The sequence below is a fragment of the Arachis hypogaea genome, chromosome 8 (assembly GCF_003086295.3).
Source record: "Arachis hypogaea cultivar Tifrunner chromosome 8, arahy.Tifrunner.gnm2.J5K5, whole genome shotgun sequence".
Lineage (NCBI taxonomy): Eukaryota > Viridiplantae > Streptophyta > Magnoliopsida > Fabales > Fabaceae > Arachis > Arachis hypogaea.
Window position 1 is genome coordinate 1,091,662 of NC_092043.1, and position 72,089 is coordinate 1,163,750.

The 72,089-nt window shown below is 38.1% G+C and overlaps 1 protein-coding gene and 2 non-coding genes across 3 annotated transcripts; all 3 read left to right on the plus strand.

The window, feature by feature from the left end:
* Window positions 1–16,736: 16,736 nt before the first annotated feature.
* Window positions 16,737–16,844, plus strand: LOC112708591 (small nucleolar RNA R71). The gene has a single exon (XR_003156443.1). It is a non-coding gene; the product is annotated as a small nucleolar RNA R71 (small nucleolar RNA).
* Window positions 16,845–21,446: 4,602 nt separating this feature from the next.
* LOC112708530 (small nucleolar RNA R71) lies at window positions 21,447–21,554 on the plus strand. Its single transcript, XR_003156384.1, has one exon. It is a non-coding gene; the product is annotated as a small nucleolar RNA R71 (small nucleolar RNA).
* An 18,798-nt stretch (window positions 21,555–40,352) lies between these two features.
* Window positions 40,353–41,851, plus strand: LOC112705569 (bZIP transcription factor 11). Its single transcript, XM_025756430.3, has one exon. It carries the CDS (start codon window positions 41,034–41,036, stop codon window positions 41,538–41,540), a length of 507 nt encoding a protein of 168 aa, XP_025612215.1. The 5' UTR covers window positions 40,353–41,033; the 3' UTR covers window positions 41,541–41,851.
* The last annotated feature ends 30,238 nt before the right edge of the window (window positions 41,852–72,089 follow it).

Sequence of the window (72,089 nt, forward strand, 5' to 3'; positions counted from 1 at the left end):
CAATTTTAAGGGGGCAATTGGTTAGTCAAAAAATAAAACTAGTTTAAAATATCGAGGTAGGAACTCATTTGTATTTTTGAAGATAATGAAGTTCATTGAAAAAAATATATTGACAAGAGAGACGGGTTCAATCGACAGGGTTCATCGAAGAAAAGTGAGGTAATCGAAAATGGTGGGAAAGTTGACAAATAAAGACAATCGATGGCAGTTACCACATCATTGAAGGCGCAAAAACGGGTACTTTAGAAATCACACACATGGAAAATATATTAGTTTGATTCATTGAAAAGTCTTATAAATAATTAAAGAATGGAAGGAAAAAAGGTTAAATTCGTTTTCAAAAAATACTCTCGCATTCTCACATCCCTAGTGATTTTTTGAGTCTGCAAAGAGCTTTCTTTTCTGTAGGATTCCTTCCATATCTTTTATACTTGCTTTAATTATCTTGTAACTTTTCCATTTTCTGTAATATTTGTATTTGAATTCAAAGTCCTTCGACCCTGTCAAAGACAGTTTATTGCTTTCTTTTAAATTCGAAGTTGTTTTCTTCATTCGAGTAATTCCATTTTGTTCTTTTTTCAAATCATTTTTTTATATTTCAAATTTTCTTTTGTCATTTCGATCAAGTGATAGAATTTTTGGTGCACTTTCAAAAAATAGTACTCATAAGAGGAGTGGGTTTTGCTCCCAAATTATTAGATATCAAACCAATTCATATTTGTTAAAAATCTGCATAACAAATTGGCATACCCAGTGGGACAGTTTTTGAAAAAAGTGTGTCGAAAATTCTTCGTAATGATTTAGTTTATGCAACTTAGAAGTGGAAGAATAATACACATGGCGGACGAAATTTCTAATACCAATGGTGGTTTGTTTATACATGATAATGTTCCTATATTTGCACGAATTTCAATAGAGTTGACGTCGCATATGGAAGGTAGTATGTTGGGAGAAAATGAGATGGTCAATAACCACCTGTTGGGAATAGTGGGTGTAATCCACGCCCATGAATCACTCCACAACAGCTAGTAACTACAATTTGGACTCCTTTCGGCCTTCATCCCGGTTATACTCCACTAATGGGTGGTTATGGGCCTCCAATTTGATTTGGAAATGCATCAAGAGTGGTTAATAATCAACCGCCTTTACAGTATCCTGAATTTACCCATGATGATCAAGTAGGTTCAACATCAAACGGCCCTGGTTTGATGGCAGCGTTTCGACAACATGTCGATGAAAGTCATCATGATTTAGTCAATTTATTGACACAGTAGATGAATACTATCTTGAATCCCATGATGGCTTATCATGAGACAAAGTTTGAACGCCTCACTAGACAAGTCAAGCGGATTGCTCGAATTGTTTATTATGATGATGGTGATCGACAAAATGTTGAAGTAAATCCAGAGGATTTAGAGAACATGCCTAGAGATAGAATGGTGATGTGCATGTGGGTAGAAATATCCCTCGAGTAGTTCGACGCGATCAGAATGCAGATGAAGTATTGGCTTGAATGCGAGTTAATCAACGTGATGAACGTTATAAAGTTACAAGAATTATTGAAGATGTTCTCAATAGGGTCAGATTTAATGTGCATTTTATGAATCGACCATACTTTGTTTCTGCATTTCCTATTGTTGTGCAAATGGAAGAAGTACCTAGGGGTGTAAAAAATCCTAAGATAATAACAAAGTTTGCAGGAGAGGTTGGTGTATCGACTACTGAGTATAACGCTCGATATCTGGTCAAAATAGACAATTTAGCAAATGATAAAAATTTGAAAATGAAATTATTACCTTCTTCTTTAACGAAGAATGCTTTTACTTGGTTTTCAAATCTCAGGCCTAATTCGATTGTGACTTGGGCACAATTGGATAGTGTTTTTCATTTTCAATTTTATAGAGGGAAATTGAATGTAACAGTCACTGATTTAGTGGCTTTGAAGCATGATGATGGGGAGTCGATTGATGACTTCATGATTCGTTTTAAAAATGTTCGGAGTCCATGTTATGTATCACTTCCTGAAAGCGAAGTTTGTAACGACCCAATTTTCAGTATGTCTAGATCATACCAAAAACTGAGTGCTACCAACTTGTCTTTCTAATTATTATCTATTATTTATTATATGAGCCTGATTCGTTGTTAAAAGTGTAGTTATTTTTGTCAAGGTACTTTTTTTTTGAAACGTTTAGATTAACAAACGAAATCATTCATAATCAATTCACAAATAATAACAGATAAAACAATTATAAACAACCACACGTATACACATCTAAAGCAGTTACTAACATTCAGTTATCCAACCTTTATTAGAGTATATATCTCAGTTAGAACACCCTTAGAAATAGTTAGATAATAGCTATACACACACACACATACATACAACATCCCAGACTCTGACCTGTTTAACAAGTCCCTAAGCTGGTGCCTAGCCTAGCCTAGACTTTATACTCACCTAATCTCTCTAAACTACAAAAGCAAGGGAAAGTACATTCTAGGTCTTCAAAACTCAGGTCATATTGAACATCATCAAAAGGCAGAACATATTCTACTACTCATTTGCACGATTATACATACGTTGTCATAGGGCGTCTCACTGGTACTCCATCAAGTAGCCATATAATAGGAGCATCGTACAAAGGATTTAGGCTAAAATTTGTATTCAAACGGGATGCAAATGTTAGCTGGTCTCATAGTATTTACATATAAACAGAGAACATAATTCACCCTAGACTCAGAAGACTACCTAGAGCAGAATCCTCTTTGCGAAACGATCATCAATAGATTATGGAAGGATACTCCTACTTCCATTTGAAGAGGGAGAGAAGGGGTAAGAATAGAAACGTTGTTAGTAGAATCGGACTAATTAGTCATGTTAATCGGCTCCATCGTGCTTTTCAGACATAATATACTTTACAGAAGATAGAGGAAAATAAAGAAAGTAGATAAATAGAAAAGCAGAAAAAATAGAAAGAAGAAGTACAAATAGAGAAATACAAGAATAAAGCAAAACATAAAAAATATGCAACAAAGAATAATGTGCACACAAGGATGATGCATGTCTAGTCCTAGTGCAGGTAATGAGCTCATTTGTCGGTTTCGACTCGCTCCCGACATAACCCATCATTCTTAGCTGGATATAGCTTTTTCTAAAACTAAACACAACACAGCAACCCTCTGTAGGTGAACTTTAGCCTATAGAAATGGCGCCTCTGTAAGTGAACTTCGGCTTACAGGAATAGCAACTTTCTGTAGGTGAATTTTGGCCTACAGTAATAGTGTCTCTATAAGTGAACTTTGGCTTATAGGAATAACAACTCTCTGTAGCTAAACTTTGTCCTAGAGGAGCAACACCCTGAGGTACACAATTGATATTCACTGTAGGTAAATTTTGGCTTACAGGAATAACAACTCTCTGTAGGTGAACTTTGGCCTACAAGATCTCCAAGACTAGCGAAAAGCGGCACACAGTTTCCAAGCATCTTTGTTCTAGTGTTTGGCCCAAGACCCAATCCAATAATCCATATGTATAGCCTTTTAAACTTATTTCTTAGTTATCAGTTAATCATCAACCTCACATTCTCGTTCAGTGTCTCTTTACATGCATTCTTCCTTTGTTTATTTCTTTAACCTTTACTTTGTAGTTACTTCGGTTTCGATATGAATAGCCAACCTGTTCCAAGCATAGGTTTATTAAGTCTATACTGAGCCAGTATGACTTTTCATATAATACCTAACCCTAAGTGCAATTCAAATACTAACTATGTTGCTCCTAGATCGCTTCACTAATCACCATTTATCTCTGTCATTTAAACTTTACCGACTTTTTATAAAGGTAATTATGAGATTCTGAATTTAAAGTTGTCTTCCTAATACTTTTACAAAAAATTGCCTTTTCGTCATTATTTTAATATTTTTAATATAACAACATTATTAATAAAATAATAATATTTAATATTTTATTATTAATTAATTTTTATTAATATTTTATTATATATTTTTAAAAATTTACAAAGTGACTCCAAAATTTTATAAAAATTGTATTTTGACTCCTTCAACTTTTGATATTTATACTTTAACCCCTAAACTTTTAGTAATTGCACTTTAACTCCACTAACACAAAAATATTTATAATTTGACCCCTCCCAAGATAAAAAAGGTGTTCTTTATTGTTCTTCATCTTACTCAAAGTGTTCTTCGTAAATTCTTCAAATTCTTTCTTCGATTATTACCATTTTTCAATCTTTTCGATAACCGATTTTTACCATAATTCATAATAAATTAGTAGCCATCAAAAGCCCTTAATTTCCACTTGATTATAACACAACTTCAACCCTAATTTGAGGGTTAAGGTTTGGTTTTTTTCAACTTCCAAGAACACAGACTCGTGGCTTGAATTTCATCAAGAATCACTCATATAAACAGTCAATTTCAAGCATAACCAAACCATATCATAATCACACAACTCAAACATAATTAATCAAGATTAATTTTACCAAATCCTACCTTGATTTGTTGTTCCTATTTTTGGCTATGCTTCCAAGTGTTCCTAGAGAACTTTTTCCTCCTAAATCACATCAAGAACAACTTTAAATCCACAAAATCTTAACTGACCGAACCTTTAATCACAAGTTAGGATGAGATTCCTCACCTTAATCTTGCTGTAATTTGAAGTTCCTTAGCCCTCAATTCAAGCTAAGCATGATACCTACGAAAGAACATCAAGAAAACACATGTTTATGCATGTGTTCTTACAACTAAAATCAAAGGGAAGGAGAACAGCCATCTCACCTTGTTTTCAGCCTTGATTAGTCATATGGTTGTTGGTGCACGAAGTTTTGATCAATACTTTTCACAAATCAAATAATCCCCGGTAATGAATCCAAAAACTTGGTGTTCAATACCATGGCATAAACACAACTTCGCACAACTAACCAGCAAGTGTACTGGGTCGTCCAAGTAATAAACCTTACGCGAGTAAGGGTCGATCCCACAAAGATTGTTGGTATGAAGCAAGCTATGGTCACCTTGTAAATCTCAGTCAGGCAAACTCAAATGGGTATGGTGATAAACGAATAAAGCATAAAGATAAAGATAGAGATACTTATGTAATTCATTGGTAGGAACTTCAGATAAGCGTATGAAGATGCCTTCCCTTCCGTCTCTCTGCTTTCCTACTGTCTTCATCCAATCCTTCTTCCTCCTTTCCATGGCAAGCTTAAGCAAGGGTTTCACCGTTGTCAGTGGCTACCTCCCATCCTCTCAGTGGAAATGTTCAACGCACCCTGTCACGGCACGGCTATCCATCTGTCGGTTCTCGATCAGGCCGGAATAGAATCCAGTGATTCTTTTGCGTCTGTCACTAACGCCCCGCCCTCAGGAGTTTGAAGCACGTCACAGTCATTCAATCATTGAATCCTACTCAGAATACCACAGATAAGGTTAGACATTCCGGATTCTCTTGAATGCTGCCATCAGTTCTAGCCTATACCACGAAGACTCTGATCTCACGGAATGGATGGCTCGGTTGTCAGGCGAGCACTCGTTTGTCAGGGGATCAACCATGCATCGTGTATCAGGAATCCAAGAGATATTCACCCAATCGAAGGTAGAACGGAGGTGGTTGTCAGTCACACGTTCATAGGTGAGAATGATGATGAGTGTCACGGATCATCACATTCATCAAGTTGAAGAGCAAGTGATATCTTAGAACAAGAACAAGCGGAATTGAATAGAAGAACAATAGTAATTGCATTAATACTCGAGGTACAGCAGAGCTCCACACCTTAATCTATGGTGTGTAGAAACTCCACCGTTGAAAATACATAAGTGATAGTGTGATCATTGGCTTCGGCCCCAGAGAGGGAACCCGAAGAACCAAGATTCCCAATACAATAGTATAATGTCCTACTTATAGATAACTAGTAGCCTAGGGTGTACAGAGATGAGTAAATGACATAAAAATCCACTTCCGGGCCCACTTGGTGTGTGCTTGAGCTGAGCAATGAAACATTTTCGTGTAGAGACTCTTCCTGGAGTTAAACGCCAGCTTTTATGCCAGTTTGGGCGTTTAACTCACATTTTGGTGCCAGTTCCGGCGTTTAACGCTGGGATTTCTGAGGGTGACTTTGAACGCCGGTTTGAACCATCAAATCTTGGGCAAAGTATGGACTATCATATATTGCTGGAAAGCCCAGGATGTCTACTTTCCAATGCCGTTGAGAGCGCGCCAATTGGGCTTCTGTAGCTCCAGAAAATCCACTTCGAGTGCAGGGAGGTTAGAATCCAACAGCATCTGCAGTCCTTTTCAGTCTCTGAATCAGATTTTTGCTCAGGACCCTCAATTTCAGCCAGAAAATACCTGAAATCACAGAAAAACACACAAACTCATAGTAAAGTCCAGAAAAGTGAATTTTAACTAAAAACTAATAAAAATATACTAAAAACTAACTAGATCATACTAAAAACATACTAAAAACAATGCCAAAAAGCGTACAAATTATCCGCTCATCACAACACCAAACTTAAATTGTTGCTTGTCCTCAAGCAACTGAAAATCAAATAAGATAAAAAGAAGAGAATATGCAATGAATTCCAAAAACATCTATGAAGATCAGTATTAATTAGATGAGCGGGGCTTTTAGCTTTTTGCCTCTGAACAGTTTTGGCATCTCACTCTATCCTTTGAAATTCAGAATGATTTGCTTCTTTAGGAATTCAGAATCCAGATAGTGTTATTGATTCTCCTAGTTAAGTATGATGATTCTTGAACATAGCTATTTATTGAGTCTTGGCCGTGGCCCAAAGCACTCTGTCTTCCAGTATTACCACCGGATACATACATGCCACAGACACATAATTGGGTGAACCTTTTCAGATTGTGACTCAACTTTGCTAGAGTCCCCAACTAGAGGTGTCCAGGGTTCTTAAGCACACTCTTTTTGCCTTGGAACACAACTTTATTTCTTTCTTTTTCTTTCTTTTTCTTTCTTTTTTTTTCGTTTTCTTTTCTCCCTCTTTTTTTTTCGTTTTTCTCTCTTTTTTTTTGTATTCACTGCTTTTTCTTGCTTCAAGAATCATTTTTATGATTTTTTAGATCCTCAGTAACATGTCTCCTTTTTCATCATTCTTTCAAGAGCCAACATTCATGAACCACAAATTCAAAAGACATATGCACTGTTTAAGCATACATTCAGAAGACAAAAATATTGCCACCACATCAAAATAATTAAACTGTTATAAAATTCAAAATTCATGCAATTCTCTTTCTTTTTTTTTTCAATTAAGCACGTTTTTTCATTTAAGAAAGGTGATGGATTCATAGGACATTCATAACTTTAAGGCATAGACACTAAGACACTAATGATCACAAGACACAAACATGGACAAACATAAGCATTAATTTTCGAAAAACAGGAAAATAAAGAACAAGGAAATTAAAGAACGGGTCCACCTTAGTGATGGCGGCTCTTTCTTCCTCTTGAAGATCCTATGGAGTGCTTGAGCTCCTCAATATCTCTTCCTTGTCTTTGTTGCTCCTCTCTCATGATTCTTTGATCTTCTCTAATTTCATGGAGGATGATGGAGTGTTCTTGATGCTCCACCCTTAGTTGTCCCATGTTGGAACTCAATTCTCCTAGGGAGGTGTTTAGTTGCTCCCAATAGTTTTGTGGAGGAAAGTGCATCCCTTGAGGTATCTTAGGGATCTCATGATGAGTGGGGTCTCTTGTGTGCTCCATTCTCTTCTTAGTGATGGGCTTGTCCTCATCAATAGGGGTGTCTCCCTCTATGTCAACTCCAACTGAATAACAGAGGTGACAAATGAGATGAGGGAAGGCTAACCTTGCCAAGGTAGAGGACTTGTCCGCCACCTTATAAAGCTCTTGAGCTATAACCTCATGAACTTCTATTTCTTCTCCAATCATGATGCTATGAATCATGATAGCCCGGTCTATGGTAACTTCGGACCGGTTGCTAGTGGGAATGATTGAGCGTTGGATAAACTCCAACCATCCTCTAGCCACGGGTTTGAGGTCATGCCTTCTCAATTGAACCGGCTTCCCTCTTGAATCTCTCTTCCATTGGGCGCCCTCTTCACATATGACTGTGAGGACTTGGTCCAACCTTTGATCAAAGTTGACCCTTCTAGTGTAAGGATGTTCATCTCCTTGCATCATGGGCAAATTGAATGCCAACCTTACACTTTCCGGACTAAAATCCAAGTATTTCCCCCGAACCATAGTAAGATAATTCTTTGGATCCGGGTTCACACTTTGATCATGGTTCTTGGTGATCCATGCATTGGCATAGAACTCTAGAACCATTAAGATTCCGACTTGTTGAATGGGGTTGGTAAGAACTTCCCAACCTCTTCTTCGGATCTCATGTCGGATCTCCGGATATTCACTCTTTTTGAGTGAAAAAGGGACCTCGGGGATCACCTTCTTCAAGGCCACAACTTCATAGAAGTGGTCTTGATGCACCCTTGAGATGAATCTTTCCATCTCCCATGACTCGGAGGTGGAAGCTTTTGCCTTCCCTTTCCTCTTTCTAGAGGTTTCTCCGGCCTTGGATGCCATAAATGGTTATGGAAAAACAAAAAGCAATGCTTTTACCACACCAAACTTAAAAGGTTTGCTCGTCCTCGAGCAAATTAAGAAAGAAGAGAGTAGAAGAAGAAGAAATGAAGGAGATGGGAATGGCTGTTGTTTTCGGCCAAGAAGGGGAAGAAGTGGTGTTTAGGTTGTGTGAAAATGAAGGAGTGAAGATGGGTTTATATAGGAGAGGGGGAAGGGTAAGGTTCGGTCAAGTGAGGGTGGGTTTGGGTGGGAAAGTGGTTTGAATTTGAATGGTGAGGTAGGTGGGGTTTTATGAAGGATGGATGTGAGTGGTGAAGAAAAAGAAGGGATTTGATAGGGGAAGGGTTTTTGGGGAAGAGGTGTTGAGGTGATTGGTGAAGAAGAGAGAGGGTGGTGGGGTAGGTGGGGATTCTGTGGGGTCCACAGATCCTGAGGTGTCAAAGAAAAGTCATCCCTGCACCAAATGGCAAGCAAAATTGCGTTTTTAGCCAATTCTGGCGTTAAACGCCGGGCTGGTGCCCATTTCTGGCGTTTAACGCCAGCTTCTTGCCCTTTTCTGGCGTTTAACGCCAGTCTGGTGCCCCTTTCTGGCGTTAAACGCCCAGAATGGTGCCAGACTGGGCGTTAAACGCCCAACAGCTAGCCTCACTGGCGTTTAAACGCCAGTGGGTTCTTCCTCTAGGGTGTGCTATTTTTCTTTCTGTTTTTCATTCTGTTATTGATTTTGTGACTTCTCATGATCATCAACCTACAAAAGACATAAAATAACAAAGGAAAATAGTCAAAATATAATATTGGGTTGCCTCCCAACAAGCGCTTCTTTAATGTCAGTAGCTTGACAGTGGGCTCTCATGGAGCCTCAGAAATGCTCAGAGCCATGTTGGAACCTCCCAACACCAAACTTAGAGTTTGAATGTGGGGGTTCAACACCAAACTTAGAGTTTGGTTGTGGCCTCCCAACGCCAAACTTAGAGTTTGACTGTGGGGGCTCTGTTTGGCTCTGTTTTGAGAGAAGCTCTTCATGCTTCCTCTCCTTGGTGACAGAGGGATATCCTTGAGCCTCAAACACAAAGGATTATTCATTCACTTGAATGATCAATTCTCCTCTATCAACATCAATCACAGCCCTTGCTGTGGCTAGGAAGGGTCTGCCAAGGATGATAGATTCATCCATGCACTTCCCAGTCTCTAGGACTATGAAATCAGCAGGGATGTAATGGTCTTCAACTTTTACTAGAACATCCTCTACAAGTCCATAGGCTTGTTTTCTTGAGTTGTCTGCCATCTCTAGTGAGATTTTTGCAGCTTGCACCTCAAAGATCCCTAACTTCTCCATTACAGAGAGAGGCATGAGGTTTACACTTGACCCTAAGTCACACAAGGCCTTCTTGAAGGTCATGGTGCCTATGGTACAAGGTATTGAAAACTTCCCAGGATCCTGTCTCTTTTGAGGCAGTTTCTGCCTAGACAAGTTATCCAGTTCTTTGGTGAGCAAAGGAGCTTCATCCTCCCAAGTCTCATTTCCAAATAACTTGTCATTTAACTTCATGATTGCTCCAAGGTATTTAGCAACTTGCTCTTCAGTGACATACTCATCCTCTTCAGAGGAAGAATACTCATCAGAGCTCATGAATGGCAGAAGTAAGTCCAATGGAATCTCTATGGTCTTATTTTGAGCCTCAGATTCCCATGGTTCCTCATTGGGGAACTCATTGGAGGCCAGTGGACGTCCATTGAGGTCTTCCTCAATGGCGTTCACTACCTCTCCTTCCTCCCAAAATTTGGCCATGTTGATGGCCTTGCACTCTCCTTTTGGATTTTCTTCTGTATTGCTTGGGAGAGTATGGTGCGCGAAATTGTGAACATTACTTTTTCACAACTCTCATAATCCCCGGTAATGGCTCCAAACACGTGGTGGCTCAATACCATGGCATTACACAACTTCGCACAACTAACCAGCAAGTGCACTGGGTCGTCCAAGTAATAAACCTTACGCGAGTAAGGGTCGATCCCACGGAGATTGTTAGTATTGAAGCAAGCTATGGTCATCTTGTAAATCTTAGTCAGGCAAACTCAAATGGATATAGTGATGAACGAAAATAACACAAAGGTAAAGATAGAGATACTTATGTAATTCATTGGTAGGAACTTCAGATAAGCGTATGAAGACGCCTTCCCTTCCGTCTCTCTGCTTTCCTACTGCCTTCATCCAATCCTTCTTATTCCTTTCCATGGCAAGCTCGTGTAGGGTTTCACTGTTGTCAGCAGCTACCTCCCATCCTCGCAGTGAAAACTAATGCTCATGCACTCTGTCACAGTGCGGCTAATCACCGGTTTGGTTCCCTCCCCTACCGGAATAGAATCACTCTTTTGCGTCTGTCACTAACGCCCAGTAGGTTACAGGTTTGAAGCACGTCACAGTCATTCAATCATTGAATCCTACTCAGAATACCACAGACAAGGTTTAGACCTTCCGGATTCTCTTGAATGCCGCCATCAGGTCCTGCCTATACCACGAAGACTCTGATCTCACGGAATGGTTGGCTCGTTTGTCAGGCGAGCGCTCGGTTGTCAGGCGATCAACCGTGCATCGTGCAATCAGGAATCCAAGAGATATTCACCAAGCCTCAAATGCTTGTAGAACAAGAGTGGTTGTCAGTCACTTTGTTCATGAGTGAGAATGGTGATGGGCGTCAATCATCACCTTCATCAAGTTGAAGAACAAGTGATATCTTGGAACAAGAACAAGCGGAATTGAATGGAAGAACAATAGTAATTGCATTAATACTCGAGGTACAGCAGAGCTCCACACCTTAATCTATGGTGTGTAGAAGCTTCACCGTTGAAAATACATAAGCATAAGGTCTAGGCATGGCCGAATGGCCAGCCTCCCAATGATCTAAGATAGCATAAAAATGAAGATAGCTACCAAAGTCCTCTAATACAATAGTAAAAGGTCCTACTTATAAGAACTAGTAGCCTAAGGTGTACAGAAATGAGTAAATGACATAAAAATCCTCTTCCGGGCCCACTTGGTGTGTGCTTGGGCTGAGCAATGAAGCAAATTTCGTGTAGAGACTCTTCTTGGAGTTAAATGCCAGCTTTAGTGCCAGTTTGGGCGTTTAACTCCCATTTGGATGTTAGTTCCGGCGTTTAACGCTGGGATTTCTTGAGGTGACTTTGAACGCCGGTTTGGGCCATCAAATCTTGAGCAAAGTATGGACTATCATATATTGCTGGAAAGCCCAGGATGTCTACTTTCCAACGCCGTTGAGAGCGCGCCAATTGGGCTTCTGTAGCTCCAGAAAATCCACTTCGAGTGCAGGGAGGTCAGAATCCAACAGCATCTGCAGTCCTTTTTGGTCTCTGAATCAGATTTTTGCTCAGGTCCCTCAATTTCAGCCAGAAAATACCTGAAATCACAGAAAAACACACAAACTCATAGTAAAGTCCAGAAAAGTGATTTTTAACTAAAAACTAATAAAAATATACTAAAAACTAACTATATCATATCAAAAACATACTAAAAACAATGCCAAAAAGTATACAAATTATCCGCTCATCACAACACCAAACTTAAATTGTTGCTTGTCCCCAAGCAACTGAAAATCAAATAAGATAAAAAGAAGAGAATATGCAGTGAATTCCAAAAACATCTGTGAAGATCAGTATTAACTAGATGAGCGGGGCTTTTAACTTTTTGCCTCTGAATAGTTTTGGCACCTCAATCTATCCCTTGAAATTCAGAATGGTTGGCTTCTTTAGGAACTTAGAATCCAGATAGTGTTAATGATTCTCTTAGTAAAGTATGATGATTCTTGAACATAGCTTTTTATTGAGTCTTGGCTGTGGCCCAAAGCACTTTGTCTTCCAGTATTACCACCGGATACATACATGCCACAGACACATAATTGGGTGAACCTTTTCAGATTGTGACTCAGCTTTGCTAAAGTCCCCAATTAGAGGTGTCCAGGGTTCTTAAGCACACTCTTATTTGCCTTGGATCACAACTCTTATTTCTCTATTTTTTTTCGTTTTCTTTCTCTCTCTTTTTTTTTTGATTTTTCTCTTTTTTTTTTTGAATAGCTTTTTCTTGCTTCAAGAATCACTTTTGTGATTTTTCAGATCCTCAGTAACATGTCTCCTTTTTCATCATTCTTTCAAGAGCCAACATTCATGAACCACAAATTCAAGATACATATGCACTGTTTAAGCATACATTCAGAGAACAAAAATATTTCCACCACATCAAAATAATTAAACTGTTATAAAATTCAAAATTCATGCAATTCTTTCTTTTATCAATTAAGCACATTTTTATTTAAGAAAGGTGATGGATTCATAGGACATTCATAACTTTAAGGCATAGACATTAAGACACTAATGATCACAAGACACAAACATGGATAAACATAAGCATAAATTTTCGAAAAACAGAAGAACAAATAACAAGGAAATCAAAGAACGGGTCCACCTTAGTGATGGCGGCTCTTTCTTGCTCTTGAAGATCCTATGGAGTGCTTGAGCTCCTCAATGTCTCTTCCTTGTCTTTGTTGCTCCTCCCTCATGATTCTTTGATCTTCTCTAATTTCATGAAGGATGATGGAGTGTTCTTGGTGCTCCACCCTTAGTTGTCCCATGTTGGAACTCAACTCTCCTAGGGAGGTGTGTAGTTGCTCTCAATAGTTTTGTGGAGGAAAATTCATCCCTTGAGGAATTTCAGGGATTTCATGATGAGTGGGATCTCTTGTGTACTCCATCCTTTTCTTGGTGATGGGCTTGTCCTCATCAATGGGGATGTCTCCCTCTATGTCAACTCCAACTGAATAACAGAGGTGACAAATGAGATGAGGAAAGGCTAACCTTGTCAAGGTGGAGGTCTTGTCCGCCACTTTATAGAGTTCTTGGGCTATAACCTCATGAACTTCTATTTCTTCTCCAATCATGATGCTATGGATCATGATGGCCCGGTCTATGGTAACTTCAGACCGGTTGCTAGTGGGGATGATTGAGCGTTGTATGAACTCTAACCACCCTCTAGCCACGGGCTTGAGGTCATGCCTTCTCAATTGGACCGGCTTTCCTCTTGAATCTTGCTTCCATTGTGCGCCCTCTTCACATATAACTGTGAGGACTTGGTCCAACCTTTGATCAAAGTTGACCCTTCTAGTGTAAGGATGCTCATCTCCTTGCATCATAGGCAAGTTGAACGCCACCCTCACACTCTCCGGACTAAAATCCAAGTATTTCCCCCGAACCATAGTAAGATAATTCTTTGGATTCGGGTTCACACTTTGGTCATGGTTCTTGGTGATCCATGCATTGGCATAGAACTCTTGAACCATCAAGATTCCGACTTGTTGAATGGGATTGGTAAGAACTTCCCAACCTCTTCTTCGGATCTCATGGCGGATCTCCGGATATTCACCCTTTTTGAGTGAAAAAGGGACCTCGGGGATCACCTTCTTCAAGGCCACAACTTCATAGAAGTGGTCTTGATGCACCCTTGAGAGAAATCTATCCATCTCCCATGACTCGGAGGTGGAAGCTTTTGCCTTCCCTTTCCTCTTTTTAGAGGTTTCTCCGGCCTTGGATGCCATAATGGTTATGGAAAAACGAAAAAGCAACGCTTTTACCACACCAAACTTAAAATGTTTGCTCGTCCTCGAGCAAAAGAAGAAAGAAGAGAGTAGAAGAAGAAGAAATGAGGAAGAGGGAGATGGTGGTGTGTTCGGCCAAAGAGGGGGAGAAGTGGTGTTTAGGTTGTGTGAAAATGAAGGGTTGAAGAAGGGTATATATAGGAGAGAGGGGGAAAAGGGTTCGGCCATGATGGGTGGGTTTGGGAGGGAAAGTGGTTTGAATTTGAAGGGTGAGGTTGGTGGGGATTTATGAAGGATGGATGTGAGTGGTGAAGAGAAAGATGGGATTTGATAGGTGAGGGGTTTTTGGGGAAGAGGTGTTGAGGTGATTGGTGAATGGGGGAAGAAGAGAGAGTGATGGTAGGGTCCTGTGGGGTCCACAGATCCTGTGGTGTCAAGGAAAAGGCATCCTTGCACCAAATGGCATCAAAATCCACGTTTTGACCCATTTCTGGCGTTAAACGCCGGGCTGGTGCCCATTCCTGGCGTTTAACGCCAGGTTCTTGCCCTTTACTGGCGTTTAACGCCAGTCTGGTGCCCCTTTCTGGCGTTAAACGCCCAGAAGGGTGCCAGACTGGGCGTTAAACGCCCAACTGCTAGGCTGACTGGCGTTTAAACGCCAGCAGCATCTTCCTCCAGGGTGTGCTGTTTTTCTTCCTGTTTTTCATTCTGTTTTTGCTTTTTTCATGGATTTTGTGACTTCTTATGATCATCAACCTACAAAAAAGAGAAAATAACAAAGGAAAATAGTTAATTATAAAACATTGGGTTGCCTCCCAACAAGCGCTTCTTTATTGTCATTAGCTTGACAGAGGACTCTCATGGAGCCTCAGAAATGCTCAGAACCGTGTTGGAACCTCCCAACACCAAACTTAGAGTTTGAATGTGGGGGTTCAACACCAAACTTAGAGTTTGGTTGTGGCCTCCCAACACCAAACTTAGAGTTTGGTTGTGGGGGCTCTGTTTGGCTCTGTTTTGAGAGAAGCCCTTCATGCTTCCTCTCCATGATGACAGAGGTATATCCTTGGGCCTTAAACACCAAGGATTCTTCATTCACTTGAATGATCAACTCTCCTCTATCAACATCAATCACAGCCTTTGCTGTGGCTAGGAAGGGTCTGCCAAGGATGATGGATTCATCCATGCATTTCCCAGTCTCTAGGACTATGAAATCAGTAGGGATGTAATGGTCTTCAACCTTGACCAGAACATCCTCTACAAGTCCATAGGCTTGTTTTCTTGAGTTGTCTGCCATCTCTAGTGAGATTTTTGCAGCTTGTACCTCATAGATCCCTAATTTCTCCATTACAGAGAGGGGCATGAGGTTTACACTTGATCCTAAGTCACACAAGGCCTTCTTGAAGGTCATGGTGCCTATGGTACAAGGTATAGAAAACTTCCCAGGGTCCTGCCTCTTTTGAGGCAATTGCTGCCTAGACAAGTTATCCAGTTCTTTGGTGAGCAAAGGGGGTTCATCCTCCTTAGTCTCATTTCCAAATAACTTGTCATTTAGCTTCATGATTGCTCCAAGGTATTTAGCAACTTGCTCTTCAGTGACATACTCATCCTCTTCAGAAGAAGAATACTCATCAGAGCTCATGAATGGCAGAAGTAAGTCCAATGGAATCTCTATGGTCTCATCTTGAGCCTCAGATTCCCAAGGTTCCTCATTGGGGAACTCATTGGAGGTCAGTGGGCGTCCATTGAGGTCTTCCTCAGTGGCGTTCACTGCCTCTTCTTCCTCCCAGAATTCGGCCATGTTGATGGCCTTGCACTCTCCTTTTGGGTTTTCTTCAGTATTGCTTGGGAGAGTGCTTGGAGGAAGTTCAGTAATTTTCTTGCTCAGCTGACCCACTTGTCCTTCCAAATTCCTAATGGAAGATCTAGTTTCAGTCATGAAACTTTGAGTGGTTTTGATTAGATCAGAGACCATGGTTGCCAAGTCAGAGGTATTCTGCTTAGAACTCTCTGTCTGTTGCTGAGAAGATGATGGAAAGGGCTTGCTATTGCTAAACCTGTTTCTTCCACCATTATTATTATTGAAACCTTGTTGAGGTCTCTGTTGATCCTTCCATGAAAGATTTGGATGATTCCTCCATGAAGGATTGTAGGTGTTTCCATAGGGTTCTCCCATGTAATTCACCTCTTCTATTGAAGGGTTCTCATGATCATAAGCTTCTTCCTCAGATGAAGCTTCCTTAGTACTGCTTGGTGCATTTTGCATCCCAGACAGACTTTGAGAAATCATATTGACTTGTTGAGTCAATATTTTATTCTGAGCCAATATGGCATTCAGAGTGTCAATCTCAAGAACTCCTTTCTTCTGACTAGTCCCATTGTTCACAGGATTTCTTTCAGAAGTGTACATGAATTGGTTATTTGCAACCATTTCAATCAGTTCTTGAGCTTCAGTAGGCGTCTTCTTCAGATGAAGAGATCCTCCAGAAGAGCTATCCAAAGACATCTTGGATAGTTCAGAGAGACCATCATAGAAAATACCTATGATGCTCCATTCAGAAAGCATATCAGTGGGACACTTTCTGATCAATTGTTTGTATCTTTCCCAAGCTTCATAGAGGGATTCTCCTTCCTTCTGTCTGAAGGTTTGGACTTCCACTCTAAGCTTACTCAATTTTTGAGGTGGAAAGAACTTTGCCAAGAAGGCATTGACTAGCTTTTCCCAAGAGTCCAGGCTTTCTTTAGGTTGAGAGTCAAACCATGTTCTAGCTCTGTCTCTTACAGCAAAAGGGAATAGCATCAGTCTGTAGACCTCAGGGTCAACCCCATTAGTCTTGACTGTGTCACAGATTTGTAAGAACTCAGCTAAAAACTGATGAGGATCTTCCAATGGAAGTCCATGGAACTTGCAATTCTGTTGCATTAGAGAAACTAATTGAAGCTTAAGCTCAAAGTTGTTTGCTCCAATGGCAGGGATAGAGATGCTTCTCCCGTAGAAGTCGGGAGTAGGTGTAGTAAAGTCACCCAGCACCTTCCTTGCATTGTTGGCATTGTTGTTGTTTTCGGCTGCCATGAGTTCTTCTTCCTTGAAGAATTCGTTCAGGTTCTCTAAAGAGAGTTGTGCTTTGGCTTCTCTTAGCTTTCTCTTCAAGGTCCTTTCAGGTTCAGGATCAGCCTCAACAAGAATGCCTTTGTCTTTGCTCCTGCTCATAAGAAAGAGAAGGGAACAAGAAAATGTGGAATCCTCTATGTCACAGTATAGAGATTCCTTAAGGTGTCAGAGGAAAAGAAGAGTAGAAGACAGAAGTAGAAAATTCAAACTTAACAAAGGAGATGGAGTTCGAATTTTGCATTAAGGGATAGTGTTAGTCCGTAAATAGAAGGATGTGAGAAGGAGGGAAGTAATTTTCGAAAATTAAGTGAAAAATTTTAAAAACATTTTTGAAAAACATTACTTAATTTTCGAAAATGAAAATGGAAAAGAAATCAAGTGATTTTTGAAAAAGATTTTGAAATTAGAAATAAAAAAGATTTGATTGAAAACTATTTTGAAAAAGATGTGATTAAAAATATTTGATTGAAAAGTTATGGTTTTAAAAAGATATGATTGAAAAGATATGATTTGAAAACAATTTTAAAAAGATTTGATTTTGAAAATTAATGACTTGCCTAACAAGAAAAGATATGATTCAAACATTAAACCTTTCTCAACAGAAAAGGCAACATACTTAAAATGTTCAATCAAATCATTAATTGTTAGTAAGTATCTTTGAAAAAGGAAAGAAATTGATTTTGAAAACATTTGATTGAAAAGATTTGATTTGAAAACGATTTAATTTTGAAAAACTTTGAAAACTTGAAAAAAAATTGATTTGAAAACAAAATCTTCCCCCTTGTGTCATCCTGGCGTTAAACGCCCAGAATGGTGCACATTCTGGCGTTTAACGCCCAAACTACTACCCTTTTGGGCGTTAAACGCCCAGCCAGGCACCCTGGCTGGCGTTTAAACGCCAGTCTGTCTTCTTCACTGGGCATTTTTGAATGCCCAGCTTTTTCTGTGTGATTCCTCTGCAGTATGTTCTGAATCTTCAATTCTCTGTATTATTGACTTGAAAAGACACAAATTAAAAATATTTTTGGATTTTTAATAATAAAGAATAATCAAAATGCAACTAAAATCAAATAATAATGCATGCAAGACACCAAACTTAGCAGTTTGTATACCATTGACACTAACAAAATGAGAATGCATATAACAAAACACTCAAGTCAATAGAATTCAAAGATCAAAACAAAGAAATCATCAAGAACAACTTGAAGATCAATGAGGACACATGCATGAATGCAATAAGAATAGAAACATGCAATTGATACTAAACTTAAGATGAGACTCTAGACTCAAACAAGACATATTTTTGGATTTTATGATTTTATAATTTTTTTGTGCTTTTTCGAAAATTAAGTGAAAAGGAAAATAAAGGTATCAAAATTCTTAATGAGAATTCCAGGAATCATGCAATGTTAGTCTAAAGCTTTAGTCTAAAGGAATTAGACATGGCCGGCCAAGCTTCAGTAGGACATTGCATTCAAGAGCTAAATTGATGAAGATCAATCAGCTTTGGTGATGATAAGAACATCACCTTGAAACACTAGAATTCATTCTTAAGAACTCTGAAGAAAAAATACCTAATCTAAGCAACAAGATGAACCGTCAGTTGTCCAAACTGAACAATCCCGGGCAATAACACCAAAAACTTGATGTTGCTGCCGGATCTTGGCACTGATGTTACCAAAAGCTTGCTCAAAACTTGAACAATTCCCGGCAACGGCGCCAAAAACTTGGTGCGCGAAATTGTGAACATTACTTTTTCACAACTCTCATAATCCCCGGTAATGGCTCCAAACACGTGGTGGCTCAATACCATGGCATTACACAACTTCGCACAACTAACCAGCAAGTGCACTGGGTCGTCCAAGTAATAAACCTTACGCGAGTAAGGGTCGATCCCACGGAGATTGTTAGTATTGAAGCAAGCTATGGTCATCTTGTAAATCTTAGTCAGGCAAACTCAAATGGATATAGTGATGAACGAAAATAACACAAAGGTAAAGATAGAGATACTTATGTAATTCATTGGTAGGAACTTCAGATAAGCGTATGAAGACGCCTTCCCTTCCGTCTCTCTGCTTTCCTACTGCCTTCATCCAATCCTTCTTATTCCTTTCCATGGCAAGCTCGTGTAGGGTTTCACTGTTGTCAGCAGCTACCTCCCATCCTCGCAGTGAAAACTAATGCTCATGCACTCTGTCACAGTGCGGCTAATCACCGGTTTGGTTCCCTCCCCTACCGGAATAGAATCACTCTTTTGCGTCTGTCACTAACGCCCAGTAGGTTACAGGTTTGAAGCACGTCACAGTCATTCAATCATTGAATCCTACTCAGAATACCACAGACAAGGTTTAGACCTTCCGGATTCTCTTGAATGCCGCCATCAGGTCCTGCCTATACCACGAAGACTCTGATCTCACGGAATGGTTGGCTCGTTTGTCAGGCGAGCGCTCGGTTGTCAGGCGATCAACCGTGCATCGTGCAATCAGGAATCCAAGAGATATTCACCAAGCCTCAAATGCTTGTAGAACAAGAGTGGTTGTCAGTCACTTTGTTCATGAGTGAGAATGGTGATGGGCGTCAATCATCACCTTCATCAAGTTGAAGAACAAGTGATATCTTGGAACAAGAACAAGCGGAATTGAATGGAAGAACAATAGTAATTGCATTAATACTCGAGGTACAGCAGAGCTCCACACCTTAATCTATGGTGTGTAGAAGCTTCACCGTTGAAAATACATAAGCATAAGGTCTAGGCATGGCCGAATGGCCAGCCTCCCAATGATCTAAGATAGCATAAAAATGAAGATAGCTACCAAAGTCCTCTAATACAATAGTAAAAGGTCCTACTTATAAGAACTAGTAGCCTAAGGTGTACAGAAATGAGTAAATGACATAAAAATCCTCTTCCGGACCCACTTGGTGTGTGCTTGGGCTGAGCAATGAAGCAAATTTCGTGTAGAGACTCTTCTTGGAGTTAAACGCCAGCTTTAGTGCCAGTTTGGGCGTTTAACTCCCATTTGGATGCCAGTTCCGGCGTTTAACGCTGGGATTTCTTGAGGTGACGTTGAACGCCGGTTTGGGCCATCAAATCTTGGGCAAAGTATGGACTATCATATATTGCTGGAAAGCCCAGGATGTCTACTTTCCAACGCCATTGAGTGCGCGCCAATTGGGCTTCTGTAGCTCCAGAAAATCCACTTCGAGTGCAGGGAGGTCAGAATCCAACAGCATCTGCAGTCCTTTTTGGTCTCTGAATTAGATTTTTGCTCAGGTCCCTCAATTTCAGCCAGAAAATACCTGAAATCACAGAAAAACACACAAACTCATAGTAAAGTCCAGAAAAGCGATTTTTAACTAAAAACTAATAAAAATATACTAAAAACTAACTATATCATATCAAAAACATACTAAAAACAATGCCAAAAAGTATACAAATTATCCGCTCATCAGAGTACTAGGAGGGAGTTCAGTAATTCTCTTGCTCAGCTGACCCACTTGTGCCTCCAAGTTTCTAATGGAGGACCTTGTTTCAGTCATGAAACTTTGAGTGGTTTTGATTAGATCAGAGACCATGGTTGCTAAGTCAGAGGTATTCTACTTAGAACTCTCTGTCTGTTGCTGAGAAGATGATGGAAAAGGCTTGCTATTGCTAAACCTGTTTCTTCCACCATTATTATTGTTGAAACCTTGTTGAGGTCTCTGTTGATCCTTCCATGAGAAATTTGGATGATTTCTCCATGAAGGATTATAGGTGTTTCCATAGGATTCTCCCATGTAATTCACCTTTTCCATTGAAGGGTTCTCAGGATCATAGGCTTCTTCCTCAGATGAAGCCTCCTTAGTACTGCTTGGTGTATTTTGCATTCCAGACAGACTTTGAGAAATCATATTGACTTGTTGAGTCAATATTTTGTTCTGAGCCAATATGGCATTCAGAGTGTCAATCTCAAGAACTCCTTTCTTCTGACTAGTCCCATTGTTCACAGGATTTCTTTCAGAAGTGTACATGAATTGGTTATTTGCAACCATTTCAATTAGCTCTTGAGCTTCTGTAGGCGTCTTCTTCAGATGAAGAGAGCCTCCAGCAGAGCTATCCAAAGACATTTTGGATAGTTCAGAGAGACCATCATAGAAAATACCTATGATGCTCCATTCAGAAAGCATATCAGAGGGACATTTTCTGAATAATTGTTTGTATCTTTCCCAAGCTTCATAGAGGGATTCTCCTTCCTTCTGTCTGAAGGTTTGGACTTCCACTCTAAGCTTACTCAATTTTTGAGGTGGAAAGAACTTTGCCAAGAAGGCATTGACTAGCTTTTCCCAAGAGTTCAGGCTTTCTTTAGGTTGAGAGTCCAACCATGTTCTAGCTCTGTCTCTTACAGCAAAAGGGAATAGCATAAGTCTGTAGACCTCAGGGTCAACCCCATTAGTCTTGACAGTGTCACAGATTTGCAAGAATTCAGCTAAGAACTGATGAGGATCTTCCAATGGAAGTCCATGGAACTTGCAATTCTGTTGCATTAGAGAAACTAATTGAGGCTTAAGCTCAAAGTTGTTTGCTCCAATGGCAGGGATAGAGATGCTTCTCCCATAGAAGTTGGGAGTAGGTGCAGTAAAGTCACCCAGCACCTTCCTTGCATTGTTGGCATTGTTGTTGTTTTCGGCTGCCATGTGTTCTTCTTCTTTGAAGAATTCGGTTAGGTCCTCTACAGAGAGTTGTGCTTTGCCTTCTCTTAGCTTTCTCTTCAAGGTCCTTTCAGGTTCAGGATCAGCCTCAACAAGAATGCTTTTGTCCTTGCTCCTACTCATAAGAAGGAGAAGGGAACAAGACAATGTGGAATCCTCTATGTCACAGTATAGAGATTCCTTTAGGTGTCAGAGGAGAAGAAAAGTGGAAGACAGAAGTAGAAAATTTGAACTTATCAAAGAAGATGGAGTTCGAATTTCGCATTAAGGAATAGTGTTAGTCCATAAACAGAAGGATGTGAGAAGAAGGGAAGTAATTTTCGAAAATTAAGTAAAAGAGTTTGAAAACATTTTTGAAAAACACTAATTGATTTTCGAAAATGAAAGTGGAAAAGAAATCAAGTGATTTTTTGAAAAAGATTTTGAAATTAGAAATCAAAAAGATTTGATTGAAAACTATTTTGAAAAAGATGTGGTTAAGAAGATATGATTAGTTTTTAAAAAGATGTAATTGAGAAGATATGATTTGAAAAACATTTTTTTAAAAAGATTTGATTTTGAAAATTAAAAACTTGGCTAACAAGAAAAGATATGATTCAAACATTAAACCTTTCTCAACAGAAAAGGCAACATATTTGAAATGTTGAATCAAATCATTAATTGATAGCAAGTATCTTTGAAAATAGAAAGAAATCAATTTTGAAAACATATGATTGAAAAGATATGATTTGAAAAAGATTTGATTTTGAAAAACTTTGAAAACTTGAAAAAAATTTGCATTGAAAACAGAATCTTCCCTCTTGTGCCATCCTGGCGTTAAACGCCCAGAATGGTGCACATTCTGGCGTTTAACGCCCAAAACTATACCCTTTTGGGCGTTAAACGCCCAACCAGGTACCCTGGCTGGCGTTTAAACGCCAGTCTGTCCTTCTTCACTGGGCGTTTTGAATGCCCAGCTTTTTCTGTGCAATTCCTCTGCTGTATATTCTGAATCTTCAATTCTCTGTATTATTGACTTGAGAAGACACAAACTAAAAATATTTTTGGATTTTTAATAATCAAAATGCAACTAAAATCAAATAACAATGCATGCAAGACACCAAACTTAGCAGTTTGTATACTATTGACACTAATGAGAATGCATATGAGACACATAAACACTCAAGTCATGAGAATTCAAAGATCAGAGTAAGAAATCATCAAGAATTATTTGAAGATCCTTAAGACACATGAATGAATGCATGCAATTGACACCAAACTTAAAATGAAACACTAGACTCAAACAAGAAACATACAATATTTTTGGATTTTATAATTTTGTAGTTTTTTTTGTGTGATTTTCGAAAATTAAGTGGAAAAAGATATCAAAATTCTTAATGAGAATTCCAGGAATCATGCAATGTTTAGTCTAAGACTCCGGTCCAGGAATTAGACATGGCTTCACAGCCAGCCAAGCTTTCAAAGAAAGCTTCGGTCCAAAACACTAGACATGGCCAATGGCCAGCCAAGCCTTAGCAGATCACTGCTCCAAAAGCAAGATTGATAGAAATCAACAAGCTCTTGTGATGATAAGTTGAAACCTCGGTCCAATGAAATTAGACATGGCCTCTCAGCCAGCCAGACTTCAACAAATCATCATGAAACTCTAGAATTCATCTTCAAGAATTCCGAAAAAAAAATACCTAATCTAAGCAACAAGATGAACCATCAGTTGTCCAAACTCAACAATCCCCGGCAACGGCGCCAAAAACTTGGTGCACGAAGTTTTGATCAATACTTTTCACAAATCAAATAATCCCCGGTAATGAATCCAAAAACTTGGTGTTCAATACCATGGCATAAACACAACTTCGCACAACTAACTAGCAAGTGTACTGGGTCATCCAAGTAATAAACCTTACGCGAGTAAGGGTCGATCCCACAGAGATTGTTGGTATGAAGCAAGCTATGGTCACCTTGTAAATCTCAGTCAGGCAAACTCAAATGGGTATGGTGATAAACGAATAAAGCATAAAGATAAAGATAGAGATACTTATGTAATTCATTGGTAGGAACTTCAGATAAGCGTATAAAGATGCCTTCCCTTCCGTCTCTCTGCTTTCCTACTGTCTTCATCCAATCCTTCTTCCTCCTTTCCATGGCAAGCTTAAGCAAGGGTTTCACCGTTGTCAGTGGCTACCTCCCATCCTCTCAGTGGAAATGTTCAACGCACCCTGTCACGGCACGGCTATCCATCTGTCGGTTCTCGATCAGGCCGGAATAGAATCCAGTGATTCTTTTGCGTCTGTCACTAACGCCCCGCCCTCAGGAGTTTGAAGCACGTCACAGTCATTCAATCATTGAATCCTACTCAGAATACCACAGACAAGGTTAGACCTTCCAGATTCTCTTGAATGCCGCCATCAGTTCTAGCCTATACCACGAAGACTCTGATCTCACGGAATGGATGGCTCGGTTGTCAGGCGAGCACTCGTTTGTCAGGCGATCAACCATGCATCGTGTATCAGGAATCCAAGAGATATTCACCCAATCGAAGGTAGAACGGAGGTGGTTGTCAGTCACACGTTCATAGGTGAGAATGATGATGAGTGTCACGGATCATCACATTCATCAAGTTGAAGAACAAGTGATATCTTAGAACAAGAACAAGCGGAATTGAATAGAAGAACAATAGTAATTGCATTAATACTCGAGGTACAGCAGAGCTCCACACCTTAATCTATGGTGTGTAGAAACTCCACCGTTGAAAATACATAAGTGTTAGTGTGATCATTGGCTTCGGCCCCAGAGAGGGAACCCGAAGAACCAAGATTCCCAATACAATAGTATAATGTCCTACTTATAGATAACTAGTAGCCTAGGGTGTACAGAGATGAGTAAATGACATAAAAATCCACTTCCGGGCCCACTTGGTGTGTGCTTGGGCTGAGCAATAAAACATTTTCGTGTAGAGACTCTTCCTGGAGTTAAACGCCAGCTTTTATGCCAGTTTGGGCGTTTAACTCCCATTTTGGTGCCAGTTCCGGCGTTTAACGCTGGGATTTCTGAGGGTGACTTTGAACGCCGGTTTGGACCATCAAATCTTGGGCAAAATATGGACTATTATATATTTCTGGAAAGCCCAGAATGTCTACTTTCCAACGCCGTTGAGAGCGCGCCAATTGGGCTTCTGTAGCTCCAGAAAATTCACTTCGAGTGCAGGGAGGTCAGAATCCAACAGCATCTGCAGTCCTTTTCAGTCTCTGAATCAGATTTTTGCTCAGGACCCTCAATTTCAGCCAGAAAATACCTGAAATCACAGAAAAACACACAAACTCATAGTAAAGTCCAGAAAAGTGAATTTTAACTAAAAACTAATAAAAATATACTAAAAACTAACTAGATCATACTAAAAACATACTAAAAACAATGCCAAAAAGCGTACAAATTATCCGCTCATCAGTTGTGAAGAGAAAGAAGAGAGGATCATTTTGATCGGTTCAGGAGTTTGATTTGAGTTTTAGTTTAGAAGAAATCAAGCTTTGAAGTTCAAGAACCAAGAACTTTTCTCTCTTTTCTCTCTTGCAAATTTTCGGCCTCAATGAGGAAATGAAGCAGCCTTGGAGGTCTTGGCCTCTTGGGGATGAGGGGAGAACCGTGATGAGCTAGTATGGATGGTGGATTAAAATAACATTAAAATATCTCATGTGTATAATTACTAAAACTAGATGTATTAGAACACACACTTAATAACTCATTTAGAGATTAGTATCTCAGCTACTAGTATAAATAGCACTAGTAACATGATTAACATGAGAATAGAAGGTATATGATGTGACATTAGCATTGCTAAAGTCATCAGAGAGTGCTGGTGTTAACCTGCACTAGAAGACTGTAAATCCGGTTAAACCGATCTCCTATTTTTAACTAAAATAGATCAAATAACATTATAATATTATTCAAGCGGATCTAATATTAATATAATAATAATAATATATTACTTTTTCTCTTCTCTCATGAATCGAGTTCGGTTCGTCAAACTAAGACTAACTACAAAAACCAGAGTCTAGAACCCCTAACCGAAATGGCTTAAAAATTAGGTTCTTCGTGACTGTGTCATCAAGTTTAACTCAATAGAGATGCTAGCTTAGTGATGACATAATAATGATGTAGATTGAGGTGCTTGATAATGTAGTAGAGATGCCTATAGGTTCTTCGTTCACTGAACTTCCGAAAAACTCTGTTTCACCAAAACTAGGTTGTTATAAAGTTGTTAAAGTAGCAACTATGGGGTTAGGTTTTTATATGCATCAAAAGTTGCTTAATGTGCATATACCTAATTTGGCTCTTTTGGCTGAAAGGGTTTGTCAGGTTGGTGCACGAAAATTGCAATCACACTTTTACAATCCGCACAACTAACCAGCAAGTGCACTGGGTCATCCAAGTAATACCTTACGTGAGTAAGGGTCGAATCCCACGGAGATTGTTAGTTTGAAGCAAGCTATAGTTATCTTATTATTCTTAGTCAGGATACCAACAACAGTGTTTTTCAAGTTCAATTGTAAAAAGTGAAAGTGCATAAAATAAATAATTGTTACTCAATAATGGAGAATATGTTGGAGTTTTGGAGATGCTTTGTCTTCTGAATTTCTGTAACATAATGCTTCCTCACTTTCATAAATGCAAGGCTCCTTCCATGGCAAGCTGTATGTAGGGTGTCACCATTGTCAATGGCTACTTCCCATCCTCTCAGTAAAAATGGTCCAAATGCTCAGTCACAGCACGGCTAATCATCTGTTGGTTCTCGATCATGTCGGAATAAGATCCATTGATCCTTTTGCGTCTGTCACTACGTCCAACACTCGCAAGTTTGAAGTTCGTCACAGTCATCCAATCCCAGAATCCTACTCAGAATACCACAGACAAGGTTTAGACTTTCCGGATCCTCATGAATGCCGCCAACAATTCTAGCTTATACCATGAAGATTCTGATTAAGGAATCTAAGAGATACTCATTCAATCTAATGTAGAATGGAGGTGGCTATCAGGCACACGTTCATGGATTGAGGAAGGTGATGAGTGTCACGGATCATCACCTTCTTCATAGTGAAGCGCGAATGAACATCTTAGATAGGAACAAGCATGTTTGAATGGAAAACAGAAATAATTGCATTAATTCATCGAGACGCTGCAGAGCTCCTCACTACAACAATGGAGTTTAGAGACTCATGCCGTCAAAGAGTATAAAATTCAGATCTAAAAATTTCATGAGATACAAAATAAGTCTCTAAAAGTTGTTTAAATACTAAACTAGTAACCTAGGTTTACAGAAAATGAGTAAACTAAGATGGATAGTGCAGAAATCCACTTCTGGGGCCCACTTGGTGTGTGCTGGGGCTGAGACTTAAGCTTCTCACGTGCCTGGGCTGTTTCTGGAGTTGAACGCCAGGTTGTAACCTGTTTCTGGCGTTGAACTCCCACTTGCATCCTGTTTTTGGCGCTGAACACCAGACTGCAGCATGGAACTAGCGTTTAACGCCAGTTTACATCATCTATCTTCGTGCAAAGTATAAACTATTATATATTGCTGGAAAGCTCTGGATGTCTAATTTCCAACCCAATTGAGAGCGCGCCAATTGAACTCTTGTAGCTCCAAAAAATTCATTCCGAGTGCAGGGAGGTCAGAATCCAACAGCATCAGCAGTCCTTTTTCAGCCTGAATCAGATTTTAACTCATCTCCTTCAATTTCAGCCAGAAAATACCTGAAATCATAGAAAAATATACAAACTCATAGTAAACTCCAAAAATATTAATTTTTCTCAAAAAATAATAAAAATATATTAAAAACTAACTAAAATACACTAAAATCTACATGAAATTACCCCCAAAAAGCGTATAAAATATCCGCTCATCACAACACCAAACTTAAACTGTTGCTTGTCCTCAAGCAACTAGATAAATAAAATAGGATAAAAAGAAATTAAGAAACAATAATATCTCTGAGTTTCAAGTGAAGCTCAGATTCTAATTAGATGAGCGGGGCTTAGTAGCTTTTTGCTTCTGAACAGTTTTGGCATCTCATTTTATCCTTTGAAGTTCAGAATGATTGGCATCCATAGGAACTCAAAATTCAGATAGTATTATTGATTCTCCTAGTTTAGTATGTTGATTCTTGAACACAGTTACTTTATGAGTCTTGGCCGTGGCCCTAAGCACTTTGTTTTCTAGTATTACCACCGGATACATACATGCCACAGACACATAACTGGGTGAAGCTTTTCAGATTGTGACTTAGCTTTGCTAGAGTCCCCAATTAGAGGTGTCCAGAGTTCTTAAGCATACTCTTTTGCTTTGGATTACGACTTTAACCACTCAGTCTCAAACTTTTCACTTGGACCTGCATGCCACAAGCACATGGTTAGGGACAGCTTGATTTAGCCGCTTAGGCCTGGATTTATTTTCTTGGGCCCTCCTATCCATTGATGCTCAAAGCCTTGGATCCTTTTCACCCTTGCCTTTTGGTTTAAAGGGCTATTGGCTTTTTCTACCTCTTTTGCTTTTTTTTTCGCAAAATATTTTTTTTTCATTTTTTTTCTTTCGCAAGCTTGTTTTTCACTGCTTTTTCTTGCTTCAAGAATCAATTTCATGATTTTTCAGATCATCAATAACATTTCTCTTGTTCATCATTCTTTCAGGAGCCAACAATTTTAACATTCATAAAATTCAATATAAAAAATATGCACTGTTCAGGCATTCATTCAGAAGACAAAAAGTATTGCCACCACATATAAATAATTAGAATTTTTCTTATTAAGAACTCGAAAAAATATTGCCTCTTTATTCTAAAAATCTACTATTTTATTCATATTTGATGATGATGAGAAAAATAAATCATAGCTTAATTGGAGATAAAATCAAAATAGATATACTAATTACTACTACTCATATATAACTTCTAAGGTAAATTCCTATAAGAACAACTATCACAGAGTTAAGGCTATGAATAGGACTCAACAACCTTTATTTTGGGGGGTGGATGCTCCTTTAATCTGTGGGGTGCTTGGTCCTTCAAGAGACAGCTTCTGGCGCTTCAGCTCCTATATCTCCAGATATTCGTCTTCTTTCAGATCGAATTTAACTTCTGGGATCAGTGATCTCAGACCCATTATTTTGTGGTACTAGTCTGCATGTTCTTTGGTTAAAAACTTCTCTTGATTCCAAAGTGGTTTTGGAATATTCTCTTTCATGCCTCTTAAAGTGGTTTGTTTTCCCTTAGGTGCCATGATCTTGATGAGGTTTAGCTCATTGATCACGAAAAAATACACCAAACTTAGAGGTTTGCTTGTCCTCAAGCAAAAGAAAGGAAATGAGAGGAATAGAAGGAGAGGCAATTTCGAAAATTCAAAAGATATGATGATATTTTGAAAAAGATTTGAGATGAATTTGAAAAGATAATTGAGTTTTAAAAATTTTTTTGAAAAGAAGTTGGATGGGATTTGAAAAGGATTTGTGATTATGAATTAAGATACATTTGATATTTTTGAAAAAGGGATTTTAGAAATTAGGATTAAAATTTTTAGAATTGAAGGATAAGAGTTTGTAACATGTTTATGCAAGAAATCATGAATTGAAATATGAAAATTGGAAAAAATGTGAAGTAAAAACGAATTTACCTCCTCCCCACAATCCTGGCGTTAAACGCCCAAACGCTGCATGTTTTGGGCGTTTAACGCCCAATTGCAGCTTTTCCTGGTGTTCAACGCCCAGCTGTTGTTCTAGTTGGCGTTGAACGCCAGGAACTCCTTTGTCACTGGGTGTTTTTCTGAACGCCCAGGATGCTGTAAATCTGGTGTTAAACGCCCAGAAGGTGCTTCTTTCTGGCGTTCAATGCCCAGATGGCTATGCTTACTGGCGTTGAACGCCTAGTAGATGCTTCTTTTGGGCGTTCAACGCCCAAAACAGCTTTTACTATTTTTTTCGCACCAGTGAGCTTCTTTTTTGCTGTTTTATCCTCTGAATCCTTCTGTAACTCTGTGAACTCAAGAAATTGCTATTTTACCTTGAAGATAATTGACATAAACCTGTAAAAATCAATTAATTAACAAATAAGCTTTGTAAATGGCTGGGTTGCCTCCCAGCAAGCACTTCTTTATTGTCTTTAGCTGGACTATTACTGAGCTTTAATCAAGTTTCAGTTTTGAGCATTCTTGCTCAAAATTGCTTTCAAGATAATGTTTAACTCTCTGTCCATTAACAATGAACTTTTTGTTAGAATCATTATCCTGAAGCTCCACATATCCATATGGTGACACACTTGTAATCACATATGGACCTCTCCACCGGGATTTCAATTTTTCGGAGAACAATATGAGCCTAGAATTAAACAGCAGAACTTTCTGCCCTAGCTCAAAGACTCTGGATGACAACTTCTTATCATGCCATCTTTTTGCTTTCTCTTTGTAAATTTTTGCATTTTCGAAAGCATTGAGTCTGAATTCCTCTAGCTCATTTAACTGGAGCAATCGTTTTTCTCCAGCTAACTTGGCATCAAGGTTTAGGAATCTGGTTGCCCAATAGGCCTTATGTTCCAGTTCCACTGGCAAGTGACAGGCTTTTCCATACACAAGCTGGTATGGAGAAGTTCCTATAGGAGTCTTGAATGCTGTTCTGTATGCCCACAGAGCATCATCCAAGTTTCTTGTCCAATCCCTTCTACGGTTAATCACAGTCCGTTCCAGGATTCTTTTAAGTTCTCTATTAGAGACTTCAGCTTGCCCATTTGTCTGTGGATGATATGGAGTGGCCACCCTGTGGCTAACTCCATATCGAACCAAAGCAGAGTAAAGCTATTTATTGTAGAAATGAGTGCCCCCATCATTGATTAATACTCTAGGGGTACCAAATCTGCTGAAGATGTGTTTCTGGAGGAATTTCAGCACTGTCTTAGTGTCATTAGTGGGTGTTACGATAGCTTCCACCCATTTGGATACATAATCCACTGCCAATAGAATATAAGTGTTTGAGTATGATGGTGGGAAAAGCCCCATGAAGTCAATACCCCATACATCAAACAACTTAATCTCTAAGATCCCTTGTTGAGGCATGGCATAACTGTGAGGCAAATTACCAGATCTTTGGCAACTGTCATAATTAAGTACAAACACTCGGGAATCTTTATAGAGAGTAGGCCAGTAGATGCCACATTGGAGGACTCTTGTGGCTGTTCGCTCACTTCCAAAATGTCCTCCATACTGTGATCTATGGCAATGCTAGAGAATCTTATGTGCTTCTTCTTTAGGCACACATCTACGAATTACTCCGTCTCCACATCTCTTGAAGAGATATGGTTCATCCCAAAGATAGTACTTTGCATCTGTGATCAATTTCTTTGATTGCTGCCTACTGTACTCTTTGGGTATGAATCTCACTGTCTTGTAGTTTGCAATGTCTGCAAACCATGACACTTCCTGGATGGCAAAGAGTTGCTCATCCGAAAAGTTTTCAGAGATTTCAGTAAGAGGGAGGGATGCCCCTTCTACTGGTTCTATTCGGGACAGGCGATCTGCTACTTGGTTCTCTGTCCCTTTTCTGTCTCTTATTTCTATATCAAACTCTTGCAGAAGTAATACCCATCTGATGAGTCTGGGTTTTGAATCCTGCTTTGTGAGTAGATATTTAAGAGCAGTATGGTCAGTGTACACAATCACTTTTGATCCTACTAAATAGGATCTGAACTTGTCAATGGTGTACTGCAAGTAGCTCTTTTTCTATGGTTGTGTAGTTCTTCTGTGCGTCATTTAAGACATGATTGGCATAGTAAATGACGTGCAGAAGCTTGTCATGCCTTTGTCCCAACACTGCACCAATGGCATGGTCACTGGCATCACACATTAGTTCAAATGGTAATGTCCAGTCTGGTGCAGAGATGACTGGTGCTGTGACCAACTTAGCTTTCAGAGTCTCAAACGCCTGTAGACACTCCTTATCAAAGATAAATGGTGTGTCAGGAGCTAACAGATTACTCAGAGGTTTGGTGATTTTTGAAAAATCTTTTATAAGCCTCCTATAGAATCCTGCATGCCCCAGAAAGCTTCTGATTGCCTTAACATTGGTTGGTGGTGGTAATTTTTCAATTACCTCTACCTTAGCTTGATCCACCTCTATTCCCTTGTTCGAAATTTTGTGCCCAAGGATAATTCCTTCAGTCACCATAAAGTGACATTTCTCCCAGTTTTAAACCAGGTTAGTCTCTTGGCACCTCTTTAGAACAAGTGCTAGATGGTCAAGACAGGAGCTGAATGAGTCTCCAAATACTGAAAAGTCATCCATGAAGACTTCTAGAAATTTTTCCACCATATCAGAGAAAATTGAGAGCATGCACCTTTGAAAGGTTGCAGGTGCATTGCACATACAAAATGGCATTCTTCTGTATGCAAATACTCCAGATGGACATGTGAATGCTGTTTTCTCTTTATCCTGGGGATCTACTGCAATTTGATTATAACCTGAATATCCATCCAGGAAGCAGTAGTATTCATGACCTGCTAGTCTTTCTAGCATCTGGTCTATGAATGGTAAAGAAAAATGATCCTTTCTGGTAGCTGTATTGAGCCTTCTATAGTCAATACACATACGCCACCCTGTAACTATTCTTGTAGGAACCAGTTCATTTTTTTCATTATGAACCACTGTCATGCCACCCTTCTTAGGGACGACTTGGACAGGGCTTACCCAAGGGCTATCAGAAATAGGATAAATAATCCCAGCCTCTAATAATTCAGTGACCTCCTTCTGCACCACCTCCTTCATGGCTAGATTCAGCCGCCTTTGTGGTTGAACCACTGGCTTAGCGTCACCCTCCAATAGGATCTTGTGCATGCATCTGGCTGGGCTAATGCCCTTAAGATCACTGATGGACCACCCAAGAGCTGTCTTGTGTGTCCTTAGCACTTGAATTAGTGCTTCCTCTTCCTGTGGCTCTAAGGTAGAGCTTATGATTATAGGAAAGATATCACCTTCTCCCAGAAATGCATATTTCAGGGATGGTGGTAATGGTTTGAGCTCGGATTTGGGAGGTTTTTCCTCTTTCTGAGGGATTTTCAGAGGTTCTATTATTCTCTCTGGTTCTTCCAGATTAGGCTGAGCATCTTTAAAGATATCCTCTAGCTCTGATTCGAGACTTTTAGTCATATTGACCTCTTTTACCAGAGAGTCAATGATATCAATGCTCATGCAGTCATTTTGGGAGTCTGGATGTTGCATGGCTTTGACAACATTCAACTTGAACTCATCCTCATTGACTCTCAGGGTTACTTCTCTTTTTGGACGTCAATAAGGGTTCGGCCAGTTGCTAGGAAAGGTCTTCCTAGAATGAGAGTTGCACTCTTGTGCTCCTTCATTTTCAGCACCACAAAGTCAGTGGGAAAGGCAAATGGCCCAACCTTGACAATCATGTCTTTAATCACGCCTGATGGGTATTTAATGGATCCATCAGCAAGTTGGAGACATATCCGGGTTGGTTTGACTTCTTCAGTCAAACCAAGCTTTTTGATAGTAGATGCAGGTATTAGGTTGATACTTGCCCCAAGATCACATAGAGCTTTCTTGGTACAAGTACCCTCTAATGTGCATGGTATCATAAAGCTTCCGGGATCCTTAAGCTTCTCAGGTAAGCTTTTTAGAATGACTGCACTGCATTCTTCAGTGAGGTAAACTTTTTCAGTTTCCCTCCAATCCTTCTTATGACTTAAGATCTCTTTCATGAACTTAGCATAAGAGGGTATTTGCTCAAGTGCCTCTGCAAACGGAATCTTTATTTCAAGAGTCCTGAGATAGTCTGCAAAGCGGGCAAATTGCTTATCCTGTTCCGCTTGGCGGAGTTTCTGAGGATAAGGCATTTTGGCTTTGTATTCCTCAACCTTAGTTGCTGCAGGTTTATTGCCTACAGATGTGGGTTGAGAAGCCTTTTTAGAAGGGTTATTATCAGCACTTGCATGTGTCTGATCCCCCACTGGCATTTGAATACCAGGGGTGGAAGCTGGAGTGGCGTTAGACGCCAACTCCTTACCTGTTTCTGGCATCTGAACGCCAGAACTGTGCTTCCTTTGGGCGTTCAACGCCAACTCCTTGCTTGTTTCTGGCGTTGAACGCTAGGACTGAGCATGGGTTGGGCGTTCAATGCCAGCTTCCCACCCATTTTCTGGCGTTTGAGCGCAGAATTATTCCTCTCTGGGGTCTGACTGTCCTCAGAGGGATTTTGGGTAGCAGTCTGTTCATTTCTTGGCTTTCTACTGCCTTGAAGTGAGGTATTTAATATTTTCCCACTTCTTAATTGAACTGCTTGGCACTCTTCTGTTATTTGTTTTGATAACTGCTGTTCAGTTTGCTTTAACTGTATTTCCACATTCATATTAGCCATTCTTGTTTCTTGTAATATCTCCTTGAATTTGGCTAACTGTTTTGTTAAAAAATCTAATTGCTGATTGAATTCAGTAGCTTGATCTGTAGAACTGAGTTCAGCAGTTGCTGTTTTAGCCTCTTCGTTGATGGAAGATTCACTGCTTAGGTACAGATGCTGATTTCTGGCAACTGTATCAATAAGTTCTTGAGCTTCTTCTATTATCTTTCTCATGTGTATAGATCCACCAGCTGAGTGGTCTAGAGAAATCTGAGCTCTTTCTGTAAGCCCATAGTAGAAGATGTCTAACTGCACCCATTGTGAAAACATTTCAAAGGGACATTTTCTTAGCATCTCTCTGTATCTCTCCCAGGCATAATAAAGAGATTCATTATCTCCTTGTTTGAAGCCTTGGATGCCCAGTCTTAGCTGTGTCATCCGTTTTGGAGGAAAATAGTGATTTGAAAATTTTTCTGACAGCTGTTTCCATGTCTTTATGCTGTCCTTAAGTTGGTTATTTAACCACCTCTTAGTTTGGTCTTTTACAGCAAATGGAAACAGTAACAATCTGTAGACATTCTGATCTACTTCCTTATCATGTACTATGTCAGTAATTTGTAAAAATTGTGCCAGAAACTCTGTAGGTTCTTCCTGTGGAAGACCGAAATACTGGCAACTTTGCTGCACCATGATAATGAGCTGAGGATTCAACTTAAAACTACTAACTCCAATGGAGGGTATACATATACTACTCCCATATGAAGCAGTAGTGGGGTTAGCATATGACTCCAGAGTCCTTCTGGACTGTTTATTTCCACTTAAGTCCATGATGGAGAAAGGGGAGATGATGTGAATTTATTTTATTTATTTTATTATATATAAAAATTTCGAAATAATAATAACAAAATAAAATAAAATAAAGACGACAATAAAAATAAAAATAAAATAAAAAAGAATTTAAAAATATTTTATGAAGATTTTTGAAAAAGTGAGGAGAGAGAAAGTGGTTAGGATATTTTCGAAAAAGATATCATTTTTTTTTAATCTTAAAAGGATAAGATTTGAAAAATTTTGAAATTGAAATCTGAATTTTTATAAAAAAAATTTGAAAATATGGCTTAAAAATAGTTAGAAAAGATATTTTTGAATTTTGAATTTAATGATGAAAGAGAAAAACTCACAAAAGACACAAGACTTAAAATTTTTAGATCTAATGCTCCTTATTTTCGAAAATTTTGGAGGGAAAAGACCAAGGAACACCAAACTTAAAAATTTTAAGATTAAAACATAAGGAAGACTCAAGAACACTTTGAAGACTCACAAGAACAACAAGAACAAAAGATAGAACACTAAACTTAAAATTTTTAGGAAACCACAATAAATTTTCGTAAATTAAAGAAAATTAACAAGAGAACACCAAACTTAAAGTTTGGCACAAGATTTAATCAAAGAAAAATTATTTTTGAAAAATATTTTAAAAAAAAGATACCCAATTGCCAAGAACATAAGCCAACGCTCTAGCCAACTGAGCTATAAATTTAACGTGTTTTAAAAAGGTATTTTTAATAAATAAAAATAAAAATTTTTGAAAACTAATATTTTGAAATTGCACAAGGAAAACACGAAAAATACACAAAATAAGAGAAACCAAAGATCAAACAAGAAAAATTGACAAGAACAATTTGAAGATCAAGGAAAAATAAAGAACATGCAATTCGAAAATTAAAAGACAAAGACAAGCATGCAATTGATACCAAACTTAAAACATGGCACTAAACTCATAAAAAAAACGAAAATTCAATTAAAGAAAGAAAAAAGAAAAAAGAAAAAAGAAAAAAATAATATTTTTGAAATATTTTTAAAAGGGATAATAAAAGATGCAATTCTAGTAAAAAAGATAACTTTTTCCTAATCTAAGCAACAAGATTCACCGTCAGTTGTTCAAACTCAAACAATCTCCGGCAACGGCGCCAAAAACTTGGTGCATGAAAATTGCAATCACACTTTTGCAATCCGCACAACTAACCAGCAAGTGCACTGGGTCGTCCAAGTAATACCTTACGTGAGTAAGGGTCGAATCCCACGGAAATTGTTAGTTTGAAGCAAGCTATAGTTATCTTATTATTCTTAGTCAGGATACCAACAACAGTGTTTTTTAAGTTCAATTGTAAAAAGTGAAAGGGCATAAAATAAATAATTATTACTCAATAATGGAGAATATGTTGGAGTTTTGGAGATGCTTTGTCTTCTGAATTTCTGTAACATAATGCTTCCTCACTTTCATAAATGCAAGGCTCCTTCCATGGCAAGCTGTATGTAGGGTGTCACCATTGTCAATGGCTACTTCCCATCCTCTCAGTGAAAATGGTCCAAATGCTCTATCACAGCACTGCTAATCATCTGTTGGTTCTCGATCATGTCGGAATAAGATCCATTGATCCTTTTGCGTCTGTCACTACGCCCAACACTCGCGAGTTTGAAGTTCATCACAGCCATCCAATCCCAGAATCCTACTCAGAATACCACAGACAAGGTTTAGACTTTCCGGATCCTCATGAATGCCGCCAACAATTCTAGCTTATACCACGAAGATTCTGATTAAGGAATCTAATAGATACTCATTCAATCTAATGTAGAACGGAGGTGGTTGTCAGGCACACGTTCATGGATTGAGGAAGGTGATGAGTGTCACGGATCATCACCTTATTCATAGTGAAGCGCGAATGAACATCTTAGATAGGAACAAGCATGTTTGAATAAAAAACAGAAATAATTGCATTAATTCATCGAGACGCTGCAGAGTTCCTCACCCCCAACAATGGAGTTTAGAGACTCATGCCGTCAAAGAGTATAAAATTTAGATCTAAAAATGTCATGAAATACAAAATAAGTCTCTAAAAGTTGTTTAAATACTAAACTAGTAACCTAGGTTTACAGAAAATGAATAAACTAAGATGGATAGTGCAGAAATCCACTTCTGGGCCCCACTTGGTGTGTGCTGGGGCTGAGACTTAAGCTTCTCACGTGCCTAGACTGTTTCTGGAGTTGAACGCCAGGTTGTAACCTGTTTCTGGCGTTGAACTCCCACTTGCAACCTGTTTCTGGCGCTAAACGCCAGACTGCAACATGGAACTGGCGTTTAATGCCAGTTTACGTCGTCTATCTTCGCGCAAAGTATGGACTATTATATATTGCTGGAAAGCCCTGGATGTCTACTTTCCAACCCAATTGAGAGCGCGCCAATTGGACTCCTGTAGCTCCAAAAAATCCATTCCGAGTTCTGGGAGGTTAGAATCCAACAGCATCAGCAGTCCTTTTTCAGCCTGAATCAGATTTTAACTCAGCTCCTTCAATTTCAGCCAGAAAATACCTGAAATCATAGAAAAATACACAAACTCATAGTAAACTCCAGAAATATTAATTTTTCTCAAAACTAATAAAAATATATTAAAAACTAACTAAAACACACTAAAATCTACATGAAATTACCCCCAAAAAGCGTATAAAATATCCGCTCATCACAGGTAGAAATCCTTCGAAAAGAAAAAGAAAAATTTAAAAAGTGATAAAAAAGTTAAAAAGTAAGACCTTTGCTCGAAAGAAAAACGTTTCGTATGTTGAGATGAAATCCTTGAGTGAGTAATCTGATTTTGAATTTCCTGAAATCGATTTGGCTAAATTAAAGAAAGGTCCATCTTATTTTTGTTCTTTGCTTAAGAAAATTACAGGTGTTGATAAATCTAATGATGTGAAATATAAGAGTGGAAAAAATGGAAAAAAGTGTAGTTTCGATATTTTTGAAATCAGATCAAATATTTGATATGTTACTTAGAGATAAACAATTAGTATTGTTAGTAGGCAAGACGTTGCTTTCGATAAAAGTTTTAAAAGGGAAACCTTATTGTAAATTTCATCAAGCAACTAGCCATTCAGCTAATAATTGTGTTCGTTTCAGGAACTTGATCTAAGAAGTAATTATGGAGGGAAGATTGAAGTTCGATAATGGCAAAAAAGATATGAAAGTTGATACTGATCCTTTCGATGCTGGAGCAAATTTTGCCGAGTCTATTTTCCTAGGGATCAACATGGCTGGCTTCACTTATGAATTTGACACTGTTTTAGGAGATTTTGAAGCTAATTTTCGACCAGTGTACCCTAATGTTAGCGAGGGGTTGTTAGAATTTTTGATGTAGCAGAAATTGAAGGATCGAGATGTATCTTTGTGCTCTCGATGTAATGTTGTATTTGATGCTGAGGCTATAGCAATATTTAAAAAAGAAAGAATGAAAAATGAGTTAGCTCATAAGGAAGAACAGATTCGTTAGAGGCATCCCCCTTGACGATAAGTTGGTCAGAGTTCTCGAAGTTCTCAAGAGAATTTGCTTCATCCACTTAATCGTCACAAGTTTTAGGAGTTCAATGGATTAAGAATTGTTAGGAGTTTTGGAATCGTGAGACGTCCCAATATTAACAACATCAATTTTAAAGGGGTTATAGAAGTTTTAATCGTGATTGATATTCATACCCCAGAAAAGACGAGGGATAATTGAAGTGAAAGAGGTGTACGTCAATAAATGCCAAAAAAGTCATTTTTTTTAGTGTCATAAAAGTAATTATTAAATAATATTGTAATTAAATAGACTAAGTGTATGCTATTTAATTCTTGAAAAAATATATATACATTAAAAATATAAAAGAGAGAATATCACTTAAATATTTCGGAAAAAGTGTCATTTTCTCCTAAAATAAATTCATGATACATTCGTATGAGCTGCAATGTGCTTTCATTGCAACAATTCAACAAATCACTCGAGTTTTTAATAATTCAATCAACATTGTTAAGAAAATAGAGTTAATTAAGTAAACATGTATATCAGTATATCAAACAAAGTTTAATGTGTACACCAATTAAATGACCCTCCCAGAAGTCGCTATCAGATAACAAGGATAAAAAAACAACTCATTTGAGCTGTAAAGTGTGAACATACAATTCCATTTACAATAACACAGGATTTCACACAATTTTATATGTTGCCATTTTCTTTTGCCTTCCCTTTTACTTTGCTATTATTGTGATGTGATGATGTAGGATTGTTTGTACGACACGCTTTTCTAGTTTTCTTTCGAACAATGGAATATTCCATCCATGGATTAATCACAACAATTAAATTAGGTTCCGGGACTATATACATTGGTGTAGTATTAATTAATTAATTTGTGTATTGCCCATAATAATGATGAACCATTCATGAATTTGATGACATTATTCCATCTTTTCTGTCTCATTTGCATTTCTGAGTAACGATCGATTTGTATATGTTGTCCTTATATGGAATTGAGCATTACGAAGAATGCAATATTTGATGATGGCTATATATACAAATTAAAACAAATATGGATGGTTCAAAAAATATTTTTTTTTTCTTTAAGTTTGGTTGTAGAAGGCTAGAACCAAATGTGCAATACAGTGACGATGAGATAAAATATCTTAGTCCAGTTATTTAATATATCAAAAATCTTTATTTAGATACTATTTTAATTAATTTGCGGAAAAAATCAGTTCCACCTACTTTTGCCTAAATAATAATAAAAAAAACTATGATTTTAATGTATCAAACTTTTTAAAACGGAAGAAAATTTTAATATGTTATTATCAACACATAAGACATCACATTCCATTTAAAAATAGCTTTAAGATCATGCATCCAACCAAGTAATATAGATGAATCCAATGGTTTTGGACTTTTGGTTAACATTAACAATAAATGACTAATTATTAGTTCATCCTTAAACATTTTTTATTAAGTAAGGAGTACTGAATTTTTTTATTTATTATTAATAATTTAAATTTATAGTTTAAAATTTAAAATTTAAAATTTAAGATTTAAGATTTAATCTTTAAAATTTAAATTTTAGAATTTACATAATATTATACTTATTACTTCTTCTAAAGCAGATTAGCATTCACCGTTTATTTATATTTTTAACCCGAAGAATAAATAATGAATAAATTAATTTTAAATCGTAGAATGAAATGAGTTTGTACCACACATACCCAATCAACTCTCTGTTCCATCAAACCTTGTAGGCTGCGTAGCAGCACATTCCAATTCCAATTCCACTTTCTTTTTGCCCAAACTTTCTTTCTTTCTTTCTCTTCTTTTTCCTATCACTTTGGTTTTCTAGTACAACGTCTTTTCCTCCATTGTCCCCTTCACCTTCTTCTTCTTCTTTTTCTTCTATAAAACCACCCTTCACTCACCTAGACAACTTCCCCCTTCTCCTCTGCTTCTTCTTTCTTCTATAACCTCTAATCTCCATCCCTTTCTTTTCATTTCTTCATTGCAGGAAACCAATAAATCTTCATGCTGCTGCCACTGATTTGTTAACGCTGTTTATTCATATTCATGTCTCCAGTTCTGAGTGAAATCCTTCGTTCCGGTTTTATGATCAATTCTTCCCTCAGGCGCAGGACCCACCTTGTTCAATCTTTCTCTGTTGTCTTCCTCTATTGGTTCTATGTTTTCTCATTAATCTTCTCTTTCATTTACGCTATTGTATAATACTATTAATAATAAATAAGACTAATCATCATCCAATAAGGTAGTGTAATCAAATTATCTCACTCTTTTTCTGGGGTCCTGCGTCTCAATCCATTGTTCTATTATATTCTGTTACAACCATGGCTTCATCGAGTGGAAACTCGACCCTTCAAAGCTCGGGTTCGGAGGAGGATATGTTGTTGATGATGATGGATGAAAGGAAGAAGAAGAGGAAGCAATCGAATAGGGAATCAGCGAGAAGATCAAGGATGAGGAAGCAGAATCACATGGATGATCTTATGAGTGAGGTATGCAAGCTTGGAAAGGAAAAGAGTGAAATCCTTAAAGGCATAGACATCACCACACAGCAATATTTGTGTGTTGAGTCTCAAAATTCAATCCTTAGGGCCCAGTTGGAAGAACTTTCTCAGAGGCTTCAATCACTCAATCATATCGTTCATCTCATCAACACAACACCACCTAATCTGCCCTTTCATCATCATCATACACAAACACAATATGATTATCTTCTGCCACCAACACCAGCTGCTGAAAATTTCTTCAGCAATAATATGAATATGTTCAATCATATCAACCAACCAATTTCAGCTTCTGCTGCAGCAGACATATATCAGTGGGTCAATTGATGATTTGAAATTACCAGTGTGTGCTCTTGTTCTCCTTGGAATATTGCTTAATTATGGTGGATTAATTATGAGCTTGAGTAAGGGTGAAAATATGTAGCACATAGTTAGGGGGAGATTATTATTGTGTTATATATTAGATAAGAGAAGTTGGAAAAGTGGTTGGAAATGATGTATTGTGGGCAAAAAGAAGGGACCTCAGTCTCAGTGTGTGTAATTTGTGCTTTTAACTTTTAAGTATAATTCATATATATCATATATGTATGTTAGTGTGTTCTCAATTAATGTAAAAAAGTACTGGCTGTTCATTAGTATGTTTCAGTCTCATACTTCTTATATGATAAGTTGAGAGGGATAAGTATTGTTTTGATTCCTAACGTTGATGATCAAAATCAAAATCTTCCTCAACGTAATTTTTTATTTAAAATTATCCTTAACGTTTTTTTTTTGTATTAAAATCGTTCTTTTTAATAAAATATTTAATTTTATTCCTAAACTATCTTTATTTTAATAAAAAAATTATAGAATTTTAAAAAATAAAAAAAAAGAACACGTCTTGGGGGAAGGGGGAAGGAAACGCGTTTTTGGGAGAGGGGGGGAAGGAAACGCGAAGGGGAGAGGGGAGGAGGCTATCGCCTTCACCGCCACCTTTGGGTCCTTCGCCACTGAGCACGAGCAACGAGAGAGGAGATCTGAGAAAGAGAGAGGGAGCACCAGTGGAGGGGAGGAGGCCGCTGCCATAGCCGCCGCCACCATCGCGACACCTGCATCGTCGCCGGTCCACCCACGAGCCGCCGCTAGAACCGCTTCTGCATCTGTTTTTCTTCTTGCTTCAGCTTCTGCTCCTTGCTTTGGCCTCTGTTTTCTGCTTTTACTTGAACTTCTGCTTGAGTTCCTGCTTCTGCTTCTTGTTCAATTCGTGCTTCTGCTTGTGTTGATTTGGCTTTGTGCTCGAGCTTCTGCATCTGTTTCTGCTTCGGTTTCTACTTTTTGCTTCTGCTTGTGTTGATTTTTTCTGCTTTTTGCTTCTGCTTGTGTTGATTTAGTTGTTGAATTTGTGTTGATTTGTTGAATTTTTTATTCCTTGATTTGTTGAATTTGTGTTGATTTCATTGATGTTGTTATTCTTGGTGGTGGAGGTGCTGGTGCTGGTGGTGGAGGTAAAGGTGCCGGTAGTGGTGGAGGGTATTTTTGTCTGGAAAAAATTAAAAGGACGATTTTAATACGAAAAAAATGTTAAGCATTATTCTAAATAAAAAATTACGTTGGGGACGATTTCAATTTTGACCCTCAATGTTAGTGACCAAAACAATACTTATCCCTAAGTTGATAACTGTAGTGTTTGGTAGGAATTTAATTTTGTTGATAATAAAATATACTGTAAATATATTTTTTGTCTTTGAAATTCGTTAAAAATTTTAATAATATCACTAAGTTTTATTTTATTTTAAAAATTTTTTATTTGCATTAAATATACTCGTGACAGCTAATTTAAAAAATTTTAGGATCAATTTAGCAACAATTTCGAAAGAACAATTTTTAACACAAACAAATCAAATATAATTGTCATGCATTATTATTAGATTGGTCCTAAATTTTCTAAGCTGTTAGGGATATATTTATTGCAAATCGAAAATTTTAGGAATAAAATTGAAACAAAATAAAACTTAGGGATATTTTTAATTTTTTTGACAAACTTCAGAAACCTAAAAAATATATTTTACCTTAAAATATAAAGTTCATAAAACAATAAACTCATAAAAGACAATTAAATATTTGAGTAAAGTATCGTTTTTGTCCCCAACGTTTGGGGTAAATCCTATTTGTATCCCTAACATTTAAATCATCTTATTTGTATCTCTAGTGTCTATAAAAGTGATTCAATGTTATCATGCTGTCAATTATACTAACAAATCAGATTGTATTTTTCAATTATTCTCACTTGAATGTATTAATTCTCAATTAGGTCTCACTTGAATGTGTTCGATTTCAATATTGTACCCACTATTTGTGTTTAGGTTCAATATGTCCCTCGAAAACTGAATTATGTAAATGTTGCATTGATTAGTTTCAACTTTTGAAGAGTGATTTTTCGGAGTGGATCATCGATTCTATTCCAAACACGTATTCTAATTTCAAAAAGAGATTTTCAAAACTCAAACTAAAGCTCATGATGTGTAATTGACGGTAGGATATTATTGAATCACTTTTACAAACGTTAAAGATATAAATAGGACGATTTAGTTAAAGACACAAATATAACATATTCCAAACGTTAAGAATAAAAATGATACGTTACTCTAAAATATTTGAAAATCAAGTTAGGCCGAGTGTTCATTAATTAATTTGTCAATTTAATGCTTTAGTACTTTTGTGGAGTGAGAATCATCTATTGATGATATAGTCAGGTATATTACCGTTTCTTTAAAAAAAACAAAGTTATATTTTGGTTTAATATTTTTTTTATAGTCTGATAGAGCAAGAAGATAAAAATTAATTTATTATAGATTGCAATCTTATTTAGGAGTTTATTGTTGGTAAATGAATTACTACCTACACAAAATAGAATTTGACTCCCACATTCACTACAATAGTGGCGCTGCTTTGCAGCGGTTCTTTCCTCTATTAGTGGCGGTTTTAAACTGCCACAAAATCAAATTCTGGCAGTTTAGTGAATTGCCCTGGTTATTGGCGCAGAAAGATGATTTTGCGGCAGTTTTCAGCAACTGCTGGTATAACCGCCGCTGAATCAGTATTTTGCGGCAACTAATTTAGCGGTGATTTTAAACCGGTGGTTTTAAACCGCCGCAATATACAAATATTATGATTTAGTCCATTTTTTACCGGCGGTTGAAAAACCGCCGTAATGTTATCACGGTTTTTTAATTTAAGGCTTTTTGCGGCGATTATTAAACTGCCGCTAATTCCGAATCAAATTAAAAAAAATTGGATTTTCCTTTTAAAAAATCTACCTTTTTTGGTTTAATTTTAAAGATATATTTTTTGCCTTTTTTATATTTTTTAAACTTATAAATCTAAATATTCTAAAGCCATTAAATCTAAACGGCAAAAACAACTAAATTAACTAAAAAACAAAATAATATATTTATAAAAATATCAATATAGTAAATCTCTTACTAAGAATTGCATAATCAAATTCAAAAAAAATGTTTTCTTCAAACCAAAATAAGTCCAATCCTAGGATTCTATTTTTATTCAGTCCTTCCACGAAATTCATCCCTGCAACGATGTTTGGCGACAACTCCTCACCCTGTCGTTGAAATAGATATCTCAGAGCACTCCCATCGTCTGTCTCTTTTTCTTCTTTGCTGCTGCTTTGAACCTAATAGATTACAAACATTGCAATCTTAAGACTGTAAGTAGAAAAATGAAAGGAAGTAAACTCAGGCACACAAAATTATGAAATATAACAATGAAGCATTTTATCAAACATCGGTTAAGCAAAAGCATTCTTTTAAATCAATATAAGAATAAAAACAAAAGTAACTTGCAACCATTTCACAACAGATTTCAACACAAAAATTATTTACCAATAATTAGTAGTAAAAGTGTGGCTCGAATATCAAATGTTGTGCGAGGCAGGTTTCTTCTTCCTTTACTTCCAACTGCAACACCAAATGCAGTGTCATCAGTAGCTGCTCCAGCCAATTGAATTAGTGGCTAATAGAGCAAGGCAGTAGGAACACGTTCGATTAACTGCATTGCACTTGTGAGACTTGGATTTCTACCATTTTATACATCATCTCCAAAGGACAGAGCCATAGCTGGAGGAACTCTTAGGCACAATTGAAAAAATAGTATGTCACGCATTAAGGAAATAAAATAGAGGGTTGAACAAAATAGATATGATATGCCAACAAATACTCAAATGGAAGCCATAAACATAAATAAAAATTTCAAGGGGTCATCCAGATAGACAATATTCAGAATACATCATCAATAAAAAAATAATGAGAAAATTATCCATGAAACTAACTAGAGAATAGCATCAAGAAAAAAATGAGGCTCTTGATATTTTCATGTCCTTCCATCACAAAATAATTCTATGAACACAAAAATGCTAAATAATCATACTAGTTAACTAATTCAATAAATGTTAGGAGCTAAGTTGAGTTTAAAACTTACACTAAGAAATATCTCAAATCAAGGGCCCTCTGCCTTCATAATATTTTCATCCTACAAAGACTAAGCATTACACATGCATGTTATTCCATCACAGCCAAGCTCATATATGCAATTCCTCTTTTATGGTTTTTATGTTTAAAAAAAAAAAAGCTAACATGTCTAGTGAGACAGACATATATGCACAATATAGAAGTAATAAGAAAAATCAATTCCCAAAAGATGGGCAAAAAAGCATATTATTGTTGAATCCATAAAATGCACTTGTAGTGACACCAATAGTATCAATTTTCCTTTGGCAGTAAACTAAACCAAACAAGTAAATAACCACAAATGCCACAAAATATCAAAAACCCAACAAAGTGAAGCTACGAGCTTTCATTGAAACATCAAAATTCAAAGTTTTATAGATGGAAGATTGCTACGTAATCCACCGCCTACCCCAATGCCAGTAGCTTTATGTCCACTTCACAAGCTTTGGACTTTAGTGATTATAAAACTAAATTGATAGACCCAGATACACATGAATCCCAACAAATAGAGTGAATAAAAATAAAATAAAAAACAAAGAAAATCATGACTTCATAACTACAACTTAATGGCATAAAAAGTTTCTCACATAAGTTATAATAATATAAATCTTTATCACATTCAGTACACCTGAAGCTAAAACTAAAATCGGAGGCTTCTTTAAACAATGGCATTGGCATCCGCATGAGGTGGACGAGTAGATGGTCTATTTGACAACAGAGAAGATGAAGACTGATATATGTTCTATTTAATGGTATTATATATGTCAGACACAAATATACACAAAATTAAACACCTGAATATTTACCTTCACCTCATCATCAAGTATCTTCTGCGATGTCCACTTGCCCATACTTGTTATAAACCCAAATCCAAATTTGTCCCTGTACCTTTGGCCCCATTGATGCAACTCCTAAGATTTTAACAGAACCAATGAAATTACTTTTTGGTCTCTTCCAAAAATATGAAACACATATCGAAATTTGTTTATATAATTGTAGAGAACCTTTTTACTTTTTAAATTTTTTTTTATATTCAAGGTTAAGACAGCATAACTACTCGCCTTTGTTTTGTAGTAGGTTCCACAACTACAACCATTGTTTTACCTTATAGTTTTACAATTCAGAGGAATAAGTCAGCAATAATAAAAATTGCATGCAACTGTTGGGCTTGGACCTCACAAAGGAGAGAAAAAACCCAACAAATCTCCTCCTTCTCGACTAGGTGGAGGCCCTCGCCATTCCGGCGATCAAACAACATGTTTCAAACTTTTCTCTTGACAATACTTTTGTCATCATATCAGCACCATTGTCATCAGTATGAACTTTCTCAAGTTCCAACAACTTGGAATCTAACACATCCCGTATCCAATGATACCTAACATCAATATGTTTAGATCTTGGATGAAAAGTAGAATTCTTGGCAAGATGAATAGCACTTTAGCTATCACACAACAACACATAACGGTCTTGCTTGAAACTAAGTGCTGCAAGAAACTTCTTCATCCACAACAACTCTTTACATGCTTCAGTTGCTGCAATAAACTCTGCCTCTGTGGTAGAAAGTGCAACACACTTTTGTAGCCTTGACTGCCATGAAATAGCTCCCCCTACAAACTTGACCAAATAACCTGAAGTAGACTTTCGAGAGTCAATATCTCCTGCCATGTCTGCATCAGTAAAGCCAACTAGCAAAGGTTTCTCACCACCAAAACTCAAACTCAAGTTAGTTATACCTTTGAGATATCTCATAATCCATTTAACATCATTCCAATGTTCTTTACCTGGATTAGAGAGAAAACGACTCACTGTATCAACCGCATGAACAATGTCTGGTCTAGTACACACCATAGCATACATCAAGCTTCCAACAGCTGAGGCATAAGGAATTTCATCCATTGCTTGTTTCTCCTCATCAGTGGTTGGACACTGCTTCGTACTCAACTTAAAATGAGGAGCAAAAGAACTAGCAATACATTTGGCATCATTCATGCCAAACCTTTGAAGCACCTTCTTTATGTACTTTTCCTGTGACAAATAAAGCTTCTTGGAATCTCTATAACGAGTAATAGTCATGCCTAAAATCTGTTTGGCAGGACCCAAGTCCTTCATAGCAAAGAACTTGCTCAACTGTTTCTTCAACTCATTAATCCTCAAAGCATTCTTGCCCACAATCAAAATATCATCCACATAAAGCAAAAGAATGATAAAATCATCATCAGAAAATTTTTGCACAAATACACAATGATCTGAATTTGTCTTACGGTAACCATGCTTCCCCATAACAGATTCAAACTTCTTGTACCACTGTCTTGGAGCTTGCTTCAACCCATAAAGGCTCTTCTTAAGCTTGCACACAAAATCTTCCTTTCCTTTAACAATAAAGCCCTCCGGTTGCTCCATGTAGATCTCCTTATCTAAATCACCATGAAGAAAAGCTGTCTTCACATCCATTTGCTCAATCTCCAAATCAAGAGATGCTGCTAATCCAAGCACAGCACGAATGGATGACATTCTCATAACAGGAGAAAAAATTTCCTCATAATCAACACCTTTTCTCTGGCTAAAGCCTCTAACAACCAATCTAGCTTTATACCGAGGCATAGAATTGTGTTCTTCATTCTTGATTCTGAATACCCATTTGTTCTTCAAAACTCACATACCCTTCGATAGCTTCACCAACTCATAGGTATCATTCTCAAGCAAGGACTTCATTTCTTCTTGCATAGCTTCAAGCCATTGAGCTTTGCTTTCATCTTCAACAGCCTCTCCAAAGCATTCAGGTTCTCCCCCATCAGTCAACAAAACAAACTCATGTGGAGAATAACTTGACGAAGGCTTTCTCTCTCTTGTAGACCTTCTAAGTGCATTTGCAGGAATTTCTAAAGCTGTTTCTTCATCTTGATCATCACCACCAACTTCATCAAGTATCGGATCAACTGTTCCATCTTCACCTGCACTTGTATCATGCTCATTATTTTGAGCTTCAACTCTACCATCTTCTACCATAGGCATAGAGGGAGTAATATCCAAGTCAGAAAAATCATCACTAGGCTGAACCATTGGCTTCTCCACATGATCAACATCCTTCAATGTTTGGTCTTCAACAAAGACAACATCTCTACTCCGAATCACCTTCTTGTTAAAAGGATCATAAAACCTGTAACCAAACTCATCCATGCCATAGCCAATAAAAATACACTGCCTAGTCTTTACATCAAGCTTAAATCTCTCATCTTTGGGAATATGAACAAAAGTTTTACATCCAAAGACTCTTAAATGATCATAAGAAACATCTTTACCTGACCATACGTTCTCTGGAACTTCAAATTGCAAGAGAACACATGGTGTCTGATTCAAGACATGAACAACAGTGCTCAAAGTTTCACCCCAAAAGGATTTTGCCAATCCAGATTGTGACAACAAGCACCTAACTCTTTCAACCAATGTTCTGTTCATCCTTTCAGCCAAGCCATTCAACTGAGGAGTCTTCGGAGCAGTCTTCTGATGTCTTATACCATGCTCTTTACAATAAGCATCAAATGGACCTGAGTACTTGATGAGCGGATATTTTATACGCTTTTTGGGGGTAATTTCATGTAGATTTTAGTATGTTTTAATTAGTTTTTAGTGGAATATTATTAGTTTTTAGGCAAAAATTATATTTCTGGACTTTACTATGAGTTTGTGTATTTTTCTGTGATTTCAGGTATTTTCTGGCTGAAATTGAGGGAGCTGAGCAAAAATCTGAGTTAGGCTGAAAAAGGACTGCTGATGCTGTTGGATCCTGACCTCCCTGCACTCGAAATGGATTTTCTGGAGCTACAGGAGTCCAATTGGCGCGCTCTCAACGGCGTTGGAAAGTAGACATCCAGGGCTTTCCAGCAATATATAATAGTCCATACTTTGCGCGAGGATAGACGACGTAACTTGGCGTTGAACGCCAAGTACATGCTGCTGTCTGGAGTTAAACGCCAGAAAAACGTCATGATCCGGAGTTGAACGCCCAAAACACGTTATAACCTGGAGTTCAACTCCAAGAAAGGCCTCAACTCGTGGATAGCTTTAGTCCCAGCCCCAGCACACACCAAGTGGGCCCCAGAAGTGGATTTCTGCACCAATTATCTTAGTTTACTCATATTCTGTAAACCTAGGTTACTAGTTTACTATTTAAACAACTTTTAGAGACTTATCTTGTACCTCATGACATTTTCGGATCTGAATTACATACTTTTGACGGCATGAGTCTCTAAACTCCATTGTTGGGGGTGAGGAGCTCTGCAGCGTCTCGATGATTTAATACAATTCCTTTGTTTTCCATTCAAACACGCTTGTTCTTATCTAAGATGTTTATTCGCGCTTAATTATGAAGAAGGTGATGATCCGTGACACTCATCACCTTCCTTAATCCATGAACGTGTGCCTGACAACCACCTCCGTTCTACATCAGATTGAATGAATATCTCTTAGATTCCTTAATCAGAATCTTCGTGGTATAAGCCGGATTGATGGCGGCATTCATGAGAATCCGGAAAGTCTAAACCTTGTCTGTGGTATTCTGAGTAGGATTCTGGGATTGAATGACTGTGACGTACTTCAAACTCCTGAAGGCTGGGCGTTAGTGACAGACGCAAAAGAATCAATGGATTCTATTCCAACCTGATTGAGAACCGACAGATGATTAGCCGTGCTGTGACAGAGCATAGGAACGTTTTCACTGAGAGGATGGGAAGTAACCACTGACAACGGTGACACCCTACATAGAGCTTGCCATGGAAGGAGCCTTGCGTGTGTTGAAGGATTTCAAGGAAGAGTTGAAGTCAGAGGATAAAGCATCTCCAAAACTCCAACATATTTCCCATTACTGCACAACAAGTAACAATTTGATTCTCTCTTATTTTTCTTACAATTTTAAATACTTTGACTTCTTACAATTAAATCCAAATAACCTTATTGGCTTCCTGACTAAGATTAATAAAATAAACATTGATTGCTTCAAACCAATAATCTCCGTGGGATCGACCCTTACTCACGTAAGGTATTACTTGGACGACCCAGTGCACTTGTTGGTTAGTTGTGCGAATTACAAATTCGTGCACCAAGTTTTTGGCGCCATTGCCGGGGATTGTTGAGTTTGAACAATTGAAGGCTTATTTTATTTTTTAGATTAGGAATAATTTATTCTTGTTGTTATAGAGTCATTAAATTTTGATAGGATAGTCTCTTTTCAAAAAAAAATTTCTTTTCAAAAAATATTATTTTTCTTAATTAATTGTTAATTTTTCGTGAGTTTAGTGTCTTATTCTAAGTTTGGTGTTAATTGCATATTTTATATTTTCTTTGAAATTTTCGTGTTAGTGTTCTTGGTTCTTCCTTGATCTTCAATTTGTTCTTGTTTATTTTCCTTGTTTGATCTTTAATTTTCCTTGTTCTGTGTCTTTTCTTGTTTTTCTTGTGCTTTTTCAAAACATTAGTTTTCAAAAATTTATTTTATCCATAAAAATAATACATCTTTAAAATCAACACTGAAGTTGCTGCCAATTGCCTGGAGCTTTAGTAGTTGTTCTTGATAATTGGGTATACCCTTTGGAACCTTTTTCAAAAAAAAAAAAATTTTCTTGGATTGAATCTTGTGCCAAACTCTAAGTTGGTGTTTTCTTGTTAATTTCTCTTTAATTTTCGAAAATTTATCTTGTCTTTTTTAAAAAAAATTTAAGTTTGGTGTTCTTTCTTTTGTTCTTGGTGTTCTTGTGAATCTTCAAAGTGTTCTTGAATTTTTCTTGTGTCTTGATCTTAAAATTTTTAAGTTTGGTGTTCCTTGGTGTTTTCCCTCCAAAATTTTCGAAAATAAGGAGCATTAGATCTAAAAATTTTAAGTCTTGTGTCTTTTATGTGTTTTTATCTTTCATCATAAAATTCAAAATTCAAAAAAAAATATATATATCTTTTCTAACCAATTTTAAAACTACATTTTTGAAATTTTTAATATAAAATTCAGATTTCAATTTCAAAATTTTTTTTTGAAAAAAAAAATTTCATAAAATATTTTCAAAAATTTTTTTATATATATATTCCATTTTTATTTATTCCACTTCTATAAAATAAAAAAATCAACATATAAATTATCTCTTGTATTCCATCATGGAAGCAAGTAGGAATGAACAGTCCAAGAGGACTCTGGGGTCATATGCTAACCCCACTACTGCTTCATATGGGAGTAGTATCTGTATACCCTCCATTGGAGTTAGTAGCTTTGAGTTGAATCCTCAGATCATTATCATGGTGCAGCAAAACTGTCAGTATTCTGGTCTTCCACATGAAGAACCTACAGAGTTTCTGGCACAATTTTTACAATTTGCTGACACAGTACATGATAAAGAAGTGGATCAGAATGTCTACAGATTATTACTGTTTCCATTTGCTATAAAAGATCAAGCTAAGAGGTGGTTAAATAACCAGCCTAAGAACAGCATAAAAACATGGAAACAGCTGTCAGAAAAATTTCTGAATCACTATTTCCCTCCAAAACGGATGACACAGCTAAGGCTAAGCATCCAAGGCTTCAAACAAGGAGATAATGAATCCCTTTATGATGCTTGGGAGAGATACAGAGAGATGCTAAGAAAATGCCCCTCTGAAATGTTTTCAGAGTGGGTGCAATTGGACATCTTCTACTATGGGCTTACAGAAAAAGCTCAGATTTCTCTAGACCACTCAGCTGGTGGATCTATACATATGAGAAAAACAATTGAAGAAGCTCAAGAGCTTATTGATACAGTTGCCAGAAATCAACATCTGTACCTAAGCAGTGAATCTTCCATGAAAGAAGAAGCTAAAACAGTAACTGCAGAACTCAGTCCGGTGGATCAGGCTAATGAAATTAATCAGCAATTAGACTTTCTAACTCAGCAGCTAGCCGAATTCAAGGAAATATTACAGGAAACAAGAATGGCTAACAGGAATATGGAAGTGCAATTAAAGCAGACAGAAAAGCAACTGTCAAAACAAATAGCAGAAGAATGCCAAGCAGTTCAATTAAGAAGTGGGAAAACATTAAATACCTCACTTCAAAGCAGCAGGAAGCCAAGAAATAAACAGATGTCTACTCAAAATCCCTCTGAGGACAATCAGAGCCCAGAGAGGAATGATGCTGGCGCTGAACACCCAGACCATGCTCATTCCTGGCGTTCAACGCCAGAAACAAGCATGAATCCGGCATTGAACGCCCAAAGGGAACATGGTTCTGGCGTTCAAACGCCAGTAACAAATAAGGAAGTGGCGTCTAACGCCACTCCAGCTTCCACCCCTGGCATTCAAATGCCAGTGGGTGATCAGTCACATACAAGTGCTGATAACAACCCTTCTAAAAAAGCTTCCCAACCCACTTCTGTAGGTAATAAACCTGCAGCAACTAAGGTTGAGGAATACAAAGCCAAAATGCCTTATCCTCAAAAACTCCGCCAAGCGGAACAGGATAAGCAATTTGCCCGCTTTGCAGACTATCTCAGGACTCTTGAAATAAAGATTCCGTTTGCAGAAGCACTTGAGCAAATACCCTCTTATGCTAAGTTCATGAAAGAAATCTTAAGTCATAAGAAGGATTGGAGGGAAACTGAAAAAGTTTACCTCACTGAAGAATGCAGTGCAGTCATTCTGAAAAGCTTACCTGAGAAGCTTAAAGATCCTGGGAGCTTTATGATACCATGCACATTAGAGGGTACTTGTGCCAAGCAAGCTTTATGTGATCTTGGGGCAAGTATCAACCTAATACCTGCATCTACTATCAGAAAGCTTGGTTTAACTGAAGAAATCAAACCAACCAGGATATGTCTTCAACTTGCTGATGGCTCCATTAAATACCCATCAGGAGTGATTGAAGACATGATTGTCAAGGTTGGGCCATTTGCCTTTCCTACTGACTTTGTGGTGCTGGAAATGGAGGAGCACAAGAGTGCAACTCTCATTCTAGGAAGACCTTTCCTAGCAACTGGCCGAACCCTCATTGACGTCCAAAAAGGGGAAGTAACCTTGAGAGTCAATGAGGAGGAGTTCAAGTTGAATGTTGTCAAAGCCATGCAACATCCAGACACCCCAAATGACTGCATGAGTGTTGATATTATTGACTCTCTGGTAAGAGAGGTCAATATGGCTGAGAGTCTCGAATCAGAGCTAGAAGACATCTTTAAAGATGTTCAGCCTGATTTGGAGGAATTAGAGAGGATAAGAGAACCTCTGAAAATTCCTCAAGAAGAGGAGAAACCTCCAAAACCCGAACTCAAACCATTACCACCATCCTTGAAATATGCATTTCTGGGAGAAGGTGATACCTTTCCTGTAATTATAAGTTCTACCTTAGAGCCACAGGAAGAGGAAGCACTAATTCAAGTGCTAAGGACACACAAGACAGCTCTTAGGTGGTCCATCAGTGATCTTAAGGGCATTAGCCCAGCCAGATGCATGCACAAGATCTTACTGGAGGATGACGCCAAGCCAGTGGTTCAACCACAAAGGCGGCTGAATCCAGCTATGAAAGAAGTGGTGCAGAAAGAGGTCACTAAATTACTCGAGGCTGGGATTATTTATCCTATTTCTGACAGCCCCTGGGTGAGCCCTATCCAAGTTGTCCCTAAGAAAGGTGGCATGACAGTGGTTCATAATGAAAAAAATGAACTGGTTCCCACAAGAACAGTTACAGGGTGGCGTATGTGCATTGATTATAGAAGGCTCAATACAGCCACCAGAAAGGATCATTTTCCTTTACCATTCATAGACCAGATGCTAGAAAGACTAGCAGGTCATGAATACTACTGCTTCCTGGATGGATATTCAGGGTATAATCAAATTGCAGTAGATCCCCAGGATCAGGAGAAAACGGCATTCACATGCCCATCTGGAGTATTTGCATACAGAAGGATGCCATTTGGCCTGTGCAATGCACCTGCAACCTTTCAGAGGTGCATGCTCTCAATTTTCTCTGATATGGTGGAAAAATTCCTGGAAGTCTTCATGGATGACTTTTCAGTATTTGGAGACTCATTCAGCTCCTGCCTTAACCATTTAGCACTTGTTCTGAAAAGATGCCAAGAGACTAACCTGGTTTTAAACTGGGAAAAATGTCACTTTATGGTGACTGAAGGAATTGTCCTTGGGCACAAAATCTCGAACAAGGGAATAGAGGTGGACCAAGCTAAGGTAGAAGTAATTGAAAAATTGCCACCACCTGCTAATGTTAAGGCAATCAGAAGCTTTTTGGGGCATGCAGGATTCTATAGGAGGTTTATAAAGGATTTTTCAAAAATCGCCAAACCTCTGAGCAACCTGCTAGCTGCTGACACGCCATTTATCTTTGATAAAGAGTGTCTGCAGGCATTTGAGACTCTGAAGGCTAAATTGGTTACAGCACCAATCATCTCTGCACCAGACTGGACATTACCATTTGAATTGATGTGTGATGCCAGTGACCATGCCATTGGTGCAGTGTTGGGACAAAGGCATGACAAGCTTCTGCACGTCATTTATTATGCTAGCCGTGTTCTAAATGATGCACAGAAAAATTACACAACCACAGAAAAAGAGCTACTTGCAGTGGTTTATGCCATTGACAAATTCAGATCCTATTTAGTAGGATCAAAAGTGATTGTGTACACTGATCATGCTGCTCTTAAATATCTACTCACAAAGCAGGATTCAAAACCCAGACTCATCAGATGGGTGTTGCTTCTGCAAGAGTTTGATATAGAAATAAGAGACAGAAAAGGGACAGAGAATCAAGTAGCAGATCATTTGTCCCGAATAGAACCAGTAGAAGGGGCGTCCCTCCCTCTCACTGAAATCTCTGAAACTTTTTCGGATGAGCAACTCTTTGCCATCCAGGAAGTGCCATGGTTTGCAGACATTGCAAACTACAAGGCAGTGAGATTCATACCCAAAGAGTACAGTAGGGTGCAATCAAAGAAATTAATCACAGATGCAAAGTACTATCTTTGGGATGAACCATATCTCTTTAAGAGATGTGCAGACGGAGTAATCCGTAGATGTGTGCCTAAGGAAGAAGCGCAAAAGATTTTATGGCACTGCCATGGATCACAGTATGGAGGACATTTTGGAAGTGAGCGAACAGCCACAAGAGTCCTCCAAAGTGGCTTCTACTGGCCCACTCTCTATAAAGATTCCCGAGCATTTGTGCTTAATTGTGACAGTTGCCAAAGATCAGGCAACCTATCTCACAGTTATGCCATGCCTCAACAAGGAATCTTGGAGATTGAGTTGTTTGATGTATGGGGTATTGACTTCATGGGACCTTTCCCACCATCATACTCAAACACTTATATTCTGGTGGCAGTGGATTACGTATCCAAATGGGTGGAGGCTATTGCAACACCCACTAATGACACTAAAACAGTGTTAAAATTCCTCCAGAAACATATTTTCAGCAGATTTGGTATCCCTAGAGTATTAATCAGTGATGGGGGCACTCATTTCTGCAATAAACAGCTTTACTCTGCTCTGGTACGTTATGGAGTTAGCCACAGGGTAGCTACTCCATATCACCCACAAACTAATGGGCAAGCTGAAGTCTCAAATAGAGAACTCAAAAGAATCCTGGAACGGACTGTAATTAACCGTAGAAAGGATTGGGCAAGAAGCTTGGATGATGCTCTGTGGGCATACAGAACAGCATTTAAGACCCCTATAGGGACCTCTCCATACCAGCTTGTGTATGGAAAGGCATGTCACTTGCCAGTGGAACTGGAACACAAGGCCTATTGGGCAACCAGATTCCTAAACCTTGATGCCAAGTTAGCTGGAGAAAAACGATTGCTCCAGTTAAATGAGCTAGAGGAATTTAGACTCAATGCTTTCGAGAATGCAAAAATATACAAAGAGAAAGCGAAAAGATGGCATGATAAGAAATTGTCATCCAGAGTCTTTGAGCCGGGGCAGAAAGTTCTGCTATTTAATTCTAGGCTCAAATTATTCCCTGGGAAATTAAAATCCCGGTGGAGAGGTCCATATGTAATTACAAGTGTATCACCATATGGATACGTAGAGCTTCAGGATAATGACTCTAACAAAAAGTTCATTGTTAATGGACAGAGAATTAAACATTATCTTGAAAGTAACTTCGAGCAAGAATGCTCAAAACTGAGACTTGATTAGAGCTTAGTGGTAGTCCAGCTAAAGACAATAAAGAAGTGCTTGCTGGGAGGCAACCCAGCCATTTACAAAGTTTATTTACTAATTAAATAAATTTCCTTTTTTTTACAGGTATGAGTCCAAGTATCTTCAAAGGGTAAAAATAGCAATTGATTGAATTCACAGAGTTACAGGGAAATTTGGAAGCTCACTAGCGTGAAAAAGCCAGTAAGAAACATTTTGGGCGTTGAACGCCCAAAAGAAGCACCCACTGGGCGTTCAACGCCAGTAAGGGTAGCCATCTGGGCGTTAAACGCCAGAAAGGAGCATCTTCTGGGCGTTGAATGCCAGAAAGAAGCACCTTCTGGGCGTTTAACGCCAGATTGACAGCGTCCTGGGCGTTCAGAAAAACGCCCAGTGACAAAGGACTTCCTGGCGTTCAACGCCAGAAAGAAGCATCAGCTGGGCGTTGAACGCCCAGGAGAAGCAACAATTGGGCGTTAAACGCCCAAAACATGCACCAGTTGGGCGTTTAACGCCAGGATGGTGGGGAGGAGGTAAAATTCGTTTTTCTTCACAAATTTTCTAATTTTTATGTTTCAATTCATGATTTCTTGCATAAACATGTTTCAAAATATCATCCTTCAAATTCCAAAAATTTTAATCCTAATTTCTAAAAACCCTAATTTCTAAAATCCCTTTTTCAAAAATATCAAATGTATCTTAATTCATAAACACAAATCTTTTTCCAATCCAATTCTTTTTCAAATCTTTTTAATTTCTTCTCATATCTTTCTCAACTCATCTTATCTTTTTTTTCGAAACTACCTCTCCTTCTATTCCTCTCCTTTCCTTTCTTTTGCTTGAGGACAAGCAAACCTCTAAGTTTGGTATGATTTGCCATGATCACTGAGCTAAAACTCATTAAGATCATGGCACCTAAGGGAACAAGAAGAGCAAGGATGTGAACTTAAGGGAGCTGAAGCGTCAGAAATTAATTCTTGAAGGCACCCCACAGACTAGAGGAACATCCACTTCCCAAAACACAGGTCGTTGAGTTCTAATCTTTGCCTTAACTCTGTGATAACTGTTCTTATTAAAAATTTACGTTAGAAGTTATATATTAGTAGTAGTAATTAGTATCTCTACTTTGATTTTAATTCCAATTAAGTTATAATTTATTTTTCTCATCATCATTAAACATGAATAAAATAGTAGATTTTTAGAATAAAGAGGCAATATTTTTTCGAGTTCTTAATAAGAAAAATTCTAATTAATTATATGTGGTGGCAACACTTTTTGTCTTCTGAATGAATGCTTGAACAGTGCATATTTTTGATATTGAATTTTATGAATGTTAAAATTGTTGGCTCCTGAAAGAATGATGAACAAGAGAAATGTTATTGATGATCTGAAAAATCATGAAAGTGATTCTTGAAGCAAGAAAAAGCAGTGAAAAAGCAAAAGCTTGTGCGAAAAAAAAAAGAGGAATAAAATAGAAAGAAAAAGAAAAAGCAAGCAGAAAAAGCCAATAGCCCTTAAAACCAAAAGGCAGGGGTAAAAAGGATCCAAGGCAAATAAGAGTGTGCTTAAGAACTCTGGACACCTCTAATTGGAGACTTTAGCAACGCTGAGTCACAATCTGAAAAGGTTCACCCAATTATGTGTCTGTGGCATTTATGTATCCGGTGGTAATACTGGAAAACAAAGTGCTTAGGGCCACGGCCAAGACTCAATAAGTAGCTGTGTTCAAGAATCAACATACTAAACTAGGAGAGTCAATAACACTATCTGAATTCTGAGTTCCTATGGATGCCAACCATTCTGAATTTCAAAGGATAAAGTGAGATGCCAAAACTGTTCAGAAGCAAAAAGCTACTAGTCCCGCTCATCTAATTAGAATCTGAGCTTCACTTAAAACTCGGAGATATTATTGTTTCTTAATTTCTTTTCATCCTATTTTATTTATCTAGTTGCTTGAGGACAAGCAACAGTTTAAGTTTGGTGTTGTGATGAGCGGATATTTTATACGCTTTTTGGGGGTAATTTCATGTAGATTTTAGTATGTTTTAATTTGTTTTTAGTGGAATATTATTAGTTTTTAGGCAAAAATTATATTTCTGGACTTTACTATGAGTTTGTGTGTTTTTCTGTGATTTCAGGTATTTTCTGGCTGAAATTGAGGGAGCTGAGCAAAAATCTGAGTTAGGCTGAAAAAGGACTGCTGATGCTGTTGGATCCTGACCTCCCTGCACTCGAAATGGATTTTCTGGAGCTACAGGAGTCCATTTGGCGCGATCTCAACGGCGTTGGAAAGTAGACATCTAGGGCTTTCCAGCAATATATAATAGTCCATACTTTGCGCGAGGATAGACGACGTAACTTGGCGTTGAACGCCAAGTACATGCTGCTGTCTGGAGTTAAACGCCAGAAAAACGTCATGATCCGGAGTTGAACGCCCAAAACACGTTATAACCTGGAGTTCAACTCCAAGAAAGGCCTCAACTCGTGGATAGCTTTAGTCCCAGCCCCAGCACACACCAAGTGGGCCCCAGAAGTGGATTTCTGCACCAATTATCTTAGTTTACTCATATTCTGTAAACCTAGGTTACTAGTTTACTATTTAAACAACTTTTAGAGACTTATCTTGTACCTCATGACATTTTCGGATCTGAATTACATACTTTTGATGGCATGAGTCTCTAAACTCCATTGTTGGGGGTGAGGAGCTCTGCAGCGTCTCGATGATTTAATACAATTCCTTTGTTTTCCATTCAAACACGCTTGTTCTTATCTAAGATGTTTATTCGCGCTTAATTATGAAGAAGGTGATGATCCGTGACACTCATCACCTTCCTTAATCCATGAACGTGTGCCTGACAACCACCTCCGTTCTACATCAGATTGAATGAATATCTCTTAGATTCCTTAATCAGAATCTTCGTGGTATAAGCCGGATTGATGGCGGCATTCATGAGAATCCGGAAAGTCTAAACCTTGTCTGTGGTATTCTGAGTAGGATTCTGGGATTGAATGACTGTGACGTACTTCAAACTCCTGAAGGCTGGGCGTTAGTGACAGACGCAAAAGAATCAATAGATTCTATTCCAACCTGATTGAGAACCGACAGATGATTAGCCGTGCTGTGACAGAGCATAGGAACGTTTTCACTGAGAGGATGGGAAGTAACCACTGACAACGGTGACACCCTACATAGAGCTTGCCATGGAATGAGCCTTGCGTGTGTTGAAGGATTTCAAGGAAGAGTTGAAGTCAGAGGACAAAGCATCTCCAAAACTCCAACATATTTCCCATTACTGCACAACAAGTAACAATTTGATTCTCTCTTATTTTTCTTACAATTTTAAATACTTTGACTTCTTACAATTAAATCCAAATAACCTTATTGGCTTCCTGACTAAGATTAATAAAATAAACATTGATTGCTTCAAACCAATAATCTCCGTGGGATCGACCCTTACTCACGTAAGGTATTACTTGGACGACCCAGTGCACTTGCTGGTTAGTTGTGCGAATTACAAATTCGTGCACCAGTACTCACCACCATTGTCAGTACGAATGCATTTCAACTTCTTCCCAGTTTCTCTTTCAACGAAGCTTGAAATTTCTTGAACACATTCAAAACTTGATCTTTGGTCTTTAAAGTGTAAACCTATAATTTCCTAGAATGATCATCAATAAAGGTTACAAAATAGATAGACCCTCCAAGTGTTCTTGTCTTCATCGGCCCACATACATCAGAATGCACCAAGTTAAGTATCTCAGGCTTCCTTGAAGGTGGATGGCTCTTAAAAGAAACCCTATTTTATTTTCCAGCAAAACAATGGTTGCACTTTTGCAAAGCAACCTTACAACCAGATAAAAGATTCCTCTTGGATAACATATTCATACCCTTCTCACTCATATGACATAATCTCTTATGCCATAAATCAGTTTCATCAACAAACTCAACAGCATTAACAACATCTTTCATAATCTTTGCTTGAGTTAAATAAAGAGTAGAGTGTCTTGTACCTCTAGCAACAACCATGGAACCCTTGGTGAGCTTCCAGCTATCACAAGAAAATGAGCTATCCAAGTCTTCATCACACAACTTACCAACAGAAAGTAAGTTCAACCGAATATCTGGAACATGCTTCACACGCTTCAAAGTCGACTTGGTACCGTTGGAGGTTTCTAAGCAAACCTGTCCAACACCAGCACATTTTGCAACACCTTGATGAGCCATTTTCACATCACCAAAATCACCAGGAGTATAAGATGTAAACAAATCCCTCCTAGATGTAACATGAATAGAAGCACCGCTATCAATCACCCAACTAGTACTATTATCAACAAAGTTAACAGATTCAAACTCCTCAACAACAAGAAAATCATCATGAGTTACATTAACCTTGTCTTCCTTGGTACCATCATCTTTATTTGTGCTCTTGTCTTTACTTGCCTTGCCTTTCTCCTTCTTTAGCTGCCAACAAAATCTCTTCACATGTCCCTTTTGACCACAATGATGACACTCAATATTCTTATACTTTCCTCGAGACTTGCTTCTGCTTTGATCTCTACCTTTAGGACCTCGACTTTTGCTTATCCCCCTAGACTCAGAAACAAGAACATCTGAATGTGTAGTCGATGTACCTTGTGACTTTCTTCTCATCTCTTCATTCAAAACACTGCTCTTGGCAAGATCCATAGAGATTACACCATCAGGAGCAGAATTGGACAATGACATTCTGAGAATTTCCCACGAGTCTGGTAAGGAGCCAAGAAGTAACAATCCTTGAACCTCTTCATCAAATTTGATGCCCATGGAAGATAACTGATTCATAATTCCTTGGAAATTATTCAAGTAATCTGTCATTGATGTCCCATCTGTATACTTCAAAGCCAATAACTGCTTGATCAAAAACATCTTGTTATTCCCAGTTTTTCGAGCATACAACTGTTCAAGTTTAATCCAAAGGGTCCGAGCATGTGTCTCTCCAATAATATGGTTCAACACATTATCGTTAACCCACTGCCTAATATATCCACAGACTTGTCTATGCAACAAAGTCCAATCATCATCAGATTTATCATTAGGCTTCTCTGTACCAAAAACTGGTTGATGAAAATTTTTGACATAAAGCAAATCTTCCATCTTTGACTTCCACAAATCATAATTAGGACCATTAAGAGTGATCATCCTACTAGTATTAGTATTAGCTTCCATTGGTCACATAATCACAAGCCCAGAAAAATACTAACAAGCTCTGATACCACTTTGTTGGGCCGACCGTGGAGAGCTCTCGACAACTGGGGAGACTTCGGGGAGGAATCAAGTGAGAGAACATAAAATGAGAAGACACCACATCCTTTTGTTGGGTTTTTTTCTCTCTTTTGTGAGGCCCAATCCCAACAAAGTGGTATCAGAGCCGATGGTTAATCGATTTGGTGGTTTTAAGGGGTATTCAAGGTGAAGCATCGAAAGTCTTCCCGGCAAAGGTGGTCCGGACGGCGTGTCCCGTGGTTTTTTGCAGCGGTGTGATGGACGAATACTCGTGGTGGTAGAGGAGCTAGAGGGGAGTTGATGCTTGATGTGGAGGCTCACACTTGAGGGGGAGATTGTTAGTGTTGCAAGTGTGAGGAGTGTCAAAATTAGTCCCACATCAAAGAAAGCAAAGAAGAGTGAGGAGTTTATAAGATGAGAGACCCATTTACTTGACACCTTAAGGTTTTGAGTTGGATGTGGTATCTTCTCATCTTATGTTCTCTCACTTGATTCCTCCCTGAAGTCTCCCCGGTTGTCGAGAGCTCTCCACGGTCGGCCCAACAGCAACCGCCTATCATTCAAGAAATTCATATCGAAGCATACAAAGAAAGAATGGCCCACAACTTATAGTTCAATATGATGCATGTGTAGTTTCCAATGATCATGATAAGGATATGTTCTTCTGGGAAGTAGAAATGGAGTGAAATTTTTACAAGTTCTATGAGTAAAATTACACATGGGCCACATCCATTGAAAATTTCCATCCCATTCTAGATAGCTAGGTATATCATCATTGATCGGGATACTTTTAATCATATAAGTCAATAACTATTTAAAGAATTAAAAAATGTAAAAGGATAAAAGATGTTACAACTTCAAAACTTAAGATGAATCATATAGTTACTTACTTCTTTTCATCAATAGAACAACTCAAATGGAGATTAACAGGAAAATGGACATCTAAAAGGAAATAGGATTCAAACTGAAGAAAGAGAGATATGCAAGCACGTAGCATTCTTTTTTTTTTACCCAAAAAAGAGGCTCTTTTTTCACCTGTCTAATATAATGTTCCAACTCATCTAGGTCGAGATAAGTCTAATAAAGTTTATCTAATGCTAATTTGATTTAAATAAATCCATTAAGATAATAACATAATAAAGAAAGAGGGATCTTTATTTACTTGAGGCGATGAAGATCGGAGAGGGTGCAACGGAGCTTGATGCAGCCAAACTCAGAGGCGGGCATGGTGAGGTAGATGCAGAAGGCTGGTGGCGAAGAGGAAGAATACGGCAATTGCAGCCGGCGAATTGGCATCTATTGAGAAGGAATTTCTCTGATTTCGGCTTCTTGGTGGCGGAGGAGTCGTCCTCGCCATTGTTCTTGAGGTCCCTGAGGAGCAACCTACCAGTATCGACCATCGTGATGCTCTACGATGCCGTCATCGGCAGAAAGTGGGTCCGATCACGACACTGGCATTCAGAGGTTTATGGAATAGAATTTGAGTGATTACTTGAAATTGAAATTGGGGGAATTGGGAACCCTAAAGATAGGATCTTTGAGCTACAACTTCAATTTGAATTCGAACGCGAAAGCGTGTGGTGTTGTGTTGTGATGTGAGAAAGAAGGATTTGTGAGAGAGACGAGAACATGAACAGGATGCTCGTGTCGCTACCACAGATTTGAATCACGCACAACGCTACATGGATGAGATAGCTAGCAGATCTGGCAGAGCAGAGGAGGGAGTAAAAGAAGCAGAGGAGCTAGCACAACATAGAAACTTTTGAGAGGTGCAAAGATGGTGATAGAAGTTGGAAAGAAGAGAACTGTATTGTAACTAGTGAGAATGAAGAAAATCAGAATGAGAATTGAGATAGAGATCTGAGAAAGAGGGCATCTAATTGAACCCTGAAAAGAAAGCAAATAGCGGCTTCTCTTAAATCTGTCACGAAAATCGCTGCTAAACTACAGATAGCGGCTGTTTTTGAAACCGACTCTAATAAAGCGCTGCTATCTACTATGTGTCTTGTAGTGATTTATTTAAACGGATGAGTGAACTGCCTACTTAACTAACCCAATTAATAGAGATGCCAATGAAACAAAGACATATTTTTTAGCATTATTGACTCCATCCTTCTTTACCTTACTCTATATAGACATGGAAAGAGTTAAAGGTCACTGGTGAACACAGAAAGAGATAGAAACAATAATTTAGCTTTGTCGCCAACATAAAGCATTGATAGTAGCGACAATGATGAGTATGTTGATTTTTTTCACTATCAATATAGTTTGCCTAGCAATATTTTTTATCATATATGTCTTTTTTTTTTACTATCAGAGACGAAGCCTCGTACAAAGAGAGGGACAATGGTTCCTCTAAATCTCAATTTTTTGTATAAATCATATAAAAATTTTAATTTAGCATCTTTTAAAATATTTAATTTTTTCTTTTATATTATATTACAAAATTAACTTTGACCCCACTAAAATTTAGTCTAACTCTATCCTTGTTTACTATGATTTCAGATATCCAACTGATCTACAAGAAGCCAATGAGGTGAGGAGGTAGAGATGATGAAAGCTTGGCTAATGGCTATAGCGTTATTGAAGGATGATGGGTTAGAAATGAAGGATTCGCGGTTGGAATCTAGAAAATAAAAGTCATAGCATTTTTGTTTCAATCTCCAACTTTTGTGATTTTCTTAATCCTTATGTCTACTGTTGTGCCAAAAATTTGGCACTATTGAGTTAAGAAATTAACTAAATTAATTAATGATGAAAAAAATATTTGATTGGACAAAGTAAATAACTAGTGTTGATTATTTATGATTATATATTATTGATTATTTATTAAATGTTGCAGGCCAAAACTCATTAAACAAGCCCAAAAGGATTCAAACAATTGAAACCAGCAAAGACAAAGAAATCAAACGGGTTGACAAATAAATTGATCCAATCCAAACCCCTTAGCAAAGCAAATCCCTCCCATGTGCTTTCACCAAAAGCAACGTACACTTTTTTCCTCTTGGTCAAAACTCAGAAAAAGAAAGAGAGAGCTTCTTCCTTAAGCTATTCATCAAAGAAGCAAGAAAGAGAAGGTTAAGCAAAAGGTAGAAGTCTAATCACCCACATCAATCTGTATCAAGAAGAGGTCAGAAGCTAAAGGTGATTTTATTTCCTTCTACATGCATATAATTTTCTTCTCTTCATCTTCAACTCTCTGCCACTCCATATTGGGATACATAGAAAAGATGATGTCTGTTCTTCACTGCTGTGCATCTACGGTCACAAGTATGTCTTGGGGACCAAGTTATTTTTCAATGACCAAGATCTGGATTTACCATTGAAGATATCTGCTTTTGCTGATATGTGGCTTTCGGTCAACAAGAGAAGGTCAGAAACAAAGTTCCTATTTTAAGGATTAATGGGAAAAAGTGAGATGGTGGGTTAGTGAAGCTTAAGGCTCGAGAGTTGACCTAGAAAAGAGCAACTCAGTAACATGCAAGGAGATAAAAAAGAAGTTGGTTCACCATTCTGAAGCCAAGGAGAGATAACCAGTGTTGTTGAGGTGTATGTTCTGAAAAGAGCTCTCTGAAGAAGTTCATCTAGTTGGACAATGCTTCCTAGTCAAAGGAGCATTCCTCCAAAATGAAAAACTGAATCAGAGGCTAGCAAATCTGGTTTATCACATAGCAAAGAGGCTGTTGAAGAAGTCAATCTCCTTCATGTTTTATAGATTGTAATTTACTTTTCAATGTTTATCTTTCTATAATTTCTTGAGATAAAAGGCTGAATTAGAGAGTCATTGAAAGAGCCTAAGAGTGGAAAGAAGCAGAAAGATACACATGAGTGAAAAGCCTAGAGTTATTTTAGATTTCTTTAGATAAGTCTGTGTCTTGTATCTTGTACCTGTGAGGTATCTCTTTCTTAGTTGGGTTAGCACTAAGAGTGAAAGAGTTAGGTATTAGCATAACTAAGTCAAGTTAGGTAAGAACTTGAGTGTGAAAGGATTGTATCTATCTTGTGAAATTGGTGTATGTAATACTTTAACTATAGTGAAAATTTCACCATTGTTGTGGTGGGGACTGGATGTAGGTTGCATTGCACAAGGCAACCGAATCAGGATACATGATGGTGTCAGCTTCTCTCTTTTCTGCTCTGTTCTATTTTCTGATATTCATGAGACAAAATAAATTGTCTCATAAATTTTTGCTGCTGAGTTCAAACAGATTCAAATTGCAAGTTTATTTTAAAAGGGTTATTTCAGTAACACAAAAGAAGGCCATAGATTCAATCCCCCTTCTCTAAGCCTTCTACAACCTTCAGGCACAAAAGATCGATGTCAAAAAAAATTCAACAGTTAAATTTGAATATTATATGTGCATGAAGCACACCATAATTGGAGAAAATAAGAATGAGTTAGGCTTGATAGTTAAGTTATCCTATACTTGGTGCCCAAATTTACTTGAGGTTCAAGACTACTTGGGGTCGAAGTTTGCTTGAGGTCCAAGACTATTTAAAGTCCAAGTTTGCTTGAGATCTAATACTACTTGAAGTGCAAGTACTTGAAGTCAAAGTTATACCAATTAGTTTGTTTTTCTGTATAAATAGGATTAGTTTCAATATGCTAGGGGAGCTTCCATGCATTCACACACTCATTAACTAACAATTTCTAGTCACAAAGACACACGAAAACATGAGTCATGAGTCCACGTAAATATTAGGAGACTCCATTTTTCTTTCAATCATTTTAATTTTGTCTTTTCTTTTTGTTATTTAAATTTTGTCATTTTTATTCAAACACTTGTCAATTTCTATACATTTTAATACAAGTCTTATAATTTTTAATTCTTTATGTTTTTGTACTTGTTCTTTCTTACTTATATCTTTCTATAATTATTATTTTTTACACTTTTATTGGACATGATCTATAAATCTTAAGAGCAACTAAAAAAAAGAGTTGCATCTGCTCCTTAAATTGAGATCTTGATATAAACTTGGTCGATACTTTCGGTCGATGTCAAAAAACTAAAATCCAGGCAAAGCAAATCATTACCCCTAGTAGGACCTTATGTAAGATTGGCTACCTAAAATTGTTGTATGTGTTTATAAAGTGGTAAATGTATACCCTATAGTAGTCCAAACGCATCTATTCCTATGTCATCTCAGTCGTCCTCTTCAACTAAAGAGTTAGACCATGACTCTAAAGAGATAATACTATCTCCACAACCACAAGTCACTGAACCGATACGAGTACCTGTGACTTCTATTAAAAGTTTGACTAGACATATGAACAACACAAATATGATTTCGGTGGCTTCTCCTAGTGTAGTTGTAGTAAATTCAACAAATTGGCCTATGTATGTATTATTTCAATATTTGGCATCTTCGGCTAATCCAGCTATTCCTAGTGTATATACAAATGTTCAGTTGAATCCAATTATTGGAATAAATCCCTAAGATTTTGTACAACCCACACTTATATCAATATTTGATGCCCAATCCTTCTTATTTAGGACTGATATTAGGACCTATGATATCACAACTACCTCAACAAGAAATTTTGGTAATATTGACTGATCTAGCCATAAACTTGATAGCTACGATTTTAGGAAATTGCACAATCGGTAAAAATTCCTTTCGGCAAGTGCACCGATTATCGTCAAGTAAAAACTCACAATAGAGTGAGGTCGAATCCCACAAGGATTGGTTGAATGAGCAATTCGGATTAGAAGTTTGTTCTAGTTGAGCAGAATCAAGATTTAGATGAGAATTGCGGAATCTTAAATTGCATGAATTAAAGAGCGAGAAGTTAAAGTGCTGAAATTAAAAGGGGATGGGGGTGATTGCATGAATTTAATTGCAGAATGTAAAGAGAAAGTGTAGATCAGAAATGGGGAATTCATTGGGTTTTAGGAGATATTGAGATCTCCGAATCAAAACATTTTTATCCCTTCCTCAACCAATGCATTCATTGAATTTTGCTTGGCAATCTTATATGATTGGATCCCAATCCCTTGGCTCACCAATTCTCTCTAAAAACAAACAAGTTCCCAATCCCTTGGTTTAAATGTTCATAAGAAGAGATGATGCTCGATCACTGATTATACCACACAGTTTCATGAACCACAATTTGGTAGGATTACATGTCACAATATCCATCCAAACCCCAATCCAATTCACTGTGAGAAAGCTTCTCTAGCATGAATCCTCCATTCCTTTCCCAAGGTTCCGAAGGATTCCAATTATGGATAGTTTCTTTCCCAAGACAACTAACCAATGGAATTAGATCGAGAAGCTTTCTAACAAAATTCAAGAGAAAAGGTTGAAGAAGAAGATAAAAACTATTATTGATTCATTGAATTACAATAGAGCTCCCTAACCCAATGAAAGGGGTTTAGTGAGTCATAGCTCTGAATTCAATTACACAAAGTAGGAAAACTAGAAAAATGATCCCCAAAGGTCCGAAATCCCCCTCTCAAATGCAGAAACTAAGGCCTTTAAATAGGCTCCCTAAATTACAAAATGAAAATGAAATTAAAAGCAAATTACAATCAAATGAAAATAAACTATTCTAGATGATTCTTGTGGCCTTGATTTGGTGTTGTTGATGGGCCTTGCTTGCTTGAAGGGTAGAGTGACATAATTGATCCAAAAAGGATAATGATCCATGAAACTACACTCAAACGTTGCACCCCCCTTTCTTGAGTCGTCACTTTGTTCTCTTGTCAACCTTGCCAATTTGATGCCAAATATAGACTATTATACCTCGTTGGAAAGCTATGGATGTCTACTTTCCAATGCAACTGGAAGCGCATCATTTGGAGTTCTACAACTCGAGTTATACTCCATGGAAGGTGAAGAGGTCAGCTGGCCTGATTGCATGTTGGTACTATGCTCTTCTATGCACATTACGGGGCTGTTTTCTCCCTCAATTTTTAGTATCCACCATGCATGCCATATATGCTTGGAAAGCTCTAGATGTCTTCTTTCCAATGCATTTTAAATCACCTCATTTGGAGTTTTGTAGCTCAAGTTATTTATGTTTGAAGAAGGCATGGTCAAGCTGTTCCATATAACACGTTTAAGCTCCAGTTTAAGGTTAAACTGGAGCTTAAACGTGGAATGCTTCCTGGAGGGTAAAATGTCAAACACGTTTAAGCTCCAGTTTAACCTTAAACTGGAGCTTAAACGTGGGAATGAAGAAAGCAACCCTGGAGAATAAACTGGGTCGAACACGTTTAAGCTCCAGTTTAAGGTTAAACTGGAGCTTAAACGTGGAAATGCTCCTTGGTGCAATTTTCATTCTGGCGTTTAACTTCCAGTTTAAGGTTAAACTGGAGGTTAAACGCCAGTTTCAGCATTCCTCATCTTTCATGATTTTGGCGTTTAAGCTCCAGTTTAAGCTTAAACTTGCTTAAACTGGAGCTTAAACTTGCTTAAACTGGAGCTTAAACTCCACATGTGATATTCAAGCTTCCTTTATTGATTTTGTTGCTTCCTTGCCTAACCTCTTCTTCCCTGAAATCATCCAAACAACTGCATCAAAGTCTTGCAAAATTTCATGAGAAATCTTCCATTCATAGCATTCAAGTAATATAACTAAAAACTCATGAAATTTGCATCAAAATCATACTGTTTGGATGGTTCATTGCTTTGTTATTCATTTAACCATTCTTGGTTACTTTAAGCTCAAGAAAATGCATAAAACAACTAAAACTAACAGAAAAATGCTAGTGAAACTAGCCTAAGATGCCTTGGCATCATTGACGCAACCATGTGTATAGACAAGATCAAGCCAAGTTGATTATCGATTCAATCATCGACACAAATAAAAGTACATTGTTTGACCCCTATTGTGCCTTCGACACCTAGGAAAATGCATAAAGGCCCATTGTTTTCAAAAAGGTCGACAAAAATCCCAATGAAGTGGCAACTCTTTCTAACACCATAGATTCCTTAGCAGTTTTTAGACAGCAAATAGCAAAAAGTCATCATGATTTAGTCAACAAATTAACTCAGCAAATGATAATTGTCTTAAACTCTTTGACAGAAAATGATAATGCTAAGTTTGAACAAGTAGCAACACACATGAATGAATTGACTGGGGCAATCCAGGATAATTATAAGGCACTAAATCCGCTCGGAGGTCATCAACTTCATTTGGAAGGTCAGGGGTAGAACCTTAATGATGTAGTGAATGATGCCCAAAAAAATCAGTTTGCCCAACATAATATTACCCAAGTTGATGAGCAAAATATTATACAAGCTATCGAGCATATGTTGAATAGGGCAGATTTCAACATAAAATTGACTCATAAATCATATTCTATATCTCTTTTTCTTGACCATGTATTGCAAGCAGAGCTCTCTAGAGGAGTCAAAGTCCCAAAATCTTTCATTAAGTTTTCTGAAAAAAAAAAGAAGAGTTGACTGTCAAGCATATAGATTGTTATATAGTCGAAATCAGAGTTCTAACTAGCAACAAGCAGATTAAAATGAGATATTTTCTTTTTTTCTGACTACAAATGCTTTCACATGGTTCTCAAATTTATAGCCCAAATCAATCTATTCATAAGAACTGTTGGAAAAGAGTTTTTATGATCAATTTTTTAGAGGATAATTAAATGTTACACTGTCTGATTTGTGTAACAGTCCATACCACCCGCTAGCACGATATTGTCCGCTTTAGCACACAAGGCCTCACGGTTTTGCCTTTGATGATAGGGATGATAGCCGAAGCCCCCCACACTCACTAGTTAAAACGCGTCATGCTAGGGAGAGGTATCCACACCCGTATAAGACATGCTTCGTTCCCCTCCCCAACTGATGTGGGCCTTACAATCCCCCCCTAAGGGAGTCCAGCGACCTCGCTGGCACAGCGATCCGGGTTCTGGCTCTGATACCATCTGTAATAGCCCAGACCACCCGCTAGCACGATATTATCCGCTTTGGCACACAAGGCCTCACGGTTTTCCCTTTGATGATAGGGATGATAGCCGAAGCCCCCCACACTCACTCGTCAAAACGCGTCATGCTAGGGAGAGGTATCCACACCCTTATAAGGCATGCTTCGTTTTCCTCTCCAACCAATGTGGGCCTTACAATCCACCTCCCTAAGGGAGCCCAGCGCCCTCGCTGGCACATCGATCTGGGTTCTGGCTCTGATACCTTCTGTAACAGCCCAGACCACCCGCTAGCACGATATTGTCTGCTTTGGCACATGAGGCCTCACGGTTTTGCCTTTGATGATAGGGATGCTAGCCGAAGCCCCCACACTTACTCGTCAAAACGCGTCATGCTAGGGAGAGGTATCCACACCCTTATAAGGCATGCTTCGTTCCCCTCCCCAACCAATGTTGGCCTTAAAATTGTAATGTCCCACATCGGTTGGAGATGGGAACGAAGCATGTCTTATAAGGGTGTGGATACCTCTCCCTAGCATGACACATTTTGACGAGTGAGTGTGGGGGGCTTCGGCTAGCATCCCTATCGTCAAAGACAAAATTGTGAGGCCTTGTGTGCCAAAGCGGACAATATCGTGCTAGCGGGTGGTCTGGGCTGTTACAGATGGTATCAGATCCAGAACCCGGATCGCTATGCCTGCAAGGGAGCTGGACTCCCTTAGGGGGGTGGATTGTAAGCCCCACATCGGTTGGAGAGGGAAACGAAGCATGCCTTATAAGGGTATGGATACCTCTCCCTAGCATGACACGTTTTGACAAGTAAGTGTGGGGGGCTTTGGCTAGCATCCCTATCGTCAAAGACAAAACCGTGAGGCCTTATGTGCCAAAGTGGACAATATCGTGCTAGCAGGTGGTCTGGGCTGTTACAGATGGTATCAGAGCCAGAACCTGGATCGATGTGCCAGCGAGGGCGCTGGGCTCTCTTAGGGGATTGGATTGTAAGGGCCACATCGATTGGAGAGGGGAACGAAGCATGCCTTATTAGGGTGTGGATACCTTTCCCTAGCATGAC

What these genes read in the sequence shown, in the direction of transcription:
- LOC112705569 (XM_025756430.3), top strand. Translation starts at nt 41,034, where the DNA reads ATGGCTTCATCGAGTGGAAACTCGACCCTTCAAAGCTCGGGTTCGGAG.